Consider the following 72,089-nt stretch of genomic DNA (forward strand, 5'->3'; position numbering starts at 1 on the left):
TAGGTATACACAAGATGACACAGTCCATTTGAACCTGTGTATCACAGTTTATGCTTAATATTAAGGAAAGATTCTCATGTACTTATTACATGTTTGTTAACTGAATAGATGTAAGTTTTAGTATTTAAGATTTTGATTAACTGTCCACGAGCTACAGAAAACTTTGAAAACACTTCCATTGCCAAGCGTGAGTTTTATTTTAACAATCTGTATCCTCATTAAATGCACTGCAGTAATATTCCTGAGACACAATATGTGATGATGTAATGTGGCTAGCTTACAGCTGCTGTGCATGCACACAGCATAGTATAGTCTGACACTGCATAGCTGGCAGACTGAAGCAGATTAGCAAATGAACACCAATTTAGAAACTTTAAAATATAAGTTAACTACTAGAGAAATGATGAGTGTACACCACAAAGCTAAAACTAAAAGGACAGAAGAACTGATCTCAGGAATATTTACAGTGACCCCCAAAAAAAACCTAATTACAAAAAAATCTACACACTAGTTTGCTATCTACAGTATAGATACATTTTCAAGCAGCTATATACAAGCTACACTAAACACTATAGGAGGATATCTACATACAATGAAGGAATGAATAGATGCAAAATTTTGAATAAGCTACAAACAATAATGAAATGACAACTGCACCATAAACATTTGCACTATTGTAACATGAGATGATTGATGAATACAGCTGTGTACTGATGGCAAAAGGAATATGTGGGTATTGAAAAAGTGATGCATTAGTAGCCATTGAGCAACTACATGCCTAGTTTGAATTTAATATCGAATTTCCTTCCAGTGGACATTGCACGGACATGTCTTGGGATAAATAAGGAACATAAATGGTCCCCTTCCAGTGAACATTGCCTGGACATGTCCTTGGATAAATAAGGGACACAAATGGTTAGGTGTTAGATAGCAAAGTGAAAGGACTGCACCATAATATAAATAATTATAATTATGAAAATGTGATAGTGTGAATATGAGCGTATTGAAAGGCTACAGTACGTCAGATGTTATAAAAAGATAAATAGAGGTCTCATACTACCAATCCACAAGGAATAAGACCAGATACTATGCATATAAGCTGCTGATAAGAGCACCAATCGTGTGTTCATGGTGTATTTGCACATGATCATGAACTACCCAAAAAATGCTTTACAGCTGTTCACTGACACAATCTTCGTAGTGACATTTATACACATCATGGTACAAAAGAGTGATATCCTGTATTTAAAAAAAAAAAAAAGGAATAAGTCACAAACACTGAAGGACAATCATTGCAGATATTTTCTAACAGTTGATGTTGACTTATATAACACAGTGATGTGCTCTCAGAATTCACCAGTAGGTAGGAAACACTAAATAAGTGAGTTAACACACAAATGAGTAAATGTTCATGAAGAATGTACTCAGTGGTTCCTTTATAGATAAACGAAGGACTGTAGTAACAGAGGAAACTGAATGCTTCTTCCTTTGGTATATAAACAGGATATACAGCACTCATTTGAGCCCAGTAACAAACAGTACTGCAGTACACTACCGCAGTAAGCACATATGACATTCTGCAGCTTACTGATAACCTCAGGAACAAAAAAATCAACAGGATTAGATGAACTTTCTCCATTACTATTGAAGAAATGGAAACATGAACTAATGAAACCACTAGTTCATCTAATAAACTGTGTTTTAGAAGACAGTGTATTCCCTGACAAGTTGAAACTATCTGTAGTGAAACCAATACACAGAACTACAGGCCCATTGCCCTAATCTCAACTTTCAACAAACTGATAGAGAAAATAATATTAAAAAATATTATTGGAACATTACATCAATGCCAACATATTAAGTGATTTACAGTATGGTTTCAGAAGAGGTCAAAGTGCCATGTCAGCATCAGTACAATTTGTCCATCATGTACTTGAAAAAATAAATTAAAAATTCCAAGCAGCAGGAGATTCCTGGACCTCTCAAGGGCTTTTGGTAGAGTGCATCATGACGAGCTCTGATCGAAACTTGCGAGGCGTGGTGTCACTGGAAAACTAATGCAATTGCTAGAAGCATATTTAAAGGGTAGACAACAGTGCATGGAGATTATGTACTCTGATGGAGAATTACTGGAGATGAGAAGGTCAAATATAAGAAATATACATTTTGGTGTTCCTCAGGGCTCCATTTTAGGCCCAGTCCTCTTTGTATGCTATGTAAATGTTTTCCCGAGTTCTCTTGCAAATAAGCAATTCACCACTCTGTATGCTGACAATACATCTGGTGTGTGATATGCAGACAGTGAGGCTAGCCTAGTTGAAGAGATACATAACTTTATTAAAAGGCAAGAGCTCACTTTGAAAAACAGAACCTAAAAGTAAACATAGAAAAAAACTGATATTATACATTTTAAACCAAGTGGTCCAAACAGACAAAATACTGTGTGTGATAAAATTCTATCAAAAGCCTGTACAGATAGTAAATTATTGGTTTTGTGCATGTGACTGTCATGGAAGCAGTCAGCTGATTATGTCTGTAAAAAAATTAACACCCAGTCTATATGTTGTTGTTGTGGTCTTCAGTCCTGAGACTGGTTTGATGCTGCTCTCCATGCTATTCTATCCTGTGCAAGCTGCTTCGTCTCCCAGTACATACTGCAGCCTACCTCCTCCTGAATCTGCTTAGTGTATTCATCCCTTGGTATCCCTCTATGATTTTTACCCTCCACACTGACCTCCAATACTAAATTGGTGATCCTCAGAACATGTCCTACCAACCGATCCCTTCTTCTAGTCAAGTTGTGCCACAAACTCCTCTTCTCCCAATTCTATTCCATGCCTCCTCATTAGTTATGTGATCTACCCATATAATCTTCAGCATTCCTCTGTAGCACCACATTTCGAAAGCTTCTATTCTCTTCTTGTCTAAACTATTTATCGTCCATGTTTCACTTCCATACATGGCTACACTCCATACAAATACTCTCAGAAACGACTTTCTGACACATAAATCTATACTCAATGTTAACAGATTTCACTTCTTCAGAAACGCTTTCCTTGTCATTGCCAGTCTACATTTTATATCCTCTCTACTTTGACCATCATCAGTTATTTTGCTCCCCAAATAGCAAAATCCATTTATTACTTTAAGTCTCTCATTCCCTAATGCAATTCCCGTAGCATCACCCGAGTTAACTCGACTACATTCCATTACCCTCGTTTTGCTTTTGTTGATATTCATCTTATATCATCCTTTCAAGAGACTGTCCATTCCATTCAACTGTTCTTCCAAGTCCTTTGCTGTCTCTGACAGAATTAAAATGTCATCGGCGAACCTTAAAGTTTTTATTTCTTCTCCGTGGATTTTAATACCTACTCTGAATTTTTCTTTTGTTCTTTTATTGCTTGCTCAATATACAGATTGAATAACATTGGGGAGAGTACAACCCTGTCTCACTCTCTTCCCAACCACTGCTTCCCTATCATGCCCCTGGACTCATAACTGCCGTCTGGTTTCTGTACAAATTGTAAATAGCCTTTCGCTCCCTATATTTTACCCCTGCCACCTTCAGAATTTGAAATAGAGTATTCCAGTCAACATTGTCAAAAGCTTTCTCTAAGTCTACAAATGCTAGAAACATAGGTTTGCCTTTTCTTAATCTAGCTTCTAAGATAAGTCATAGGGTCGGTATTGCCTCACATGTTCCAATATTTCTACAGAATCCAAACTGATCTTCATCGAGGTCAGCTTCTACCAGTTTTTCCATTCATCTGTAAAGAATTCGCGTTAGTATTTTGCAGCCGTGACTTATTAAACTGATAGTTCAGTAATTTTCACATCTGTCAACACCTGCTTTCTTTGGGATTGGAATTATTATATTCTTCCTGAATTCTGAGGGCATTTTGCCTGTCTCATACATTTTGCTCTCCAGATGGTAGAGTTTTGTCAGGACTGGCTCTCCCAAGGCTGTCAGTAGTTCTAATGGAATGTTGTCTACTCCCAGGTCCTTGTTTCAACTTCGGTCTTCCAGTGCTCTGTCAAACTCTTCACGCAGTATCATATCTCCCATTTCATCTTCATCCTCTTCCATTTCCATAACATTGTCCTCAAGTACATTGCCCATGTATATACCCTCTATATACTCCTTCCACCTTTCTGCTTTCCCTTCTTTGTTTAGAACTGGGTTTCCATCTGAGCTCTTGATATACATACAAGTGGTTCTCTTTTCTTCAAAGGTCTCTTTAATTTTCCTGTGGGCAGTACCTATCATACCCCTAGTGAGATAAGCCTCTACAGCCTTACATTTGTCCTCTAGCCATGCCTGCTTAGCCATTTTGCACTTCCTGTCGATCTCATTTTTGAGACGTTTCTATTCCTTTTTGCCTGCTTCATTTACTGCATTTTTGTATTTTCTCCTTTCATCAATTAAATTCAATATTTCTTCTGTCACCCAAGGACATGGATATTCACAGTTATGAAAGAAGACATAGAAAAGATTTTGATATGGTTAACAGAAGATTAACTTTAACAGCAAAAAGCCCCTTTGTCAAAGGAGCTGTTTACAATAACTTGTAACCAAATGAAGTTAAGATATTGACAGGGAATACTTTTAAAAAGCAAGACAAGCAGTGGCTTATCCAAAAATGCCTTTACAACTTGAATTTATCATTAATTACAATGTAATAAGAAATAATGTAAACTAAAAAACATTGTAATTGTAAAAACTTTATACTTAGTTGAAAACACACATGCATGTAAAATTATGTGTTACAAGCAGTAAATTGAGTTGATTTGAACTGAACCATTTGTGTAGACTAGTTGACACCTTCTAGTAGATTTGCAAGAGCCGTAGCTAAGTGTAGCTATGTTGGCATATCGTGATTTACATGCCACGAGGTTTTCTTTTCTTCAGCATCTGGAATTACAGATGCCTGTAACAGATAGGATGTATGGATGGAGGTTTATGAACATCATGTGAAATTTACATACACATGTCGTCCTGTTAACATTGAAAGATGAAATTTAAATAGGATTCACAAATGTCTTGTGTAAAGTGAAGGTTGTAAAATATCATAAAATCATAACGTAATGCTGAAAATGTTCATGGGATGAAGTAGATATAAAAGAATGTATGTAGTATTAATAGTTTTGAGTGTTGACGTGGCAAGAAATGTAACTAACACTAGTTTAAGACAATAACAATGTATTGTAAAATTCATTTGTGTGTATTCCATTGACAGACCCTGATTGTATTGAAAGATTGTGTCTTAAAACAGGATTGTGAAGTTATGCGAGCACTTAAAAAAAAAACACCACATTTTACAACAGAGAGGATTTGGAATAAAGTAGAGAACATTGTAAACTTACCTTGGCCTTGATCAAGTGTCAATGTGTTTCTGGACGTACAAGTTGGCTATAATCACTGAAATATGTGAATTACAATAGGGAACCATTCCCCTGGGCTATAAATGAAGCGCCTACTTGTCGCAGCATCAATAATCCAAGTATGTACACACCTCAGCACACCACTCTGAAGCAACATGATGAACACTTTCCCAGCAAGCTTCGTGATAAAAAGTAAAATGGTATTAAAAACTTGGAGAGCTTATCTGTAGTAGTGGCACCAATGAACTCACAAAGTACACATGCAACATACACCATTTGACATGCATGTGTGTAACACACCAATAGGAGACACTGTTTATACCCCAGTAAAGGGAGCCAAAACTTTGACTTTTAAATGCACTTATTGTAAATTACCTGTAAACATAAATGTACATATTATTATGCTGACATGTATTGGGCAAAGAAAAATTAAAAATTTGGCCACCAATAAAGATCTTTCATATGCATACAGGCCAAAAATCATAATTTAAATGTTTAAAAATAAAAAAAAATCGAAGATGCTGGATTGCACTGCAATATATACAGTCATCCAGCAATAGTGGAACATGCCAGTATACAGTAGGGGAGAGTTGTGTAGATACCTATAAAGTTTATCTGTATAGAAAAACAAAATGTATTAATTCATACAGACGCCAGTTGAATGCGGCAAAAATATAGTAATTCATATTACACCACATTAATGTAATGTGAGAGGCCTTCAACTTTTTTAAAACAACCTATCTTATTTAAACGATTGTTTAGCTCTTCTGTTCTTGTCAGCTGTGGTGTACAGACTTATTTTGTACTATATGTGCCTAACAAATAAAAAGGGGATAGCTTGTGGAAGAAAAGTATTTTATTTCTACAAGTTTCAAGTATACCTGTTCTCCTGTAAGTGAATCACAAACCATTTGGTCAAATCTTCAGATGCACAGGAATAATCTTCAAAAAGATGAGTGCTGCATTGTCATCGACAAGTCGCACTGCAAGAAAGATGAGATAATTATTGTTAATAGGAAGAGAACCCTCTAAGTTAATAATTTGTAGTTTATGTTATGGAAGACTGAAAGCATTGCTTATCATCATGTCCTACATTGTGTTTGTGTAAAAGAAAAAACTTTCGACAGGTGCTGTTGCTCATGGTGTTATCATCATACTTCTCTCTCTCGCCAAATTAATTGTATTTTTATACAGAAGACCTCTGTATAATACCTTACATGTAGTCATACAACTGTGCAATGAACACTTCACCTTGGCATTCGGCTAACAGCAATTTTCAGTCCCTGAATATAGGTAATCAGAAAATTTGTTGGGTTGGCTAATGAGCTATATTTTTTATTTTATTCTAAGTTAGCAAGGATCTATAATTTATTGTTTTATGTTCAATGGGAGCTTGTTGAATACCATTGCATCAGAGTATACAACTTAATTGTAGATCCTAGACAAGGAGGCAAAGTATACATTATAATCATTTTTGTGTCTTGTATTGAAGTTCAGATGAAACTGGCTTATATTATCAGCAACAAAAACTATTAAGTTGGAAGTGTACTGGGAAGAGAGTGTAAGAATTGTAGGTTTCTCAAGAAGACAAAATATTTTTTATATCAGTTCTGCTGAATAAATATCTTATTTACTTAGTTCATTGTTCCAGAAGATAATTCCATGAGACAATATGGAGTAAAAACATGCACAATAAGCCAATACTCTTTTCTTCAGGACAACATAACTAAGAGAAGCTTCTCAGAGCAAAGTATCTTGAACTAGGCTTCTTAATTAGTGTATGTGTATCCAGGTGTGTCTGGTGAGGTTGAGTTTGGACTCTTGTTTAGTATGTGTTTTTATCATCAGCAGAACATCACTGTTTTTTAATTCCCTTTCACAGTCATTGGAAGATCATTTATGCTGGTTAAGAACAAAAGCAGAAACAATAGCAGTCCTAGTGGTAGTCCACATATTAGGCTTTCCCATTGAGATGTTAGTTTAATTCTCATTACAAGCTGTTAATAAGACTGTACTTTCTGATGTGAAAGCTTGATCCCATCTATGCAAGTGGTATTCTAGTAATGTTACAAAACTTTAATTTATGAATTATAATTTTGCAGTTTTCCTGAAGTTTTCATGGCAGTTCAAATATTCCATCCTTTATTCCATCTTTTTTCAGGAGTGCTTCCTAGATATTATTAACTCTTGTACTGATATTTTAGTTGACAACTTTTCAGCCATCCACAAGGTGAATCACTTGGAAGATTTTTAAAGTGCTTTACTCTGCATGCACATTTACTCCACAGTGTAAAGTGCTTTAAAAATCATGCAAGCAACACTGTATGCACATTTACTCCACAGTGTAAAGTGCTTTATAAATTATGCAAGCGACTTACCATGATGATGGCTAAAAGATTGCCAACTGAAATAATGGTAGAAGAATTAATAATATCCTAGATGCACTCCAAAAAGTGATGAACTATTATATGCATAAAAAAAGTTTTGCGTCACCTCGGTTCCGAGAGCTCCAGAACCTGTACAGAAAATTGGGTTAGAGATCAACATAAACATCATTTCCGCCCTTTTTATTGCTCATGAACACCACACATTGCATGTTGTACCACCATACACCGAGACCTTCAGAAGTGGTAGTGGTGGTGGTGGTTGAGATTGCTGTACACACCGGTACCTCTAATACCCAGTAGCATGTCCTCTTGCATTGATGCATGCCTGTATTTGCCATGGAATACTATCCACAAGTTCATCAAGGCACTGTTGGTCCAAATTGTCCCACTCCTCAATGGTGATTCATCGTAGATCCCTCAGAGTGGTTGGTGGGTCACGTCATCCATTAACAGCCATTTTCAATCTATCCCAGGCATGTTCGATAGGGTTCATGTCTGGAGAACATGCTGGCCACTCTAGTCGAACGATGTCATTATCCTGAAGAAAGTCATTCACAAGATGTACACGATTGGGGCACAAATTCTCATCCATGAAGACAAATGCCTCGCCAATATGCTGCCGATATGGTTGCACTATTGGTTGGAGGATGGCATTCACTTACCATACAGCCGTTACAGCACCTTCCATTCAGCATGTTGTTCGGCCCATCTGCACCATACTGCATGGTGTCATGGTTGCAAAGGTGGACCTCGCAATGTAGGTCGGGAGTGAAGTTATGCATCACACATCACAGCAGTCTCTTCCGTACCTTTGCCAGCATGTTAATGAGGCATATTGGTGTGTGTGTCTTAGGGTCTGTCGGATTTTTGTCCTCTGATTTCTTAATTATAACAGCCTTTTCTGTCTTCCATATATTCAGTATCCATCCTTCTAGCAGAGCATCATTCAGTAAGTCTATCAGGTATGGTATGATAACTGGAGCAGATTGTTTGATGTTTTTATGGTGTATGCCGTCATGACCCGGAGCCTTTTTGCCAATGCAACTTCCTCATCGGCAAGGAAGATGGTGATACCTTCATTTTGGTATTTGTAATGAAGTATTGGTCATAAAGTAGTCTGTGAAGGGCGGTGTGAAGTTGGTTGTCTCGAGTATGATCATCGTCAGTAAGTAGTTCATCAATGAGATAATAAGCTGTGCATCTTCAGCCTCTTGTGGTAGTACCATCTGATTTCTTCAGATCTTACTATGTTACTCCTGAAATTTAAACAGGTCCCCACAGATGTTGTTCTGTAAGTTTGTCCCAACATATGTGTCACAGTGGTCTGTCCTGGTCTTATGTAGTTCACCTTTTATCATGCTTTAGCGTCACCATCATGTTGAGGTCTAATTTCTTTCCTGTGCTTGTTTTTGATTTTTGGTAATATTGTCGTTAATCACGAGTTTTTTTTTTTTTTTAGTCCTGATAATAGTACTGATCATGGTGCCATTTGTTTTGGTGCTTTGCATGTTGCAGCTATTGCTGTAGCTTGTGCTTTCTGTATGATGTCTGTAATAATGTGAGCTCTGTAATCTATGCTTCCTTGGATAACACACAGAGGAAACTCTTCAATGACGTGCCTTAGTTTTTGCCAGTTTGCTACCTGTATTAATGATGCACTCTTTGCCAGAGAAATGTCTATATTGCTGCCTACTCCTCTATTACCATGGTAAGTTGGCGGTTGGCCTGATCCGTTTCCAACGAAAAGATTACATTCCTTAATAACGTCGATATTATTTCTCCTTTGGTTTCCGTTCTGTCAGTGCCACAGCATTAATGTAGCCTTTATGTCTGTTAAGATAAGTAGTTGTCCACCATTTGCAAATAGCGCAATTTCTTTTATTACTTCGGCAAAAGGCTCCATATCAAATGAGTATTGGGCGTAGATTGCCAAGGTGCTCCATGTTTCCCTACCTGAAGTTATTTCGACTGTAACCGTATGTTGTGCACATTATTGTTTTATTTGTGTTACTGTAATGCTAGTGTTTACTACAACAATTCCAGTCTTGGCTTTCTTTGTGTCTGCGATTTGCAATACTGCCTCGGAAGGCCTGGAATTCTTCCACTTCATGTGTACAGTTCTTGTAGAAACAATATGCCTGCAGCTACCTTGTTCATCAGCCTGCCAAGCTCTGCGTCCACCTTCATGCCATCCATACAGTTTAGAAGCAAGACTCAATGTGGAAATTTAGTAAAAACAAAGAACTTCATCTGGTTCTGGGAGTAATCAAGGTACATGCGCCTATTGTGCATAGTTTGAGTCATAACATGACACCCTGTAACTGCACAAAAAGCATTATTCAACATCATGGCATTGCTGTCAGGATTCCTCTGAGACATAATCTGTAGGTAGCAGTCATCCACTGCAGTAGTAGCCCTTGGGTGGCCTGAGCGAGGCATGGCATTGACAGTTCCTGTCTCTCTGTATCTCCTCCACATCCAAACAACATGGCTTTGGTTCACTCCGAGTCGCCTGGACACTTCCATCATTGAGAGCCCTTCCCAGCACAAAGTAACAAAGCGGACGCAATCAAACCATTGTATTGACTGTTTAGGTATGGTTGAACTACAGACAACACGAGCTGTGTACCTCCTTCCTGGTGGAATAGGTATGGTTGAACTACAGACAACACGAGCTGTGTACCTCCTTCCTGGTGGAATGATTGGAACTGATTGTCTGTTGGACCCCCTCTGTCTAATAGATGCTGCTCATGCATGGTTGTTTACATCTTTGGGTGGGTTTAGTGACATCTCTGAACAATCAAAGGGGCTGTGTCTGTGATACAATATTCACAGTCAACATCTATCTTCTGGAGTTCTGGGAACTGGGGTGATGCAAAACTTTTTTTGATGTGTGTAGTATTTTGTGGTCCACAGAATCAAATTGTCACAGATATACATATTTTTTTTCTTGTTTAGCTCTGCAAGAACTTCATTTGTTATGTCTTCTCTGTGGAGAATCCTTTACAGAAGGCAAAATGAGATGTGTTTTGCTCAAAAAAATGAGTCAATGTTGTATCATAGTTCATGTTCTTAAATTTTTTTGAAATAAGCTGGAAGGAGTGAAATGGATCAGTAATTAGAGGTGATAATCTTATCTTCAGGTTTAGAGGCAGATGTTTCTATTGCATATTTAAATTTCTTAGAAAATATGCTATGACTTATTGATTACAAAGATAATTTAATGTTAGTCCTATCAGGTCAGCACAAGATTTTAATACTCTACTAAAAATACCATCATAGCCAGCAGAATTGCTACTTCGTGGTGACCTGATAATTTTTGTAAATTCCATAGAGAATTTATTTTTGTAAACAAATGTCATATGGTGGTTCATGCTTTGTTGACGAAATGCATCAAATGCATTTTTGTTTGATTGTTTATTGCTGAGTGCAATGTTTGCTGCCGTTTATAAGAGAGAGTAATATTTAAATTTTGCAATACAGATGTTATGGTAGCAAAACAATTGATGCAGTTGATGAAACACAGGAGAGATGGATATTGAAACAGTTCTCACAATGATGATTTTCATTTGCTTTCAAAAATTGCTCTGCTCAGTACTAGGATGAATCTTCAATTGTGGCCTTGGCAATCTCATATTTGTATGAACCTGAATGTTAATACATTGAATACTTACAGGCCATTAAATCCTACAAGAAAAATAAAACAAAGGTGCAAAAAGGTTTTTGTAGAAAAGCCATAACAAGTGAGTTGATTGAGCAACAAGAAAATAACAACAAAAACTGTGGAACTTCCTATGGCAGTGACTTATATGAGTAAATCTTATTTATGTTTTAATTATATTAACAAACAATTTTAAAACTAATTTGTTGTGCTCTGTCACTAATTCTTTACAGTTCAGATATGCAGCATGTACTGAGAAATTGTGGATGTTTGTGGGACTTATCTCAGCATCACTTGCTGGTTTGTGTATACCAGCTATTGTTATCCTATTTGGTAAACTTGCTGAGGAATTCATTAACTTTGAAGTGATTAAGGTCCATGAAGAAGGAGTGCAAAGGAAAAAACATCGTGAATTAGCTCCTGCAGGACTAAGATGGTAATATTCCGACACGTATGGTCACTTTTTTGTAATATCATATTTATTACATTTCTGACCAGATAGATATAAGAGTTCCTTCCTGCCAACATATTATGTCTTACTGGATCTATGAATGGACGTTTGGACGAATGGACAGTTTGTTGCTGGTCATTCCCACATCGCATGAATGGACACAGGCAGACAGTGTTTGTTGGTAATGAGGATCACCCTGTGGCTAAACATGCCTTGGTGCACAACCAGCACATCTTGGCGCAATGTTACACCGTCCGGGTTATCTGGATACTTCCTACTAACACCAACCTATCCGAACTCCGGAGATGGGAACTTGCTCTTCAATATATCCTCTCTTCCCGTTATCCACCAGGCCTCAATCTCCGCTAATTTCAAGTTGCCGCCACTCATACCTCACCTGTCATTCAACAACATCTTTGCCTCTGCACTTCTGCCTCGACTGACATCTCTGCCCAAACTCTTTGTCTTTAAATGTGTCTGCTTGTGTCTGTATATGTGTGGATGGATATATCTATACTGACAGTTTGACAGCTTGTGCTTGATAAATAACATTTATTGTGTCTGCTAGCAAACAGTGTATGTTATGTAGCATATTGAAATATTAATTATATAGAGTCAACATTTAATTTAAATTGCAAAATTAATATAACAGCTTCCACATTGTATTTGTATTGTAAGTTCAGTTTATTTGTTATTCCTTGGAATATTTTATGCTATGGGAGCTTGTCCAATAAAATACATATAATATTTAGATGTGAGAGTGCAAGTGTTGATATAAGTGATACATACAAAATGAAAATAAGTGAATAACATAGGTTCTAAAACAGATTACAGTGTCAACTAATTTCACATTTACAGTTGAGTAAAAACTATTCCAAGAGACCAGTCAAGGTGGCACAGTTGTTAAGCCACTGGCCTTGCATTCAGTAGTCTTACTTGGCTTACCGGTATATCATTCTGTTCCAAGTGTTGGAACACAAGCCCTTGACAAAACATCACAGAGAAAACTTGGTTTTGTGTCATTGCTTTCACCTCTCCCCATGTTCCTCTGCTTGTATTGCTTCTCTCTCCACTATCCTCCTCCATGCTGTCCTCAGTATTCCTTCACTACAGTGGCTCTGGAGATACCAACTTGGGCTTGCCTCTTTATTGCCATCTGAGTTTTGCACAGCATTATTTAACCCACTTCCACTTTGTTGCCTTTATCTCTGTATGCACAGGATTCTTGTTCATATGGTTCCACAGCTCTTCATTGGATATCACATTTAGCCAAAATACACTATCTGAACAAAAGTACCCTATGAAATGCAGAAATGATCACTAGTGAAGTGTAACATACTTCTATGGAATGATATATTGCACAATGTTTATAGCACCATCAGCAAGCATACAGTTAAATTTTGTTAGTAAGTTTAGTGAGTTTGGATACACATATTGTGTGAAGAATTTGTATCATTTGTGCATGTTGGAAGCAGAGTTTCTGCAAGAAGGGATGGCACTGGCAGTTTGGTCATGCTTTGTGGTGCCTGTTGCTTTGGCAGTTACTTCATGCAGCTGCAACCCCACCTCAGAGGCATGGTGTGCTCCATAGAATAGTGTGCACCATGACAATGGAATACGTGAGACCTATGTTTCTCCTGGCATGTACAATTTTCAAACAACTTATGGGAATTCAGCCAGGTAATATTTACAGTGACCACCTATATTTCGGTGGGAGTACACCCTGCCATTTTTGACACACACTGGACATTAGTGCCACCAAAGATGACTTAAGTCAGAGGTATCAATAGTGAAAGACTACAAACTAGCAGGTGATGTAACATTGATGCTGTCCCTCTGTTTTTTGACAAAGGGGAGAGCAGGATTCCAAGCAGAGTTCTAACAAAAACCTCCATCCCTGTTTATAAGGTTGCTTGCTAATTTAATCTCAACAGCTTCCTTAATAACACTGTCCCAATAGCTGGACATACATGCCAATATCTCGGTATTGTTATATAACAAACTTAGGTCTCACACTTTTTACCTCTACGGGGAACAAATGTTTTGGTGTTTAGGAAAGTTGGATAAACTTCGTAGCTGTCAAGTTAGACTGCAATGTTCTTTGTCATTTTTAGTGAGGTGTCGTGATAAAAATCATACCCCAACATTTGCCAAGGCTGTGCACCATATTATTTCTCCTGCTGCCAATCACATCAAGCAACATGATTGGTTGGCTCTTGTGTGTGAAAGAATTCATTTTACTCATTGATGTTTGGATTCTGTTTCCAAATAATTAGCAATCAAGCCCCCATTTCACAAGAAGGGGGACGTGTGGCCAGGAAGATGCAAGCTAGCATCTGGCCCGGGGCAATGTAATGCATGTGCCCAGCTTTGCTAATGCCTGGGCTCATTGTGTGGCATGTGACCTCATTGAGTGAGTGTACTACAAACATTGGTCATCAATGGTGCATACAAGGTGAATCTTACTGTGGTGGCCAATGCTGCAGTAAACGACTGTGTGAGAATGACTGTTGATGTACAGTGTAGAGGTGTGCTCAACTGCTGTAGTGGAAGTCAGCTGCCATGTATGGGATGTGATCCATTGCTCCATCATGAACAGGAGTCCAGTGGCTGCTGGATTGGGCCTGAAAGGGCCGCTGCACTGTGGCCTGAAGTCTGGAGGACATATGTGGTGCAGGAAACTTGTACTCTGTTGGAGGCTCAAACCTGAACTGCTGTTGGCTACTCCATGTTTTCCCTTTGCTTGACATAGCCCTTACATCCTGTAGAACTGCTGGGTTGCAAATGAAACTACTACAAAAATTACCGCTATTTATACTAGGTAGCAGTACATGTGGTATGCCAATGTGCTGTTTCTAATCACATACTTGGCAGTGCCACCAGAATGCACTTCTGTGTAAATCCCCTTGCCAACAGAGCAAGAACTGTTTATTACCACTGAGCTGGCAGGTTTCACTGAGCGAGCTTGGCCCATCTCACAATAATTCAACAGTTCGGTTGCTGTAGCCAAAATGACAAAATCCTGTGCCTGCCAGCTATCAATAGCTAGTGCAGTACTCCTCTGCATATTCTCACTGATTTGCCCCTGAAATGGTAGTGGCAGTAAATGTCTTTACAGGAACAATCAAGGCTAGGGAAGAGTTATTGCCAACTTTACATTCCCTAAGATGCTGGACTTGGATGGATACTGTTGAGGATAAGATGCATAGAGTAGGAAAACAGGAGCCTTATTAAAAAACTGTCAAATGACCCAATCATAAAAGCTGCACACATAAATGTAATCACTAACCTGAAAGCCAGCCAGCCTCTACTAACATGTCAAACCTAACTTATATAAAGGTGCAGTTAGCCCTGTTGGTAAGTTACAGGAAAATAATATATTGGATACAGTATTCTCCATGGAACAAATGAAAGAGGCTATAACCAGTTTGAAAACAGGAAAGCTGCTGGACTTGATTACATCAGAAATGTAATTGGAAAGTCTTAGAACTCTGCTATTCAATAGAAGATTCTTTGTTGAATCCCAACATAAGAGAACCATATGGTGAACCAGAAGGATGATTTGCCACAAGGTAGTGTGCTGTTGCCTTTGCTCTTTAATATATGCATGAATTATGAACTTATTAAGTAAAAGACAATTTTTTTGTTTATGTAGATGATAGGGCAATTGCATATGGGGGCAAAATCTCATAATGAAATTGAGTATCGCCTAAGTGAGGACCTCATGATCCTTACAAACTACTGTAGGATAAATCAACTAAGACTGAATCCTAGCAAAATCCAGGTGTTCTCTTTCCACCATTACAATATGGAGACAAGAAAGGAACTAATTATTGTCACTTCAGACAAGAAGTCTTTGAAGGGATCTGAGACTTCGTTGACACTAATAATTATACACATGTCTTGGTCACCAAATTTTTATTATTTAACATCTTATGGCACACCATGAGATCATTAGATCTTCAACATTGATACACAGTATCTTTTCACTTTTACTCATTCTGCTGCAACATCAGTGCTGATGGGTGTCTTCTAGAATGTTACATGTCTGGAAAACTGACACCACCGAACATATTACACTCAACAGGAGAGATCTAAGCATGCTAAGAAAATTAGTATGGTCCCTAATGATACCTGAAGAAATGTAACTGGCTGCCTGAAAGTTACTAGAGTGGATAATTTGTACTCATTATTGGGTGCTTCCAGACAACATATCAGAAGATCATTCCTGATCTCAAAAAATCAGAACTAACAGATAAATGAAAAGCATCACTCACTATGCAGCCATCAACTCATGTCCAAAAGACTTCAATCTGGACACAGTTTTATAAATTCAGTGTAATTGTGAATTGTGGTTTATTAGTCTCATAATGTACATAATCTAAATCATTTGATTTAGGTACAAGAGACACGTCAAAATTTTGGTAAAGTTTTACTATATACATACAACACCTGATTTTAACAAATGGTACCATAACAATAATACAATATAAAAATACACATACAATAAAAAACTAACAATTAATTACAACAACTGATTTTAACAAATGGTATCATAATAACAATACAATGTTGTTTCATATACAATAAAAGACTAACAATTAATTACCCCTTGCTCAAATTATCATGTCATCCTCTATGAATTCTTCTACTGAATAGTAGCATTTATCCCACAGAATCTGCTGTAGCTTTATTTTTAGACTCTCTGGCTTCATATTAAATATATTTTTGCCCATTAGCTTGTTATATATTGTCATCCCCATATACTGTGGAGTTCGTGCATATAATTTCAAATGGTGTGTGGGTAACATAAAATTATTTTTATTTCTTGTGTTGTACGTGTAGTTAAAACGATTTTCCTCAAATAATTTTTGTCCGCTGTGTACAAAGATTATAATTTCATAAATGTATATGGAGGGAACTGTTAGGATTTGCAGGTTCCAAAATAATGGGCAACAAGATTCTGTTTGTTGTGCACTACACATGTATCTTATAATAATTTTCTTTTGCAGTTTCAGTATTCAAGATACACTACTTGAATTTCCCCAAAAAATGATACCATACCTAATGACAGATTCAAAATAACTATGATATGCTATTTTTCGTTTTCTCATGTCAGTAGAGTTTGCTAGTATCTGCATTGCAAATGCAAAGCTGCTTAGTTTATTTGACAGGAACTCAATATGTGTACTCCAGTTTAAGTTGTTGTACACATTTAGTCCTAGGAATTTGACTGTGTTAACTTCTTCCATAGGATGATTGTGATGATGTATTTTAAGATCCAACATTTCAAATGTTTGGCTTTGAAATGTACCATATTGGTTTTTGCAATGTTCAGTTTCAAGCCATTTAACTGGAACCAGTTTTCTAGAGTACCCATTGTGCTCACAATGGAGCTCTGAATTTTTTCTGCATCATCTTCAATTAAAACAGAAGTGTCATCCCCAAACAGAACTGACGGGGAATTTATATTTATGGGTAAGTCATTTACATAGAATAGGAACAGGATTGGCCCCAAAATGGAGCCTTGAGGCACACCTTGTGATACTGTACTCCATTTAGAATAAATGTAACCATCTGAGGTTTCTATAAAGTCACTCTTGCAACAAGAATGTCCAAATACCCTTAATGAAGTGAAAGTATAAGGGGCATGCAGATGAAAATGAGACAGATGGGAAAAAAGTAAGTGAACTGCTTATTAGTTAAAAAATTATTGCCATGTTTGTTAACACATGTGTTCTTCTGTGAGCCAAGTCACTGGATGCCTTCATGGAAAATGTTTGCAGCCGCCTATGGAAACATGATTGTAACCAAGTGTGCACCACTTTATCCAAAGCAAACTTGTGGCCACAAATGTCTTTCTTCAGGGCTCTAAAAATATGGCAATTACATTGAGAGGTATTGGAACTTAATGGAGAATGTCTCAATCTCTCCCCATGTTATTTCCATATTTTGGAGCCCTGAAGAAAGACATTTGTGGCCTTAAGTTTGCTTCAGATGAAGTGGTGCACACTTGGTTACAATCATGTTTCCATGGGCAGCTGAAAACATTTTCTGTGGTGGCATCCAATGACTTGTCTTGTATGGCCATTACATTTGAAACAATAGACAATTTACTTACTTTCTTCCATCTGTCTCATTTTCATTGGACAGCCCCTTATACTACCCTCAGGTTCTCATCTGGACTGGTAGTATTGGGAGACTCTGTATTCACTTCATATAGGCACAGGGCTATCGAAACAACTTTTGAGCACATAATAAGTGTGAGTCTGAGTGTTAGGTGATGAAATTCAGGCCATGGAGTACCTTCTGAGATGCCTGTTAGTGATCACACACAGGGAGAGCACTTAGTAGGCCATATGATGTACAATGAGAGTGCTGCAGTATACACCGAGTTCTGGGTGAGTAAAGTATGATACTATTTATGAGGACATGCAATTTAACTGAATTAAATTTGATACTTTTCTCATAAACTCTAGGAGTGCAAAACTTTCTATGCCCTTGTGTAGTATAGATGAGCAAGCATGTCTATATCTGATTTTTTAATAATTTTCATGGTAAATAAATAGTCCTGAAAAATATTGTTTGTTTGTAGGTGATGTCCTGTGTATTTAATTAATTTATTTATTCAGTCTGTGTGATCTGACTGTACACAGTCTATTACATATGTTGGATACAATTTGTTAACAATGTTAAGCTGTCTTACAGTGCCACAGTAAATAGGATTTTATGGCTCTAGGAAATTGTATGTTGTCTTAAGTAGACTTGATAAACTTGGGAGGCTTGTTGAACAATGTTCAAATATTTGCTTTTTATTTTATTATTTATTTGGGTTGCTTCCTGGGTGGTGTGCAGCAGATGCTGTTCAGCAGCAGAATCCTTACATCAAAGCATGTGCTATGTGGACTCACCAATGCCAAATGGAGTGCTAAGGAGAGCCTCAGAGTATTTCATGTCATAGAGTCGAAAATAAAAATGTCAACCATCATGTAAAATCCAAAATTATATAAAAGGTCTTACTTTCAGCTTGAAACTAGCATCATTTCAATACAGGTGTTTGTACTTACATCTGTCATAAAAGTAAATAATCATTTAAAACCAGTGGAAATTATTCAAGAGAAAAAAATTAGAACATGATTAATTTGTTACAGTTTAAAGTATAAAGTCAGTAACAACAATTGGTGCCACCTTTCACTTTTTAGTGGTTGTAAATAGTTGATATAATTTAAATTTGATATTTTCCCTGTAATGACAGGTATCTTCTATATATACAAACATTTCCAGCAATTACAATATCAGCAGAATATTGATTTCGACCTTTTGTGGCCATTCATAGCCATCTGACTGATACCTGATAACACTATTTATAGAACCAAGAAGGCACTTAGCATAGAAGTAGAACCAGAAGTAACTCTACTTGTATGATAGGGGAAGACTTATGGCATGGGCATGGCTGAAAGATGTTCACATGTTTTGTTTTCCGGTCATAATAGTGCAGAGTGTACGTTATAAACTGGCAGTTGGTCGCAAGTGTAAACAAACTAGAATTATGAGCACTGGTGGGGATGCTTGTAGGAACTGCTGATCTCTTCTGGTGTTTTGAGGGTCACAATCCAACTCTGTGATGGATTCATCAAAATAAGAAAGGAAAACAATGAGCAACGCACAACACAAAGTATTCAGAAAAGCCTACTGCAAAGTTCCTTGTGTGCATTGGCACTGTCATAAATTTGGTAGTTCATTCACAGTTCAAAACATCTGCCACCTAAGGCACAATTCACATGGAAGTGATGTGGCATGGATACCTGGCAGATTTGGTGTGGGCTGGATGTGAGCTGTGCACACTGAAGTGGCAAGTATGGTCATAGTACCATTGTCGAACCACAAAATTTTTTGTAGGGGTGAACAACAAGCTTAGCTCAAAGGCACTGAATGAAGTACGGAAACATAAAGTTAACATTTGTGATTAGAAGGACAATAAATGCAAGACACCAAAGACAGGGTATGCTCTTATAGATCAAGGAGAAATTGTCCTGATCCTGAAAAAGTGCCATCTGATGTGCAATTGAATGTTTTGATCATAATTCCTATTTTCATTGAACAGTAGTTCTAAATATCACAGATTTTGTGACAGTTGTTCAAAATATTAGGATACTTTTCCAGAATCATACTGTCCATAAATATTTCATTGTTGCAGACCAGAAATTCCTTTTGCAGGTCATAGTTCCCCGACTTGTGATAGACATGTTGCACTTATAGAGAGGAACAAAAGTCCTTTATATTACACAGATGACTGGATTCCAGTCCTTTCCTTCATTCAGGAAGGTGATGATTCAAACCCGCATCCGGCCATCCAGCTTATGTTTTCTGTGATTTTCCTAAAGCGCTCCAGGCAAATGCCAGGATGTTTTCTTTGAAAGGGCATGACCAATTTCCTTCCCCATCCTTGACATCAGTCAAGCTTGTGCTCTGTCTCTAATGACCTTGATATTGATTGGCCGTTAAACCCAATTTTCCTTCCTTCCTTCCTTCTTCAAGTCATTGTCAGTGGCAAGGACAATGGATTCTTTGTCTGCAAGGCAGAACCAGAGGATTTCAGGGATCTTAGTACAGTGCATTAGACTAAGGGTTGCACAAAGACTCATTCAAAATAACTGTGTATCCCTACATACAAATTTCATCTGATGATCCTACTATGTTAAGGAGAAAGTCACAACTTCATGCAACTGTGAGTTTGTCAAAGCACTGAAAAGAAGCCAAGTAATGGGAAAAGAAATCTGACATATTACTGTTTTCACTGTCTTGTATGTTAAACTTCTGCCTAGAAGTGCCAAGAAGAAAGCCTTATTTGACATATATCCCCTTGAAAAATGGGATTTATGTAAACAACTGCCAAATGAAATAATGGATTTGCACATCTGTCTGGCAAAATCTGTTGATTCAGGACAGAAAAGTTTCCATGGAATAACTGTATGTTAAATATTTCTGTTTCTTCTGCTACTGGTACTGCTTGTGAAGTTTTGTATTCCAATAAACATTATATGTTTTGACCCGTTGTTGCACTTTCTCAAAATAAGCTTTTTGTTTATGCAATAAGTAACACCAAAAAACCAGTGTGTTTCAGCAGTAAAACATCATAAGTGCACAGATACAACATCATTTGACCAAAAAATAAAAAAGTAGCGTTTTTCCAAATATAACATAAGCAATTGTGTAATAATTTTTACAAATAAATACAGAAAGGTACATTACTTCTTATAGACTGCCTGCATAAAGTAAGTCCAAGTTGATAAGCATAAAACAGTTTTTTTGTACTCCTTCAAAATTTGTTTTTTGTTAGTTACAGCATTGTTTGGGTAAACTATTCAATAATGTAGCATCATATGCACTACTATTAATAATGAGATTTTAAGTCTCAGACAGGCTTTGACCAAAAATCCTTCTTCTAGATTAAAAAACACACACACAATCACACAAGTGCAGCTTACACACACAGGACCACTGTCTCTGGCTGCTGGGGATGGACTGTGTAAAGCAAGTACACTTGATGGGAGAAGCAATCTGTGGGTAGTGGAGTATGTAAGGAGGAGACTAGGTTGGGGTGGGAGTTGGATAGCAGGGTAGGGGTGGGGGAAAGTGTAATGCTGCTTGTGAGAGCACAGGGTCATGGTGGGGACAGAGTATGGCTGCTATTTGCGATCTTGACCTTTTTTTTGGGGGGGGGGGGGGGGGGGGTTAGTGGAAAAGGAGAGAAGTAGATAAGGGAAAAATGAGTAGCTGGTGCATTGATGGAACAGAAGGTTGTATAGTACTGGAGTGGGAGCAGATAAGGGGATAGGTAGATGACAGGGACTAGTGAGTTTATATGAATGTAGGATATTTTGGATATTTTGCAGGAAGAGATTCCACCCATGAAATTCAAGGAAGGATCCAGATGGCACAGGCTGTGAAGCAGTCATTGCTGGAGTGAAGGACATAGTGTTGCATGGTGTGTTCAGCAGCTCAGTGGCCCAGCTGCCTCTTGGCAACAGTTTGTCAGTGACCATTCATGCAGACAGACAGACTGGTAGTTGTCATACCCATGCAGAAAGCAGCACAGTGGTAGCAGTTTAGTTTGTAGATCACATGATTTCTTTCATGGGTAGCCCAGCCTTTGATGGGATGGGAGATGTCTGTGACTGGTTGGCAGTAGGTGGGAGTGGGTGGATATATGGGACAGATCTTGCATCTGAGTCTGCTGCAGGCATATGAACCATAAGGTTCCACCAGTCTCTCATTGTGTCCTGAATAGAGGAATATCCCACCCCATTAGTCTTTTTCCCCTCCTCTGTTTCTCTCCTTTTCCACTCCCCCTTCATCCCCCTCCTGACTGCACCTATCTGCACTGCCTTGCCCCATCATGTCTCTGCATGATCCTGCAAGCAGCTCGAGTGTGTGTGTGTGTGTGTGTGTGTGTGTGTGTGTGTGTGTGTGTGTGAGAGAGAGAGAGAGAGAGAGAGAGAGAGAGAGAGAGAGAGAGAGAGAGAGGAGATGATGATGTTGGTTTGTTGGGCACTCAACATCATTGTCATCAGCGCCTGTACAACTTCCACATCTTTCCATTTCCAGTCTCGCCACTTCCCAATATGATGATAAGATGATGAGGATAATACAAACACCCAGTTCCATGGTGGAGAAAGTACCCAACCCAACCGGGAATCAAACCCAGGACCCCATGATCCAGAGCCAGCAATGTGTGTGTGCGCGAGAGAGAGAGGGAGAGAGAGAGAGAGAGAGAGAGAGAGAGAGAGAGAGTTTTGCTTGTGTGAATATGTGTCTGTTTTCTATTTCAAAAGAAGGTCTTTGGCCAAAAACTCAAATGTATAGTCCTTTTGTTGTGCCTGTCTGCAACTCAGAGTCTCCTCTATAGGATAAGTAGCAATCTGTCCTTTTTGCAATATTGTCATTATTCCATCTTGGGTTTACCATTGTTTGATTGTGAATAATGCAAATTCAAACTGAAGGAAAGACAGCAATCAGTTGCAAAAATGTGTAATTTATTGCAAATCTAGATTTTGACTATGAAATAGTCGTCATCAGCACATTACCAAAGAGTCATATAGGTACCAATATGTCATAGCATAACATACAACTAACTAGGCACAACATATGATAAAATGACACTAGCCTCTACAAGCCATGTAAAGGCTATTGTCATTTTGTCATATTATCATTTCAGACATACAGAGTACATAATCAACAAAAGGAAATCCTTTACATCAGTTAATACATAGGTTGACCAGAAACTAGCCACGTTAAATGCATTCAGTGTCACCCTTATAAGGTCTCTCATGGGTAGTAAATGGTTGTTAGTCTGCACAGAACCACGCTTGAAAAACACTGATTCCATAAGAAAGTCTCTCTTCTGGAGTTTGGCCTTGCATCACATGCTACTAGAGTGTAGTTTGTTGAAAGGCTTCCATGTTATCCAGTTCTCTGAATGACAGGAGGTAGCCCTTCCTTCAGAACCATCCATTTCTTCAAATGCTGACATTTCTCCCACTACTTTGAGATCCTCACTTCCTGTGGTGTTCCTGTAAGAGTTTCAGTAGTTACCAAAAACTCTTACTTGATTTCAGCTGACGATGTGCTGACTGGTGGTCATATAAAGGGTGGGCTTCCATAGCCATAGGCCTGCTTTTCTCACATCTAGCAGCTGTCTCGCATCTTTATTTTGGGAGAGGCAAAACAGTGGAGTTTATGAACAATTGTTGGTCTTAAAAAACTCTTGATAATGTGATAGGTCTCATTAATTGCCATGGCTGGACTTGTATGCTCTGACACATTGGGACCCATATGACTCCTTGGTAATGCACCGATGATGATTATACTAATGTTAAAATCAAATTGCAATAAATTATGGATTTTTGCAACTGACTGCTGCTTCTTACAGACTGTTTGTGATATTTGGAAAAAAACACAGATCCTTCCCGTTTTCAAGATATTTCATTGAACAGACACACAAAACTATAGGTCAATATCTCTGAGATACGTCAACTTCAGTTTGAAGTTGAATATTCAACAGTCACTGCACATACAGGCATCCAAAGGATTCCAACATTATTATAATGAGATTAATTGGTTAACTTTGTTCATTTTGTTGCACAGTGATGTTTTACCATGCTTTGCCTTGCAGACTGTGACTGCAATAGTCTGCAAGGTTATGACCATATAATTGAGGACATATTATTTCATAAGACTTTCTGTTAAACTCTGAATAATCTCATATTTTAACACTTCAAATTAATGAAAACAGCAGCATGTCTCTGCCATGTGTTGTTTCGGTGCATAATAGAGTGCTGCAACGCTCCATGTTTGACCGATCACGGCTCGCCTGTTGACGGGGGGACCGAGCAGCTCATGTCCGGCCCCATACGACTTGGCTCGGTCACGTACTCGCCCCATGTCTGATGTCTGGCTTCTGGACACGCGGATAACCGAGCATGACCGGTCACCGCTGACGTCTCACCTCGCCTCGCCCCGGCTCGCTGCTCTGTACTGTACAAAGCCAACGCCTCTCTCTCTCTTTTAATACAAAAGTAACGTTTCCAAGAACGGGTACGTTACATAGCTAAATTCATAGAGCACTTTCTTTTATAATATTTACTCCCGTCTTCCTAACGTCCAGGAATTTTGCTGTAAATAAAACATTGATCACAAGAGACCAATCTGTGTTAATGTAATGAAATGTAAGCGTCAAATAGTGCACCTGATTATGCGAATCAGTCCACATATCAACTGTCGCAGCACATGTTTTATTAATAACTTCCGCAATAACAGAAGGCATTATACTGTTTCGTATTGCATCAGCTTGTTCTTTGACATGTCTGCTTATAGTAGAGGGATGTGGCATGGCATCTGCCACGTTAACTTTTCCATAATGCGCACCTAGATGTATTAATTCTTGCCCTAGTTCTCTGAAACCTTCACCGCAAACAGCATTAAAAGGTCTCATATCTTTAGCACACATTGCAACACACTTTGCTGTAATACTATTTTTCTTGCAACTGTGTTTCTTTAAAAGAGTGGTTCGCGATTGGAAACACAATAATGTGGAGCAGTTTACGCACGATACGTACCCAGTAGACGCACTGTTTTCGTCTACAACCACCAAAAATATGCTCCGTACTTGGCTTTTTAGACCTTCCCGTCTCTTCAACGTGTAAACATTGATTTCAATCTTACGTCTTACTGCACTGGCTTCCTCGCGCAGCATGATTACAGAGAGAGACACACCACAAATGAGAAGCTTGTACTGGCTGCAGTGTCACACGGATAATGACACGTGTAATGTGTTTGAAGTTGCGTGCTACGTATTCGGTCGCGGCTTCTATGCTCGGTCACGAGAACTAGTGCGGGCAGCCTATCCAGTTAGGGTGTGCTTGCCCCATCTCGTATTTTGTGCTCGCTTACTCGGTCATGCAGGACTCTAGCGCATGACTTGTGGCTACAAATGAACATGGAGCAGACCATGGTGGTATGCATCTTCACCATGCCACCTCTGTGTTCATTTGTTAATTTGGAGGTGGCTTGAAACAGCCCCATGTCCCCATCACACATCCACATCTAGCTACTTCTGAGTGAATTGGATCTTAATGTGTCTGCATTCACTACATTTACATGGGACTCCAAAAACAAAATTTCATAAACCAGTTTTCCAGTTCTGCTTCTGGTTGTTCATGTAAACACTCCAATATCAATTCAGGAAATGTAGTTATAGTTGCTAGATTTCAACTTCTACAGTTGATTTTCCCTCCCATATAAATGCACAAAGTTTTTGGAACAGTCTTGGCTTGTCAGTTTATGTCTTGTTGAAAATTTTTGGCTGGTGTGGCCAGGGTGACATTTTATCCAGGGAAGCAGAAAAAGGTATATTAGCCTGAGTATGAAGTTGTTTACCTCTAATATTTAATTGAAGAGAATCAGCCACTGTGCTAACTAAATCAGAAACCTGAGCAGCTGGTTTCCAGATGCAGTATCTGACTGGTTTAGCAAAACTGCAAACATGATAGCAAAAACAATTTCCCAAAATTCAGTTTTCATCTTACAGATGTTGTACTGCATGAGGAAGGGAAGACCACTGTACTGGACAGGGTACCAGTACAATTCTACACAGAGTATGCAAAAGAACCTCCCCCTCTTCTAGCAGTAGTGTGCCCACAGGTGTCTGGAGGAGTGAAATCTTCTTGATGTTTGGAAAAAACACAGATCCTTTCTATTTTCAAGAAAGTTCATTGAAATACAGGGTTATTACAAATGATTGAAGCGATTTCACAGCTCTACAATAACTTTATTATTTGAGATATTTTCACAATGCTTTGCACACACATACAAAAACTCAAAAAGTTTTTTTTAGGCATTCACAAATGTTCGATATGTGCCCCTTTAGTGATTCGGCAGACATCAAGCCGATAATCAAGTTCCTCCCACATTCGGCGCAGCATGTCCCCATCAATGAGTTCGAAAGCATCGTTGATGCGAGCTCGCAGTTCTGGCATGTTTCTTGGTAGAGGAGGTTTAAACACTGAATCTTTCACATAAACCCACAGAAAGAAATCGCATGGGGTTAAGTCGGGAGAGCATGGAGGCCATGACATGAATTGCTGATCATGCTCTCCACCACGACCAATCCATCGGTTTTCCAATCTCCTGTTTAAGAAATGCCAAACATCATGATGGAAGTGCAGTGGAGCACCATCCTGTTGAAAGATGAAGTCGGCGCTGTCGGTCTCCAGTTGTGGTATGAGCCAATTTTCCAGCATGTTCAGATACACGTGTCCTGTAACGTTTTTTTCGCAGAAGAAAAAGTGGCCGTAAACTTTAAACTGTGAGATTGCACAAAACACATTAACTTTTGGTGAATTGCGAATTTGCTGCACGAATGCGTGAGGATTCTCTACCGCCCAGATTCACACATTGTGTCTGTTCACTTCACCATTAAGAAAAAATGTTGCTTCATCACTGAAAACAAGTTTCGCATTGAACGCATCCTCTTCCATGAGCTGTTGCAACCGCGCCGAAAATTCAAAGCGTTTGACTTTGTCATTGGGTGTCAGGGCTTGTAGGAATTGTAAATGGTAAGGCTTCTGCTTTAGCCTTTTCCATAAGATCTTCCAAACTGTCGGCTGTGGTACGTTTAGCTCCCTGTTTGCTTTATTCGTCGACTTCCGCGGGCTACGCGTGAAACTTGCCCGCACGCGTTCAACCGTTTCTTCGCTCACTGCAGACCGACCCGTTGATTTCCCCTTACAAAGGCATCCAGAAGCTTTAAACTGCGCATACCATCGCTGAATGGAGTTAGCAGTTGGTGGATCCTTGTTGAACTTCGTCCTGAAGTGTCGTTGCACTGTTATGACTGTCTGATGTGAGTGCATTTCAAGCACGACATACGCTTTCTCGGCTCCTGTCACCATTTGGTCTCACTGCGCTCTCGAGCACTCTGGCGGCAGAAACCTGAAGTGCACCTTCAGCCGAACAAAACGTTATGAGTTTTTCTACATATCTGTATTGTGTCGTGACCATATGTCAATGAATGGAGCTACAGTGAATTTATGAAATCACTTCAATCATTTGTAATAGCCCTGTACATCAAACTATAGGCCAATATCTCTGACATCAGTCAGTTTTAGAATTTTGAAACATTTTTATGCTCGTGTGTTATGACATTTCTGGAGACCAAAAATCTCCTCTGTAGCAGTCATCATTATTTCCAAAAACAATGACTGTATGAAATCAAGCTTGTTCTGTCCATCGATGAAATCCATAAAGCAAAAGATATCAGTGTCCAGATAAATGCTGTCTTCCTTGACTTCCATAGAGCCTTCGATACAGTTCCACGCTGCAGCCTAACGAACAGAATGCTAATGTATGTAACATCAGACTAGCTGTGCAATTGGATTAAAGAGCTTCTAGCATCAGAACACACCATGTCATGGAGAGAAGTCTTTAGACATAAAAATCTGATTGGGCATACTTTTTGTGATATATCCATAGTAGACAACATTGAAAGTTCAGTGAGTCTATTCGTGGATGACGCTGTTGTATACAGAGATGTCACATTGCTAGAAAATTTTAGTGAAATGCGGGAAGACCTGCAAAGAATTGATGTTTGGTGCAGGGAGTGACAGTTGACTTCCAAAATAAACAAATATAACTTATAGCTTACGCATAGATAGAAAGACTTATTATTGTATGATTACATGACTGCAGAACAATCGCAGGAAGTGGTTACTTCCATAAAATATCTAGGATTATGTATATGGAATGATGTAAAGTGGAATGATCACATAAAACCAACTGCAGGACAGGCAGATGGTAGACTGAGATTCATTGAAATAATCCTCAGTGAATGTACTCATGAACAAAGAAGGTAGCTCATAAAATGCTTGTTTGACGAGTACAGGAATATTGCTCTTCAGTGTGGGATACATAACAGATAGGATTGACAAGGGAAACAGAGAAGAGCAGCATGTTTCATTACAGGTTCATTTAGTAATCATGAAAAGTCACAGAGACCATCAACCACTTCCAGTGGTAGCCACTGCAAGACTGTGTTCTGGATCATGGAGTGGTTTACTTTTAAAGATCCAAGAGCATACATTCTTAGATGAGTCAACAGATATATTGCTTCCTCCTATGTATATTTTGTGAAAAGGTCATGAAGATAAAAGTTAGCTAGATTCAAGACCACACAGCAGCTTACCAGCAATCATTCTTTCTGGGAACCATTCAGATGTAGTGATACATGCAGCATGTGAACGTAATGATTATACCAACTTTGGAACTTCAACTAGCAGACAAATGTACACGTTTCTTTGTTCTAAGAAGCTAGATCCCTTGGCTGAGTCATATGTTGCATTATGCAATGTGCATTTAGACCATTGAACCTCCCACAGTTGACATTGCTCCAGAGTACTGAGTGCATCAATACATCAGTGAATTCATGTGCTTTCTATTTTGTGGACATATTCTTAAGCATATTGCTGTATTTCATGTAGTGAGATGCTTAAGAGATGATATGCCATAAATGAACAAGGAAAAGGTTTATTACAATATGAGAGGACATTGAAAAAACAAAAACTTTTTCTTAAAAAACTTAATACCATACTCTCTCAGTCATCTATCAGGCATTCATCTGGAAAACAACAAAGTGAATTAGATGATGGGATGTATAGACTGATCCACCATAGTTCCCCTCTGGAAAGAAGAATAGGTCTGAAGTCCCACAGCGGTGGATCCAACTGGGCTCTGACTGAAGGACTAGGATCAGCCGGCATGAGATGGCCCAGAGCGTCGACAGAGAACGGCCAATAAGTGGAACTGTGTCACCGTAAATAGTCAGTGTGCAAGGGTATACTTGTGGATCTATTTCCATGCAAGCGACTCAGCAGAGAGAAGTAGATCCCCAGAGAGGTGGACCTCTGGTGGCGCTTGCCCCATCATCTATCAGTTGTGAAATGAGAGTCATCATCAGCTGAAATCCTGTGAGATGACACCTTGGAGATATGCTTCTCTGTCTGCAGGGTTGCTGGTCTGTCAGATGTACTGAAGGTATATGGCATCCCTCCCCAACAAGTAGAGAAGTGAGATGATAGCCAGCCTTGAACTCAGGGTTGACTTCCATGGTGTCGGCAAACTTCCATGGTGTCAGTATAGAGCACTCTGGTCAATGTCCATCAGGGTTAACCAGGGGATGGGTGCTGCATGGCCACTGTCTGCTGTTGAAGGCATAGGGGTGCTCGGGTGATGGATTGTGGCTGTGCAGCAGATAAATATGGAATAAGGAAAACTGCTAAGCCTGCATTGGGATCCATTGGTGAGTGCTTGGGCAGAGATGGTTCAGATTTTTGCTGCAGTAGGAACTACCTGAGAGTTGGACCTCTACCATTGTCTGCCCTAGTCACATTACTACCACGAGAGACTGCATCGGGAGAATGTCAGGACCAAGATGTCATTGCAGATGGAAAAACAGTGCGCATGACCTGTTGTAGGAGGTTCCATTGGCTGTCATGGGGATAGATGGGAGAGATGTAATCACTGTGACTGCACATGGAGTTGTTTAGCTTGACTGGTCCCCTCTGGCTGGGTTGCCTCATAGGAGGCCAAAAAGATGGAGACTACATCATTCAGTGAGTAGTGATGGTGGAGCTTTGACAGTTGTTGTTCCCTAATGATTCAGACTCACTACTCTGCTGGACCATTGACATGGGGCAGAATGGCACTGTGTGCATGAGAGTGAGTCCATTGGTAGCACAAAAGGATGTAAACTTTGTGAACATAAATTAAGGCTCATTGTCCATGATGATTGTTTTGGGAAGACCTTCAGTCATGAAGATCCATGTAAAGTCTTGGATTGCATATGTAGAGGACATAAAAGACATCCAGGACATGTAGGGGAAACCAGATCCAATGTTGACCATGATCAACCATGAATGGCCCAGAAAAATGGCCCATGAAATCCAGGTGGAGCTTTAACCACCGTGTTGATGCCTCTGGCTGTGGGGAATAGCAGCAGGCTAGTGCCACTGACATGATGCCCTAATGATCATGGTGAATCAGATGTAGGATCCAGTATTGGAGGGAGGTCGGAATGATGACCCTGGTCTGGCCATTTTTGCCCTGGAACAGCAGGACACCACTGAGAGCAGAGAATTCATGCCTGTGATACCAATAACTTTGAACTTCTGGGTTAAGCACTATCTGATGATCTGATGGCCATCCCTGCTGAACCAAAAGAAGAAACTGATGAAGAATTGGGTCTTCCACCAGTTTGGCATCAATATGGAGCGAGGTGATGGCTTCTTCATCACTGGCTTCCAAGTGGCAGCATGTATCCGGATAAGAGTAGAAGAGTAGCCCTGACCCAGCATCAATCTTGAAAGTAAGTCAGCATTGCCATGGTGACACATAGAATGGTACTGGATGTTGCAGCAATAACTGGTGGAAACAAAAGCCCTCATTTAAGACAGGTGGCGAGCCAATTTTGTGAGAATGTTCGGATCACATAGAAATAAGGGCACCAGTAGTTTGTTGTCTGTCAACATGGTAAAATGGCACCCATACACATAGTCTTGGAATTTTTTAATGCAAAGGTTATGGCCAGAGCCTCCTTTTCAGTCTGTTCTTAGTTGCACTGGGCTGATCTCAGTGTTTTTAAGATGAAAGTGACTGGCCATTCCATGCTATTGACAATGTGAGAGAGGAGAGCTGCTAATCCATAACTGGATACTTCTGCATCAACAACCAAAGGGACCATAAACCATGAGACAAGTGAGCTGAAGCAGTGCCTATTTAAGGTCCTGGAAGGCGTAGTTGCATACTGTGTTCCAGTTCCATGCCCCCCCCCTTTTTTTTTTAAGGCAGGAGCTTGTGGTAGCAATTGAGTTGGTCTAATACAGACTGAAGTTGCTTCACATTTTCCAGATGTGGCAAATTCTGCATCAGCTGGACATATTGTGGTGTTGGTCAGATACCTGTGGCTCTGAGAATATGCCCCAAGTATTTGACTTAAGGAACAAAAAACTGTCACTTCTCCAAAAGACAAAAAAGATTTGATGCCTGTAGAATGGATAAAAGGGTGTCTAGGTTATCAGCCAGGTGCTGAGCAGATTGCCCTTGATCATTAAATTGTAAGGCAAGGGGAGCAATTTCCTCACATTTCTGTAAAATCAAGAATATAACACTTAATTGCAGTGGAACACCATAGTTATTATTAAACAGAACCTTACTGATTGTGTTAATGCATTATTCAGCAGCCAAAATACTGATACAAAACAACTCCCACACCAGTATTAGCCAATCAGCCCCTTATCCTTATGACACAGTCAGTATAACTCATATGTTAGGCTGCTACTCAGTGATTAATAATATCCAAACCAGTCGGGAGTGTTTTGCCCTGCAACAATGATGTTGTCCAGGTAAATGGCTTGCCCAGCACTTCCCATGTGAGGTGTTCCAGATACCTTTGAAATATTGCTGGGGTGCTCATGATACCAAAGAGTAGTTGATCATAGTGGGAGAGCCTTGAAGGGTGTGTTGATCATCAGCAAGTCTTACAATGCTGCATCTGACTGAAGCTGTAAATATGTATCCTTGAGATCAATTTTCGCTAAGATTTTGCTCCCAGCCGGCCGAGTAAGCTTCTCATCCAGCTTGGATATAAGGTAAGAATCAACAATGGTCTATGCATTAATAGTGTTCTTGAAGTTACCATGTATGCTGAGGAAGCCATCCGGATTGTCAAACAGCACAACGGGTGTTGCTCACAGGCTGTCGGAAACAGCAGTCAAGATGCCAGCATTCTTCAAACATTTCAGCTCCACCCATAACTTATCCCAACGAGCAAATGGGACATTCTGTTCCTTGCAAAAATGGGGCTTGGTCATTGGCAGGAGTGTGATGTGGGCTTCAAATCCCACAATGCTTGTAGTAGAAGGTTCGAAAACTAAACGGTATTTCAGATGCTGTGGTAATGTCTGCCATCATGTTTATCAGTCCCTGCATGGTCTGCTGCATATCTCGCAGGAAAAGCAACCTCTGTTGCATCAGCCTCTGTTGATCCATTGAGGACATGGGACGGTGGTTGGTCAGATGTTCAACAAATAAATTTGACAAACAGCCAGGCAATTGAGAAGTTATTTTATTTTATTATTGCTACCAGTTTCGGTAATTCAGGCCCCTGCATAATAACAATGTATGCATGTAGTGTGTATCAAGATGTACCACAGCAAACTTTACAGAAAGTGATGGGTAATACTAAAAGTAATTAAAACTACAAAATGCAAGTAGCAGTGTCAAGACAAAGCCCTGTGTACATACAGCATAACAGAGTAACATATGTGTAACATCACAGTGATCACAATGGAGCACTGCATTTGACTTAAAATATCAATTCCTTGGTATTTGCAAATCAGGGTGCATTTTAATGGTTCTGATATTGACTTTCCTTTTCACTATTTTGTTTTGCATTCATTCATTTCATTTGTGCTACTGGTGTGGTTGTCGATATGCTTTTGTTAATAGTCTACAAAACAGTCATTTAATGACAAAACTAATATAGACGGTAAATGCTTGTGGAATCTCCTAGTCACTAGGTTTGCTTTAAGTTGTCTTATTTCTGCTATCATTACTACTGCATACTGCAGCATTATTGTGATTGATTCTGTGCTTCTGCCACACCATCTGTCTTGAAATTGTAGATTACACTCCTCTTCCTCATAACAGGCCTAATTATTTTTTCAAGTAGTCTATCCTTGAAGATAGATGATAGTGTTAATAAAGGACTAATTTTAAAATTCAACATAAAAATACACCAACAGTATTCTCTATATCTTGAATTTATAAAAGTTTTAAAATAATTTATAAAATTATCTATTTTCACAAAAACATTTTTTTAAGTCATAATGGTAATCACTTAAGGAAATATGAGATGATTGTCATTTTCAAATACTGTTCTAAGTATAAAGTAGTGATTTTTTTCCTGTAAAATTTCTAACTGGAACATATTAAATTTAAGTGACACTACAATAATCAAACTGTAACTAATACATCTTCTGCACTTGTGATTTCAGGTATCATGAGGGAAACAGCACCTACTTAACAAGAACTATCATTGGCACTACTGTAGATCTTGCACTATACACAATCGCCTTGGGGTTTCTTCAACTGCTACTTGGTGCAATATTCACTGCGTCCTTGAACTATTCGGCACAGAGACAGGTATACTAACCAACATAGCAACAGACATTAAGACAGCAGTCATAAAAACCTAAAAGATGTAATTCTCTTACTCTCATTATTTCCAAAGATTGAATTTATACATAATATTTTGTGCTTACATTTTTCGTTTGATGATCTTAATGATTGGTGATTGTAGTTATACCATCACATACCTGGATTATTATTATTTTGCATACAACATGTGAAACTGGTGATTTTTAAATAAAATTCAACAGACAAATTAAGTAATTCTTCCATTTGTGTCACATTTTCTTGCACACATAACATATGAAGCACTCTGTTTGTCCAGCCACAACTTTAAACGTACCCAGTCGTCTATATCTGTTTGCCAAAAATCACATTACAGTGTATGGTAGAGGGTACTTTGTGTGTCACTGTTATTTTCAACCCTTTTCTATTCCAGTTGCAAATGGTTCACAGGAAGAATGATTATTTTTAAGCCTCTATGTGAATTGGAATCTCTTTAATTTTACCTTCATGGTCTCTATAATATATGTTACATAACTACATCACAAACACCTGGGTAGTTGGGTCATATAGAGGTTTGTAGAACTGAAATATACCACTTAATCGATTGAATACTTTTATTGTTGCTAGAAATAGATGCATGAAGTGACACATTGAAAATCCACAGTCACTTCATTCGACAACATGGCGAACACTCAAATAAACAATTTTTCAAGGAAGTTACTTCAAAGATGAGTCGGTTGATTGCTTGCAGTTGATAACTGCCACAGAGCCCCCAGCCGGTAGTGCAGAGCATGACGTAATTGGTGAGGTATCCAGATCCGCAAGGGGGGGGGGGGGGGGCGACAGATAGGCAAGGAAAAAGTATAGTCCCTATGCCAGAGAGGAGACCAAAGCTGACAACTTGCTCTGGACATGGAGAGGGGAGAGGGAGACATTGATGTTGAGATGTTGAAGAAGAGGGACACATGGGGATGGTGACAGTGAGGGTACTGGCTGTGTCGATGAACAATGTAATGCTATCAACATCAGCTTCAAGAGGAAGGGAGAGATGCCTGAGCAGTGTAACAGAGGGATGTGAATCGTCAAGAAAGCGGGGAGGGGCGTGGAGGATGTAAAGGGAACCCTCATGGACCTGGACCACTAGATTGTCAGCTGTATATATGGAGATGTCGATCGTGATGTAGATGCTTGATGGAGGAGCTGGCAAAAGGTGAGTTGCTGGCGACGGTGCAGGTGAGACACAATCACTCGACCTAAAGGGGAGAGTAGCTGTATCGCACTGAGGGGGAGAAACGTCACACGGGACACTATGACCTGAGTCGGAACACTTGCTTGGAGTGTGGGCGTCACACAGCACATCACTTACAACACTGTTGTCCCTCGGGTGAGTACACTCTACTGGAGTGGTGAGGTCACATGAAATAATGGATGCTGCTTCCGAGATGGTCCTTGCTGGTTTTAAACGGTTCATGGACACGGTGTGTGGTTGTCCATTGATGGGGATTTGGATCATGTTTTGGGAGCGTGACAGTACCTTGTAAGGTCCTGTGTAGGGGGAGGGGTGGGGGGGGGGTGTAAAGTGACTCGCACAGTGTCATCGCAGAGCATTATATGCTCGCATTGAGCCAAGCCAAGTTGGGGAGCTCGTCCGATGAAAGGGGATGTGAATCCTCAACGAACTTGCAAGGAAGATCAAGGGGCTTGCCATAGAGCACTTCTGCTAATGACGCTTGCAGGTCCTCTTTGAAGGCTGGTCGCATGCCTGAAAGCACCCAGGGAATGGCCTCCGACCACTGTTCCACTTTTAGTGTTCTGTGCCAGAGTTCGACTAAACCGTTAGCTTGCGGATGATAATTGGTTGTATGGAATTTATTGACACCGCATAGTTGCCAAAGACTGGCGAAAAGGATGGACTCAAACTGCCGGCCCTGGTACATAGTAATCGTGGATGGACAGCCGAAGCTGGCGAGCCACATTTGGACAAAGGCATGAGCCACCGAGGCAGCCGAAATTGCAATAAGCGGTTCAGCTTCCACCCATCTGCTGGTATGGTTGATCATGGACAAAATGTATCTGTAGCCCTCAGAAGGCGGGAGGGGATCGACAATGTTGAGGTGGACGTGGCAGAAGTGACCCTTAGGAATAGCGAACTGTCCGAGTGGCGGCTGGGCGTGACATCCGACTTTACTGCGCTGACAGGGTATGCACGCATGGACCCAGTCACAGCAGTCATACTTGACATTAGGCCATACAAAATGTTTGGTTACAAGGTGTGTTGTAGCCTGATTGCCAGGGTGGGCTAGGTTATGGAGGGTATCAAAAACTGCTCAACGGAGCGAGGCAGGTACAATCGGGCATGGTGTACTGGTGGAAGTGTCACTTATGACTGGGGTGTCAGACCCTGGTAGGTGGCAGTTCTCCAAGGTAAGGAATGTGTTGGTGACTTGTAATAAGTCCTGTATGCTGGGATCTTGTTGTTGAAGGCGCGCCAGATTAGCCATGTCAAACGGTGAAGTAATGGCGTTTATGCACTTCATATAGTCTGCGACGATGTTGTCGGCACCTTTTACGTAGCGGACGTCCGGCGTGTACTGGCATATGAGATCCATATGTCGAAACCTACATGGTGGGAGGTTGGTAGCAGGATTATAAATGACATCTGCGAGCAGAAGGTGATCGGTGAAAATAGTGACCTCGCGACCTTTGATATCTTCGTGAAAGTGTCTGACAGCTTCATAAATGGCCAGTAAATCTCTATCAAACATGGACCACTAGCGTTGAGAAGTAGACAGTTTTTTAGAGAAGAATCAGAGTGGTCGAGAGGTATCACCGACGTGTTGCTGAAGCATGGCGCCGATACAGATGTCGATTGCATCCGTAGTAATAGAGAGGCGCGCGTCGGCAAGTGGGTGCGTGAGTGTAACCACGTTGGTCAGGTGATTCTCGAACGTGTGTGTCATATCCTCGGACCAAACTACTTTGCATGCGCCAGAAGTGTTCTTGCTTGCCAACGTGTCTGTGAGCAGTGCCTGGAGTGAAGCTGCAAGCGGGATGTGTTGGTGGAAAAAGTTCACCATTCCTAAGAAACAATGGAGGTCATAGTACGTTTCCGGAAGTGGAAGTTCGTTAATAATGGTGACACGCTCGGATGTAGGCTGTATGCCGTCGCGGGTGACCTAATGACCTAGAAACATCACACAAGAGCGGCGAGCTGGTTATTATCCCCATTAATTGCAATGCCATTGTCTGAGAGAATTTGTAGCTACACGTGACAAATGTTCTTCATGTTCTGTTTTGGACGCTGAGGAAAAAGGACGTCATCGAGATGTGCATAGCAAAAAGTCAGTGGGAGAAGGAGTGAGTCAATGAAGCGTTGCCAGGTCTGCATCTACACTGCGTTTCTGAGGCCATATGCCTGGTACAGTATTCATAGAGGCCGAAGGGGGTGATAATAGCCATTTTTGGAATGTCATCAGTGTGCGTAGGGACCTGATGGTACGCTTTTTTACAGTAAATAATGCTGAAAATGCGTGCACCATGTAGTTGTTGTGCAAAGTCCTGAATATGCGGAATCAGATAATTGTCAATGATGGTGCATGCATTTAATTTATGGTAATCTCCGGTAATCTCCACATAAGCGGTACGAACCGTCTTTCTTGAAAGCCAAGTGAATTGGAGAAGACCAGTTGCTGGAGGACAGACGGACAATAATGGCATCTAAAAGGTCCTGTATGATAGCTTTTGCCTGGCAAAGCTTGTGGGCCAACAGGTGCCAGCCTTTGTGATGAACTGGCGGGCCTTTGGTAGTATTCAGTCTGTGGCACGTGCCTTTCAAAATCACTGCGATGTGGGGGTGATGGGAAGATGTTGAATCCCCTGCGGCCCTGACCGTTGAAGAGTCACTGACCTGTGGTGGCCGTTGTGGGAGCCGCGTAGTTGGCGTCACAACAGGAGCCGCATGGGCGTGGTTGGTGGAGGCCTTCATGTGAAGTGCTGTCACAGGAAGAGATCTGCAGTCCATGGCTGTGACCTGTGATGAGGTGGGGTTGTGTGTTGGCTGGATGTGAGCAGGTCGCTTGATATGAGAGTGAGGGAATAACTTGAGCTGGAGTTCATCAGTAGAGTCCATGACAGGTGTGGAAACATGCGTGAGGTTGGCAGTTTGAGTGATCGCAGATGACAGGAGAGCGTTCGTAGATGAGAGGTTGTCGATCGCGCTGCGCGCACGTGCCAGCTCGCGTGATGCGTCCGCAATCAATTGTTTTAGTCTGTTGTTGTCATTATGAATAGCATCTATTTCACGACGTTGGCTGTTGACTTTGGCGATGGAGGCGATGACTTGAGCCGACAGGTTGGAGCAATTGGCAGAAGCGTTGATGAGTTAATCATAACTAAGAGGCAGAGTTGGAGCACGTGGCACAAAGGAGCCAGGGATGTGTGTGCCGGAAGTGTGGTGCACCAGTGCTGCAGACTGTAGGTCTGGAGAAAGTCCATAATGTTGGAGGAAATCAGTACCAAGCAGTGGCTTGTCAATTTCCACGACATGAAATGTCCACAGGAACAGCATGTTGGGTGCGAGCTGAAGCTGAATCCTGACTGTTCCATGAACATTGATATTGGAATTATTTGCTGTGCGGAACGTGGGAACGGTAGGTAGTAAACTCGATGGAGCAAGTGTTCGTGGCAGAATGCTGGAGTCAGTGCCTGTATCCACGAGAAAGTGGAGTTTTGAGCATTTGTCGAAAATGTACAGACAGCCGGGTGTGCAGCTGGCATTGTGTGTACAATGTTTTGTGCATTGGAGGTGTCCTGAAGAGGCGGCATGAGACGAGGCGCCTAAAGTGGCTCACGCTTTTAGTTTTCTGCCACGGTCAGTGGTCAGCATTTGCGGGCAGCATTGCCATGTGTTGCATGGAACCAGCACAGCTGATGAGTGGGAGGCGAAGCCGGGCAAAGAGTTCCCGCCTACATCACAGGGCTGTACAGGGCGCCAGCGGTGGGAGTGCTAACTGTGTTGGAGGCAGGCAGTACTAGTAGTTTTCCCGTGTGGCTCCCAGAAGGGGACGCCATCGGCTCACACGATGCGTTGGAGTTCACGCGGCCGCTCCTAGGCGGCGCTGGTGAGGTGCTGACATTCGCTGGTGAGCCACCCGTCGGTGCCGTGCGAACATGGCTTGCAGGGATGGGGTGTCTGTGCAAATATAGCCGATGCATGCTGTCAGCAATGCATGGGCACTGGTCCAAAGGTGCCATCGAGAGGGCGAGCAGTTGCATTTGGATGTCATGTGGTAACTTAACTGACCAAATGGCCCACAGGGCGATGTCTGACAGAGTTTTCTGGTCGACCATTGAGTGTAGTTGGCGCCACAGCTGAGATGGCGATCTGTCTTGAATTTGCTTGACATGGATGATTTGCTGCAGTGCCTCATCCATAGTGCGTGCTAAACGTTCCACAATAATTTTCTTCGCCGAAATATAGCGTGTCAGATATGGTGGTGAATTAATTATATCACTCACCAGCTCGAGCTCGTCGTGTAGATGAGTAATCAAACTGGAGTAATGTGCATCATCCGAGATAACACCATTAAGTTCAAACACATGCTTGACTAGAGCAAACCAAATGACAGAATTGTCATGATTGAATGGTGGCAGTTTTGGGGGCTTCAATGACTGTGTGACTGGAGACAAGGCGGGGGCCCGGAAACTAGTATCCAGCTCGGAGCGAATGTGACGTCTAGTATGGCAGCTGAAGGTGCGAAGCAACATGACATGGTTGGCATGGAAGATGCGTGTTGTGTTGCCAGCACGGATGAAACAGCGGGTGCTGTTGAAAACATGGAACAGTCTGAAATAAGATCAGCATACGTCACGGTAGGCGCAGCAGGGGTGGCTGATGCCACCGAAACAAACGAGCAGGCAATCTGGTCATATTGCGTGACCTGTGTGCCATATGACTTAGGTAACACAGAATACACAGCACGTGATTCGTAGTCGATGTCTTGTTTCACGTGATCACTGTCGGGTGGCATTGTCACAATACTAGTGTCTGTCGTAAGCTGCAACTGTGGAGCGTAATAATTTGTAAGAGATGCAAATGTAGGATGCGGCGTAAATGGTAGTTGTCCTGGAGCATTTCCTGAGAATTCACTCGCACTTACACAGGAGAGTGGAATCATAGGCACACTCGTGTTGTTCATCAGCCACATTGCTTATACACTGCGTTGTATCACAAGCACACAAAAAAAAAACAAAAGTTCGGGGTCACCAGTGTGGTAGTTGGGTCTTATAGGGGTTTGTAGAACTGAAACTTACCACTTAATTGATTGAATACTTTTATTGTTGCTAGAAATAGATACACGAAAAGACACAGTGAAAATCCGCAGTCACTTCATTTGACAACATGGCGAATACTCCAATAAACAATTTTTCAAGAAAGTTAGTTCAAAGATGAGTTGGTTGATTGCTTGCAGTTGATAACTGCCACCCACCAATTTACTACAAAATAGGTTGTGCACAGCACTTGTAACTTCCAAAAATGATCAAAAATGTAAATTTATTCACATTGATAGACACTGAAATTTATGATGAATGATGATAGTACGAGTAAAATTGTATAAAGCACAAATGTTGATTATAACTGATGACACAGCATAAAACAATGGGAACTCCAAGTAGGAACAACAGTACAGGAAAAGATAGATTGGTACTTACCATAAAGATGACACTTAAATTGCAGACAGGCACAATTAAAAGACATGCATAAGCTTTCAGCCACAGCCTTCATGCGGGTCAATGGTATATGTTTCTCTTTTTCTGATGAAGGCTGTGGCCAAAAGCTTATGTGTAAGTGTCTTTTAATTTTGCCTGTCTGCAACTTAAGATATAGCATAAAATATGTTTTCATGATATGTGTGTGGTTTCAGTTGTCTGAGATTGCAGTTGTGTGTGCAAGTTGCATATATATATATATGTCTGCGTGTGTCTGTATATGTGTGGATGGATATGTGCGTGTGTGCGAGTGTATACCCGTCCTTTTTTCCCCCTAAGGTAAGTCTTTCCGCTCCCGGGACTGGAATGACTCCTTACCCTCTCCCTTAAAACCCACATCCTTTTGTCTTTCCCTCTCCTTCCCTCTTTCCTGATGAGGCAACAGTTTGTTGCGAAAGCTTGAATTTTGTGTGTATGTTTGTGTTCGTTTGTGTGTCTGTCGACCTGCCAGCACTTTCATTTATATATATATATATATCTAAAAACAAAGATGATGTGACTTACCAAATGAAAGTGCTGGCAGGTCGACAGACACAGGTGAGCGCCACAATCAGGACTGCATACGACCGAGGCACACAGGGCCAACACCCGGCATCATGGTGTGGGGAGCGATCTCCTACACTGGCCGTACACCACTGGTGATTGTCGAGGGGACACTGAATAGTGCACGGTACATCCAAACCGTCATCGAACCCATCGTTCTACCATTCCTAGACCGGCAAGGGAACTTGCTGTTCCAACAGGACAATGCACGACCGCATGTATCCCGTGCCACCCAACGTGCTCTAGAAGGTGTAAGTCAACTACCCTGGCCAGCAAGATCTCCGGATCTGTCCCCCATTGAGCATGTTTGGGACTGGATGAAGCGTCGTCTCACGCGGTCTGCACGTCCAGCTCGAACGCTGGTCCAACTGAGGCGCCAGGTGGAAATGGCATGGCAAGCCGTTCCACAGGACTACATCCAGCATCTCTACGATCGTCTCCATGGGAGAATAGCAGCCTGCATTGCTGCGAAAGGTGGATATACACTGTACTAGTGCCGACATTGTGCATGCTCTGTTGCCTGTGTCTATGTGCCTGTGGTTCTGGTGTCTGTATATGTGTGGATGGATATGTGTGTGTGTGTGCGAGTGTATACCCGTCCTTTTTTCCCCCTAAGGTAAGTCTTTCCGCTCCCGGGACTGGAATGACTCCTTACCCTCTCCCTTAAAACCCACATCCTTTCGTCTTTCCCTCTCCTTCCCTCTTTCCTGATGAGGCAACAGTTTGTTGCAAAAGCTTGAATTTTGTGTGTATGTTTGTGTTCGTTTGTGTGTCTGTCGACCTGCCAGCACTTTCATTTATATATATATATATATCTAAAAACAAAGATGATGTGACTTACCAAATGAAAGTGCTGGCAGGTCGACAGACACAGGTGAGCGCCACAATCAGGACTGCATACGACCGAGGCACACAGGGCCAACACCCGGCATCATGGTGTGGGGAGCGATCTCCTACACTGGCCGTACACCACTGGTGATTGTCGAGGGGACACTGAATAGTGCACGGTACATCCAAACCGTCATCGAACCCATCGTTCTACCATTCCTAGACCGGCAAGGGAACTTGCTGTTCCAACAGGACAATGCACGACCGCATGTATCCCGTGCCACCCAACGTGCTCTAGAAGGTGTAAGTCAACTACCCTGGCCAGCAAGATCTCCGGATCTGTCCCCCATTGAGCATGTTTGGGACTGGATGAAGCGTCGTCTCACGCGGTCTGCACGTCCAGCTCGAACGCTGGTCCAACTGAGGCGCCAGGTGGAAATGGCATGGCAAGCCGTTCCACAGGACTACATCCAGCATCTCTACGATCGTCTCCATGGGAGAATAGCAGCCTGCATTGCTGCGAAAGGTGGATATACACTGTACTAGTGCCGACATTGTGCATGCTCTGTTGCCTGTGTCTATGTGCCTGTGGTTCTGGTGTCTGTATATGTGTGGATGGATATGTGTGTGTGTGTGCGAGTGTATACCCGTCCTTTTTTCCCCCTAAGGTAAGTCTTTCCGCTCCCGGGACTGGAATGACTCCTTACCCTCTCCCTTAAAACCCACATCCTTTCGTCTTTCCCTCTCCTTCCCTCTTTCCTGATGAGGCAACAGTTTGTTGCAAAAGCTTGAATTTTGTGTGTATGTTTGTGTTCGTTTGTGTGTCTGTCGACCTGCCAGCACTTTCATTTGGTAAGTCACATCATCTTTGTTTTTAGATATATTTTTCCTTCGTGGAATGTTTCCTTCTATTATAACCATATATATATATATATATATATATATATATATTTAAAAAGAAAGATGATGAGACTTACCCAACAAAAGCGCTGGCAGGTCGATAGAAGCACAAATAAACACAAACATACACACAAAACTCTAGCTTTCGCAACCAACGGTTGCCTCGTCAGGAAAGAGGGAAGGAGAAGGAAAGACAAAAGGATATGGGTTTTAGGGGTCATTCCAATCCCGGGAGCGGAAAGACTTACCTTAGGGGGAAAAAAGGACAGGTATACACTCGCACACACACACATATCCATCCATACACACAAGACACAAGCAGACATTTGTAAAGGCAAAGAGTTTGAGCAGAGATGTCAGTCGGGACGGAAGTATAGAGGCAAAGATGATGTTGAAAGACAGGTGAGGTATGAGCGGCGGCAGATTGAAATTAGGAATTAGCGGAGATTGAGGCCTGGCGGATATCCTTTTGTCTTTCCTTCTCCTTCCCTCTTTCCTGACGAGGCAACCGTTGGTTGCGAAAGCTAGAGTTTTGTGTGTATGTTTGTGTTTATTTGTGCTTCTATCGACCTGCCAGCGCTTTTGTTGGGTAAGTCTCATCATCTTTCTTTTTAAATAATTTTCCCACGTGGAATGTTTCCCTCTATTATATATATATATATATATATATATATATATATATATGTGTGTGTGTGTGTGTGTGTGTGTGTGTGTGTGTGTGTGTGTGTGTGTGTGTGTGTGTGTGTGTATCTGTCATTTATTGTTGACGAAGGCCTTAGTGCCAGAAAGCTTTAATTGTGAGATTCGTTTTGTTGTGCCTATCTGCGACTCAGCATTTCCACTATACGGTAAGTAGCAACTTTCCTTTTCATATTCATAATATTGTTTTCATGATATGAAACACACAAAAATATGTAACATATAACAATATATACATGTGTCTTGATACAGTCAACATAAAAACACTAAATTTTACATGAAGGTTTTAGACTTAAGTTTTCAAGTTTTCGAGGCACACTTGTCTGATAGATGTTGTGTTACTTGGACAATAAAGGAAGTACCAAAAAATCAGCTTATTTTTATAAATGTAAGTAAATAAATATGCAGACTGTATGGGTTTTGCTCTTAGTAGGGTAATGTTGTCTTTTAAATGGAATACACTGCAGTGTCAGTATATCTCACAAAAGTGATGTTAAATGTGGAACAGCACAAAGCACATCTTCAGTGCGGGGTGGCTAGGCAACTATCCTCTTCAATACTGGAAGCCAGATACCACTGAGCTTAATACCTGAATGAGATTTTCACTCTGCAGCAGAGTGTGCACTGATATGAAACTTCCTGGCAGATAAAACTGTGTGCCAGACTGAGACTCGAATTCGGGCCCTTTGACTTTTGTGGGCAAGTGCTCTCCCATCTGAGCCACCCAAGTGCAACTTACCACCTGTCTTCACAGCTTCAATTCTGTCACCTCATCTCCTACCTTCCAAACTGCACAGAAGCTCTTCTTCGAAACTTGCAGTACTAGCACTCCTAGAAGGGAGGATATTGCAGGGACATGGCTTGGCCGCAGCCTAAGGGATGTTTCCAGAATGAGAGTTTTACTATGCAGTGGAGTGTGTGCTTATATGAAACTTCCTGGCAGATTAAAACTGTGTGCTGGACCGAGACTCGAACTTGGGGCCTTTGCCTTTCGTGCGCAAGTGCTCTACCATTTGAGCTACCCAAGCACGACTCATGCCCCGTCCTCACAACTTTACTTCTGCCAGTACCTTGTCTCCTACCTTCCAAACTTTACAGAAGCTCTTCTGCAAACCTTGCAGAGCTAGCACTTCTGGAAGAAAGGATACTGTGGAGACATGGCTTAGCCAGAGCCTAGGGGATATTTCCAGAATGAGATTTTCGTTCTGCAGTGGAGTGTGTGCTGATATGAAACTTCCTGGCAGATTAAAACTGTGTATCAGAGTGAGACTTGAACTCGGGACCTTTGCCTTTTGCGGGCAAGTGCTCTACCATCTGAGCTACCCAAGCACAACTCACAACTCATCTTCACAGCTTCAATTCTGCCAGTACCTCGTCTCCTACCTTCCAGATTTAACAGAAGCTCTTCTGTGAACCTTGCAGAGCTAGCAATCCTGAAAGAAAGGAGTGCTTGAGTAGCTCAGATGGTTAGAGTGCTTGCCCACGAAAGGCAAAGGTCCCAAGTTCGAGTCTAAGTCCGGCACCCAGTTTCAATCTGCCAGGAAGTTTCATATCAGCGCACACTCCACTGAGAGTGAAAGTCTCATTCTGGAAACATCCCCCAGGCTGTGGCTAAGCCATGTCTCCGCAATATCCTTTCTTTCAGGAGTGCTAGTTGTGCAAGTTTTGCAGGAGAGCTTCTGTAAAGTTTGGAAGGTAGGAGATGAGGTACTGGCAGAACTGAAGCTGTGAATATGGGTCATGAGTCATGCTTGGGTAGCTCAAATGGTAGAGCACTTGCCTGCGAAAGGCAATGGTCCCGAGTTCAAGTCTCGGTCTGGCACACAGTTTTAATCTGCCAGGAAGTTTCAGCTTAATACTTTCTTCTTTCTGTGGAATGGGATGGATGCAATTGCATATGACTATTACTGACTGTGACTAGTTGTGCTTGAATTCCAAAAGATAAGTGATGCCACAACTCAATGTGGATGTGCCTTATTATGAAATTGCACTTCAGTTAACAACCACATACTGTGTGCAATGAAACAAAGCTGTGAACTCTAGTTCTACCTGAAACTACCCTCTACAGAAGGGAATGAAATGCTGGATCTACCTAGAAAATTCAGCTGATCAAAATTAAACAACCAAAAAAAGTTTAATTGTCATATGTGGTAGAACACCTTCCTCATAATTATTATTTAGCACTGGATGGTATTTGTCTTCCTCTGGAGAAGAAGAATTGGTTTGGGGTGGGGAGTAATTATGTGATTTTGTACCTCAGATAAGAAACTGGAGAAGGCCACCATGTCATCACAACTTGACAGACACGTGTGTGTGTGTGTGTGTGTGTGTGTGTGTGTGTGTGTGTGTGTGTGTGGATGGGTGGGTGGGTGGGTGGGTGGGTGTGTGGGTGTGGGTGTGGGTGTGGGTGTGGGTGTGTTGGGGTTGGGGGTGGGGGTACTGAAAAGTTAATACACTATTATCATAAATACGTTTATCGCTATGTTGATAAGTAGTCAAGACATGTATGTAATATCCATACATAACTCTTCCATACATACCCAGTTGGTTTCATCTCTAGCCCTTTCGGTTGTTAAGAAAATTGCATTTATACATTAGAATAATTTCAATGAAGCAAAAGATCATCTTTAACATAAAAATTAGTGCAATTAAATTAACAAATCACAATTAGAGACACAAGATTTGTTCTGCAATTATATTGAAGTTTTTGAAATTATATTCCAGGTTCTGAAGACACGCATACAGTACATAAAAGCAATCCTAAAACAGGATATGGGCTGGTTCGACATGCACAGTCCACACAAACTTAGTGCAAAAGTATTTATGTAAGTGATTTATTGCATCTCTTGATGTAAATTAGAATAATTTTATGTCAGAATAATTGTGTAACCTTGGCTGCTCATCATGTGTGAGTGTGAGGCTTGGCAGAGTGCTTGTAGTTCACCTCGTAAGTAGATATGGTTCTGCTGAGCATTCCCTGAATTGAAACTGAATGTAATTGACATTTTTATTAGTTTATATTATTCTAGAAGCATTTGAGAATTTTATTGCATGAGATCCTATCAATCCTCTCTTATGACTCCAGGAACATCCAGGGTGTCTCACTTTGAAATAGGGGAGAAGAACAAAGGTAAAAAAAAGAATTGCAATTACCAGGTGTATTGTAGTGTTTATATACTACTTACTGTACAGATATTAAAGAATAACATAATTTTAGTAAGCTTTGCTAATTGGGTCATGACAATCATTTTATTCACCAAAAGGTTCTCAGTGTGTGTAACTGTGACCACCATGAAGTTGTCAGCCAATTTTCAGCTCATCCATATGTGAAAACAGAATAGGCTGGATTGTAAGGCTGCTGGGTATATTATAGGGCATTTTATAAGTTCCATCCACAGCTTTGTTGAATAGGTTCGGTCTAACAGCCTTATGAATATTTCAAACTTACCAGTGGTATCAACAACATCAGGCCATCATTTCCATGTGTGACTCTGAGTCTCACCTCTGTTCACACAACATGAACTCCAGTGCCATTCCATGGACTGGACCATGAAGTATAACTATCATGATTCACCACTGGTGTATATATTTGTACACAGTACAAGTATTTGAAATTAAATAGTTTGCGTAGTAACTGAAAGATGGTGTCTGACAACTGCTAGAAACACAGCAGTAACATCTGGAGCAACAGGAAAATAGCCATCAATAACTGCTCTAGAAGCAAGAAGAGCAACATATGCTTCAGCAACAGCAGACCCAGGAACAACACTCATGATGATTTACTTGTGTTTCACCAAGTTCCAGCAGAACCTGCACTCACCCCATTTCCAGTATTTGGCTATGAATGTCACATGTGCATCAGTACCACCAACTCGCACATCATAGATCATCTTAGCACCACGTAGGTCCAAAGGTATCTGACACAGAAGTTAGTAATCTACAATGAGCCCATTATCTTCATCCTAGATGAGCTCATTGATGTGAACACTCATGCCTATGACCAGCAAATGCGTATAGTGTCAACAGGATTCTTTTTTTCCCCAGTGCATCAAATGCCCAGACCAGTGAACCACTGCACTACAAGGCCTGAAAATGACTTGGGTTTCTGGTATTTTCTGCTGGGTAAGTGAAATCCATGCAGACAGAAATCATGTCAGTGATTTGCACTGGTGTGCTCTGCCCCTCAAAGGACTCATTTGCCTCCACCCTACTCCTCACCCCAAGATGGCACTTGGTACCTGTGTGATGACTTTCAAGCCCTCCGTACCACAACAGTTCCGAACCACTGTCCAATGCCCCTGTTTTGCAATGATCTGTGCAGCACAAAAGTCTTCAGCAGGGTAGACTGTGGAAAAGCATTTATGCAGATTATGATCACCCTAGAGTACTTGGAGAAGATAGCAAGATCACCCCCATCAGTCTATTCAAAAGTGTATTCATACCCTTTAGGCTCCACAGTTGGCACATGACTCCGCCGCAGCGCATGACCTGTTCTACCAGCAAGAGGCTGCAGGAGCAGGTGCCTATTGTGCTGGCACAGGATGGTGTGCATTATACAACATGTGCTGGGTGCATTGTGTACCATACACTGTACGTGATGTGGCCGAGTACCAACATCATCGCGATGTCTGCAAGGCCCTGCCACTGCACCACAGCACACCTGATTAATCCCACCAACCATGGTGCAGGTGCATTGCTGTCCCCCACCCCAGGTGGCAGTGCAGTAGGGTGTTACCCCATCTATATCTACATCATACTCTGCAAGCCATCCAAAGGGTTGTGGCAGAGGGTATTTCTGGTAACGCTAACTGATATGATTGTCTGTAAGCTTCTGTATTGGCTCTAATTGCTTGAATTTTCTCATTGTGGTCATTACAAAATATTTATTCGGGAGAAAGTAATATATTGTCCGACTCTTCCTACAGAGTGATCTCTCAAAGTTTCAATAATAAACCTCTCCATGATGCAGGAATCCTCTCTTGTAATGACTGCCAATGTAGTTTGTTGATCATCTTGTTAATGCTCTTGTGCTAACTTAACAATCCTGTAATGAAACAAGCCACTATTCATTGGACCTTCTCTATCTCTTCTATCACTCCTATATGGTAAGGATCCGATATTGATGAACAATTCTCAGTAAATCAAACAAGTGCCTTATAAGCCATTTTCTTTGTGGATGAGTTACATAACCATAAGATTTATTCTACGAATTTCAGTGTGTCATCTACTTTTTCTACTATTTGTTGTATGGGGTCATTCCACTTAAGGTTACTCTGGATAGTTACTTCTAGGTATTTTATGGTAGATACTCTTTCCAGCAGTTTCTAATCAATAATGTAGTTGTATAACAATGGATTTCTTTTTCTATATAAGCACAATATGTTATATTTATTTATGTTCAGTGTCAACTGCCAGAGCCTGTACCATTTATCAGTTCTCTGCAGGTCATTCTGCAAATTGTCTTCTGGCATTGTTACTTTGTTATAGACAACCACATCATCTGTGAACACTGTTAAAGAGTGCATGACACTTTCTACTTGATCATGTATACAGGGTGAAGTGAAATTCACGCATTCAGGCTTTGCAGCATGATTCCTCACATACCAGCAATAAAAAAAATGCCTCTCACAAAATTTCATCCAGCGAGTACATCCACAGAAAAAGGACATTAAAGAGTGGCAATCTGGCAACACTGTAACCACATGTATGGTAACTACCTCAGTCAGCACTACTAGCTTTCTGTACAGTTGGTGCAGTGGATAGAGTTTTGGGTTAGCATGCAGGAGCTTGAGGGTTCAATCCTGGATTGAGGTATATGTTTTTTATTTGGTAAATGTAGTCCGGGTGGTATGGTATCTGGCATCTTAATCATTAACAGTGCTTGCAGCAGTCCTCTAGAAAACATTTGCACTTACATACTACAATTGTAGAAAGGGAAGATTGGTCAGCTTTGAAAGAAGCCCATTCCACATTGTGGGCATGAATTTATTCACACCACTTCATCTACTAGATGTAAAACCTGTTTTCTTTGTCCTCTCCTCCAATGGTCCTATAGATCAGTACCAGCTTTCATTCTTGCCTCGTTCAGGTCCATAATTTTTTGTTAGTCCCTTACTTTACCAGTATGACTGGGAACATGCTTTGTGAATCATGTCCAAACTTGGTTACTATTTGTATGTGTTATCACCATTGTCCCACTCCACTAATAATGCCTTTCAGCATTGAGTCTGGTAACTGTGTGCTGTTTAGTATGTATCTCAATGTATTATTATTATTATTATTATATCGATGGGATTGTGGAAACATCATGTCTGTCACCGTTAAGGAAAAAGTGCCAGGATGAATCATGTAGAGCAATATTTGTCAAAGGTGTAATGCATGTTAGGTCGAACAGCACACATGACTGACGGAGTGTTTATATTGTATGTGCTGTCTATCAGACAGGGACTAGTTCCAAGCAAAGTAATGTGCCCGTGACAGACTCCAATGTACATATATATACGTATAGAACACCATAATATGGTTGAATGAAGCGGCATTCACTCGTGAGGGTGTCATCAATCTGCATAATGCACACCATTGGTGTGAGGTTAACCCGTAAGTCACCTGCGATCATGGATATCTTATGAATCCCTGTCTCTGGGAATTTCCCAGTCTATACACGGAAAGTTGGAGTCATTCCCCATTATGACAGCATGGCCAGGAATATTATTAATGATATTCTGTAAATTCTCTCTGAGGCACTCCACCACTACAGCTCCCGACACAGGTGGTCTATAAAAGGATCTGATTACCATTTTTGACTGACCTTTGATACTTAACTCTCACACCAATCTTGCAATGTGACATCCCAGAGGTCACTACATATCATGCTGCTGCCTCCTCATCACCACCAACAGACCCGGCCCCATTGACAATGCATTGCCACCGACAGTAGTGATATGTGATAAGTGATTTATTCATCTCATCATGTACAATTTTCAAATCATTTGATTTGATGTACAGGAGACATGTCAAGGTTAACAAAAAGAAACTTTTTTTCTCTTTTTTAATAGAAATACAAAATTTTACATTTCTAAGTTACAGCTACACAAGTACATAAAATAATACATGTAATACAATCCTTGTGTTCATACTGTGAAGCTGTCCTCAATGAATTCTTCAACAGAATAATAACACTTTTCCACCAGAAGAGTAAAGAGCAATCTTTTCAGTGAACCAAGTTCCATCTTAAATGTATTACTGCCTATTATTATATTGAAATTTTTTAACCTCATATACTCTGGTGTTTGGGCATAAAGCTTTAAACGATGTGTTGGAAGTTTGAAATTATCCCTGTGGTGAGTGATGTAGTTGTGGTCAAAATGGAAAGTGTCTAGTGTATGTTGATTTTTATATAAGAACACCACCACCTCATATATGTAAAGTGAGGGAATAGATAGTATTTTAAAATTTTTTGGCAGTGGTCGGCAGGATTCTCGTTCTTTTGCAACACACATGTTTCTAGTTACTTTCTTTTGTAATACTAGGAGCCTAGTGACATTTGCTGAATTTCCCCAGAAGATTATGCCATAATGAATAACTGACTCAAAGTAGCAGTGATAAACTATCTTTCTGGTATCAATGTTTGTGGCACCTGACAAAATACCCATTGCAAATGCCAAGCTGTGCAGTTTATTTACCAAGTATCCTAGGTGTACCTTTCCAATTTAAATTTTTATCAAGATTTAGGCCTAAGAACTTCATGTGGTTTGCTTCTGTGATATCCTGGTCATTGCAAGTTATCTTTATTTCAGTCCTTTCTACTGATTTAGCTTGAAATTGCATCATTTTGGTTTTAGTTACATTTAGTTTTAGTCCATTTTGATGGAACTAAGATTCAAGTTTTTCTAAAGTATTTTTGGCTTTTTCTGGAATACTTTTAGATACCTCATTTTCAATTAGAACTGATGTACCATCAGCAAATAAGACTGAATGAACGTCAATAGCAAGTGGTAGGTCATTTACGTAAAAGAAACATTTAGGGACGCAATATCAAACCTTGTGGGACTCCTTGGGGAACTGATTTCCAGTCTGAGGAATAATTGGCTCCATTTGAAGTTAAAATTACTCTTTGTTTTCTATCTGACATGTATGAGCTAAACCATTTTCAAGCAGTGTCCTGGTTCCACAAATATGCTGACTGATGCCAGGAGTGACCACTGCATCCTGGAACATGCTCTCTCCTTCTTGCAAAGTGTGTGTGTGGGGGGGGGGACTGTATGATGATGGAGTACTATGTGTTCATGCCCACCACCACTCTGCTCTAGCAGGTGATATTGCACTGTAGCAGACAACATGTCACCTGGAAAAAAACTGGAACATGAACTGTCAATGGAGTAGAAGGAGTTGGCAACTAGTAAGTCTTTCAGGCTCCTTTTAAATTGATCTTTATTTGTAACTAAATTTTTTATGTTTGTTGGCAAATTATTGAAGATGAGTGTTCCTGAGTAGTGGACCCCTTTTTGAACTAAAGTAAGTGCTTTTAAGTCTTTGTGCAGATCATTTTTGTTCCTGGTATTGTATGTATGAACTGAGCTGTTTGTTGGAAAAAGAGATATATTATTTAGGACAAATTTCATTAAGGAGTAAATATACTAAGAGGCAGTGGTTAGTATACCCAGTTCTTTGAAGAGGTTTCTACATGACGTCCGTGAATTTACTCCACAAATAATACGTATTACACGCTTTTGGACTCTGAAAACTTTTGATTGACTTGAAGAGTTACCCCAAAATATTATACCATATGACATTATGGAATGAACGTAGGCAAAGTATGCAAGCTTCTTCATTTTTATGTTGCCTATGTCTGCTAACACTCGAATTGCAAATACAGATTTGTTAAGGTGTTTCTGCAGTTCTGTGGTGTGCTCCTCCCAACTGAATTTATTATCAAGTTGTAATCCCAGGAATTTAAGACTGTCAACCTTCTGCTCTTCTTCATACTTTATGCACATGCTGGGTGGAAACCTCTTACAGGTACTGAATTGCATGTAGTGTCTCTTTTCAAAGTTTAATGTCAATGAGTTGGCTTTAAACCATTTATTAATATCCATGAAAATATCGTTAGCAGATCTTTCTAGAACTACACTCGACATACTATTTATTGCAATACTTGTGTCATCTGGAAACAAAACGAACTCTGCTTCTGGCAGTGTAACTGATGAGAGATCATTAATGTACACAAGAAAAAGCAATGGCCCTAAGATGGATCCTTGTGGGACACCACATGTAATTTCTTCCCATTCTGATGATGACTGAGTGGTGGGAGAAGGAATTTCATGACTTGGACAGAGAAGGAGTCATTTGGACAGAAGAAAGGAGGGAAAAGGCAAGGTGGGAACAGATTGGTGGAGGTTTTAAGTCAGGGGGTTAGTGAGAGGACAGGAAGTGCTGGAGAGACAATTCCCATCTGTATAGTTCAGGGAAACTTGTGCTGGAAAGAGGTATCAAAATGGACTGTGTTGCACAGTGAAGCAGCTGTTGAAGTCTTTTGTGTTGTGGTGTGCAGCATGTTCAGAAACTGGATGTTTAAGTTGCAGTTTGCCACAGTTTGGTGGGGACATTCATGTGAGTAGACAGTTGGTCATTTGTCATTCCTACATAGAACGCTGTACAGTAATTTCAGCATAGCTGATGTATAACATGGCTGCTCTCACACATGATCCTGTCTTTCACTGGATGGGAAATGCCTGTGACTGGGCTGTGGTAGGATGAGGTAGGTGGACGTGCAGACAGGTCTTGCCCTGGGCCAACCACAAGGGAACAACCCATGGAGTGCAAGATCCTACTCCAGGGTGGACAAGTCTAAGAAAATGTCTTAATACAGCCTCTTTATCAAGAACATCAAGTGTCACTTTTGTGAGCTCTGTAATGGCTTATATTGTACTTCTTCCACTTCAGAAGCCAAACTCTGCTTTGTTGTAAAGATTGTATTTACTCATGTAACTTAATAGTCTCTCTTTTGTGATTGATTCAGCTGTTTTTGAGAATGATGACATTAGTGAAACTGGTCTGTAGTTTTCAGTTATTTCTGTATCATCTTTCTGTAGTAAGGACACCACTTGTGCGTGCCTTAGGCACTCTGGGAAAATAACTGAACTAGACACTTTCACACAAGTACAACTCGCACACACATGGCCACTGTCTCAGGCTGTAGCACCCTGAGACATCTTAGAGCTCTCATCGTTTACCTCGAGCTCTGTTGTAGGAAACAACATCTGTGTGCTTGCTGTGTAAGTCATTGTGGGTGTGGAAGATTTTGCTGAAGCTTCTCCACAATACCAGAGAAATAATCATTTACAAAATTGCTAATTCCTGAGGACTTGTTATTTTCTATCCCCATTTTTGATTTGTATATTATAATAGCTGTGGCTGTCTTTCCCAGTTTCTTGTTTTATAATGTCCCCAATTACTTTGCTTTCATTTTCTGTGTTATATATTATTTTTGTGAGCGATTTTTTATTTTTTCTTCTCCATGTACCGTGCTGCCTATTCTTATTCTTGTGATAGTACACTGGGAGTCAGGGATTACTGAGTGCTTTTGCAAAGAACTGAGAAATTTAACTGTCTGTTAAGATAATAAGTGAAAAACAACCAGTTTGCTTTTGTTCTACAATATTACTATTATTGTATAATTGTGCTGTTGTGGCACATTTTATCATGTTAACAGAATCTTCCATTGGTTCTTGGTAGAAAAACATTATAACAAATGAAAAGCACCAGTTTGCTTATTGTAGAACAAAAGCAAACTGGTGCTTTTCATTTATTATAATGTTGATCTACCAAGAACAAATGCAAGATTCTGTTAACAAGTCTGTTAAGACTTACCCACATTTATCCACCTATCTTCCTCGAAATGGGTACTTTTGGAAATGTTACCTCAAAATTAATTTCAACAATGTGCAGAATTTAGGATCTGCATTGTTTTTCATGTACACTTCATCCTGTATTTGATTTACCAGTACCCTAGCAAAAGTGCAGTATGTATCTTATGTTCCGAGTAAATTCTTTTGTAAGCATGACGTTTTACAGGTTTTACTAAGCATGTCTTCAGCTTTGTTATCTGAAAGGCCCAGATCTCTTATAAATATTTTACAATTTCCCATGTCAATATCTGTAAGTACATGATCTAAAACTGAAGTTGAAATTTTTGAAACCCTCACAACAATGTTTATCATTTGTGCCACACCAAAAATGTTTAAAATGTTTAGGAAGTTGTGACTAATTTTACCCTCAACACCTGTGTTAATAACCATGTCTCCACATATTATTATGTTACTTTAGGGGTCTGAGACTCTTCCCAGACTTCAGTTAATATGTTGAATGAAGTTCTGCATTACCACTAAGTGAGCAGTAAAGAATGATTAACTTCTTATAAATATCTGCAAATTCAAATTGTTTATGTGCATTAATTGTGATCAGATAGTAAAATGGTTTCCACCCCTAATATAAATACATGATCCCCACCCTTTAAGGTAATTATACAGTAGGAACTTCCACTTTCATATAATGATAGCACTATATGCTGCAATTCATCTTCTCCACATCAACACCCTGTAATGAATATTAAGGTACTGTTCAAAGACTATAATTCAACTTCAAGCTAGCGCACTTTATTTTTCATGGTTTGCACATTTTGATGAATAATAGACAAGTCTGAGAAAATTTCCATGGTGCTTGTGCACTCCAGTGTGGTACATACTACTTTCTGCATTTATGTTGCCAACTCAAAGCTGGTTGAGCAACTTTTAAGAGGGGAGCCTGTTGTCAGGGTTTATTCTAAAAAAGGCCTAGTTCTTCTACCCACAACAACAGTTATTTGACCATATGTGGTCCAGTACACACCTGCTATACTCTCGCTAATGAACTCCACCAGACCTCCCTTTCTCAAACCTGTTGAGGTGCAGATCACACCTAGCCCCATCTTCCAGTAGTCCCCACTGACACCAGCACAGTGTGTGCCTGATCAACAGTCATCAGCACCATGTCTAGCTCCACATTGACTCACCATACAGCATTCCCAACATGAGGCTGATAATGTCACCAGCACCACTCTACCATGCTCACATTCATGTCACCATTTAGGGAAGCTATTTTATTCAGGTCGCCACCTATGTTGTATACTCTGTCCCTATCCAAGCTGTGCCCTACCTCTACCTGATCATCTTTTGTGAAACCCTTTTCACAATGGCCCTAAACCCTCAATCACTTTATGCAGCCCACCAATTGGTTTGAAAACGTGGGTGACCTGATACTTCTCCCCTTGCTTCTCCTGTAATAAAAGGTCTACACCTCTGCCATGACCACTACTAACATATGTACATTTTCTGTCCTTCCTGCTTACCAGGCAGAGTCTGCAGCACATTTTCTACTCTTACACCCTCTTGAGGCACTTCTTCTATCAACTATGGCAGCTGGAACCTGTTTTTAGTAGACTCAACGAATGTGTCTGGCTGTGTCCTCCCCCTTCTAGCTCTTCTACCAACAGCCACTATCACCTCCCCTCACCATCACCTTCCCTTGCCCTCATTGGCTCTCTTCTAACTTGATACATCTGTGCCTGAAGGGCACAGATCTTCCCTTCATGCTCCTCTGTTATCCTACTGCTATAGTTTCAGGAGAGGACCTCAGTGAGCTCCCAAGAGTCCTTCTCACTATGTATGTACTTCTCATAGCTCCCAAAATGCATCCCACTACTTTAGTTTTCATGTTACTGAAATTATTTGTATAATAATTGTTTAACAATGTATCATTTACTCATGAAGCACCATTGGCCATACCAATGATCTCAGTCACTATATTTTAAAAAAATTCTACTTTTTTGCCAGGTGTTACTACCTTCATCTAATTTTGCTTACATATCTGGATTTCTTTCTTCCATGTTGTTTTTTTTTTTTTTTTTTTTTTTTTTTTTTTTTTTTTTTTTTTAAATATGTCTTGTGAAGAGCTGTTGTTGTAGTGGTCTTCAGTCTAAAGACTGGTTTGGTGCAGCTCTCCATGTTGATCTATATTGTGTGAGCCTGTTCATCTCTGGATAACTGCAACCTATATCCTTTTGAATCTACATCTACATCTACATCCATACTCCGCAAGCCACCTGACGGTGTGTGGCGGAGGTTACCCTGAGTACCTCTATCAGTTCTCCCTTCTATTTCAGTCTCGTATTGTTTGTGGAAAGAAGGATTGTCGGTATGCTTCTGTGTGGGCTCTAATCTCTCTGATTTTATCCTTATGGCCTCTTCGCGAGATATACGTAGGAGGGAGCAATATACTGCTTGAATCTTAGGTGAAGGTATGTTCTCGAAACTTTAACAAAAGCCCGTACCGAGCTACTGAGCATCTCTCCTGCAGAGTCTTCCACTGGAGTTTACCTATCATCTCCGTAACGCTTTCGTGATTACTAAATGATCCTGTAACGAAGCGCGCTGCTCTCCGTTGGATCTTCTCTACCTCTTCTATCAAACCTATCTGGTATGGATCCCACACTGCTGAGCAGTATTCAAGCAGTGGGTGAACAAGCGTACTATAACCTACTTCCTTTGTTTTCGGATTGCATTTCCTTAGGATTCTTCCAATGAATCTCAGTCTGGCATCTGCTTTACCGACGATCAACTTTATATGATCATTCCATTTTAAATCACTTCTAATGCGTACTCCCAGATAATTTATTGAATTAACTGCTTCCAGTTGCTGACCTGCTATTTTGTAGCTAAATGATAAAGGATCTATCTTTCTGTGTATTCGCAGCACATTACACTTGTCTACATTGAGATTCAATTGCCATTCCCTGCACCATGTGTCAATTCGCTGCAGATCCTCCTGCATTTCAGTACAATTTTCCATTGTTACAACCTCTCGATACACCACAGCATCATCTGCAAACAGCCTCAGTCAACTTCCGATGTCATCCACTAGGTCATTTATGTATATTGTGAATAGCAACAGTCCTATGACACTCCCCTGCGGCACACCTGAAATCACTCTTACTTCGGAAGACTTCTCTCCATTGAGAATGACATGCTGCATTCTGTTATCTAGGAACTCTTCAATCCAATCACACAATTGGTCTGATAGTCCATATGCTCTTACTTTGTTCATTAAACGACTGTGGGGAACTGTATCGAACGCCTTGCGGAAGTCAAGAAACACGGCATCTACCTGTGAACCCGTGTCTATGACCCTCTGAGTCTCGTGGACGAATAGCGCGAGCTGGGTTTCACACGACCGTCTTTTTCGAAACCCATGCTGATTCCTACAGAGTAGATTTCTAGTCTCCAGAAAAGTCATTATACTCAAACATAATACATGTTCCAAAATTCTACAACTGATTGACGTTAGAGATCTAGGTCTATAGTTCTGCACATCTGTTCGACGTCCCTTCTTGAAAACGGGGATGACCTGTGCCCTTTTCCAATCCTTTGGAACGCTATGCTCTTCTAGAGACCTACGGTACACCGCTGCAAGAAGGGGGCAAGTTCCTTCACGTACTCTGTGTAAAATCGAACTGGTATCCCATCAGGTCCAGCGGCCTTTCCTCTTTTGAGCGATTTTAATTGTTTCTCTATCCCTCTGTCGTCTATTTTGATATCTACCATTTTGTCACCTGTACGACAATCTAGAGAAGGAACTACAGTGCAGTCTTCCTCTGTGAAACAGCTTTGGAAAAAGACATTTAGTATTTCGGCCTTTAGTCTGTCATCCTCTGTTTCAGTACCATTTTGGTCACAGAGTGTCTGGACATTTTGTTTTGATCCACCTACCGCTTTGACATAAGACCAAAATTTCTTAGGATTTTCTGCCAAGTCAGTACATAGAACTTTACTTTCGAATTCATTGAACGCCTCTTGCATAGCCCTCCTCACACTACATTTTGCTTCGCGTAATTTTTGTTTATCTGCAAGGCTTTGGCTATGTTTATGTTTGCTGTGAAGTTGCCTTTGCTTCCACAGCAGTTTTCTAACTTTGTTGTTGTACCTCAGTGGCTCTTTTCCATTTCTTATGATCTTGATTGACACATACTCATCTAACGCGTATTGTACGATGGTTTTGAACTTTGTCCACTGATCCTCAACACTATCTGTATTTGAGACAAAACTTTTATGTTGAGCCATCAGGTACTCTGTAATCTGCTTTTTGTCACTTTTGCTAAACAGAAAAATCTTCCTACCTTTTTTAATATTTCTATTTACGGCTGAAATCATCGATGCAGTAACCGCTTTATGATCGCTGATTCCCTGTTCTGCATTAACTGTTTCATATAGTTTGGGTCTGTTTGTCACCAGAAGGTCTAATATGTTATCGCTACGAGTTGGTTCTCTGTTTAACTGCTCAAGGTAGTTTTCAGATAAAGCACTTAAAAAAATTTCACTGGATTCTTTGTCCCTGCCACCCGTTATGAACGTTTGAGTCTCCCAGTCTATATCTGGCAAATTAAAATCTCCACCCAGAACTATAACATGGTGGGGAAATCTACTCGAAATATTTTCCAAATTATCCTTCAGGTGCTCAGCCACAACAGCTGCTGAGCCAGGGGGCCTATAGAGACATCTAGTTACCATGTCTGGGCCTGCTTTAACCGTGACCTTCACCCAATCTGCTTACTGTATTCATCTCTTGGTCTCCCTCTATGAGTTTTACCCCCACACTTCCCTCCAATACTAAATTGGTGATCCCTTGATATCTCAGAATGTGTCCTGTCAATTGATCCCATCTTTTGCCCAAGTTGTGCCACATGTTTCTTGTCTCTCCAATTCTTTTCAGTAATCCTCATTAGTTACCTGATCTACCCACCTGATCTTCAACATTCTTCTGTAGCACCACATTATGAAAGCTTCTATTTTCTTTTTGTCTAAACTTTTTATCATCCATGTTTCATTTCCATACATGACTACACTCCAGACAAATACTTTCAGAAAAGGCCTCCTAACACTTAACTCTATATTCGATGTTAACAAATTTCTCTTCTTCCAAAACACTTTCCTTGCCATTGCCTGTCTACATTTTATATCCTCCATACTTCAGCCACCATCATTATTTTGCTGCCAAAATAGCAAAAATCATCTACTACTTTAAGTGCCTCATTTCCTAATGTAATTCCCTGAGCATCACCCGATTTAATTTGACTACATTCCATTATCCTTGTTTTGCTTTTGTTGGCGTTCATCTTATATCCTCCTTTCAAGACAATGTCCATTCTGTTATGGTAACTGCTCTTCTATATCTTTTTCTGTCCTTGACAGAATTCCAATGTCACTGGCAGACCTCAAAGTTTTCATTTACTTCCCTTGAACTTTAATTCCTACCACAAATTTTTATTTCTTATTCATTGTACAGACTGAATAGCATCATGGATAGGCTACAACCCTGTCTCACTCCCTTCTCAGCCACTGCTTCCCTTTCGTGCTCTTCAACTCTCATTACTGCTGTCTAGTTTCTGTACAAGTTGTAAATAGCCTTTTGCTCCCTATTTTTACTCCTGCTACCTTTAGAATTTCAAAGAGAGAATTCCAGTCAGCAAAAGCTTTCTCTAAGTCTACAGGTGCTATAAACATAGGATTGTCTTTCCTTAACCTATCTTCTAAGATAAGATGGAGAGTCAGTACTGCTTCACATGTTCCCACATTTCTCTAGAATCCAAATTGATCTTTCCTGAGGTTGGCTTCTACCAGTTTTTCCATTCTTCTGTAAAGAATTCATGTTAGCATTTTGCAACTATGACTTATTAAACTGATAGTTGGGTAATTTTCACAACTGTCAGCAACTGCTTTCTTTAGAATTATAATTATTCCATTCTTCTTGAAGACTGAGAGTATTTTGCCTGTCTCATATGTCTTGCATACCAGGTGGAAGAGTTTTGTCATGGCTGGCATTCCCAAGCCTATCAGTAGTTCTGACAGAATATCATCTACTCCCAGGGCCTTGTTTTGACTTGGGTCTTTCAGAGCTCTGTTAAATTCTTTTTTACATTTCTTCTTCATTTACATCCACTTTCCTAGCTATAATATTGCCTTTGAGTTTATCTCTCTGGTACAGACCCTCTAATACTCCTTCCACCTTTGCACTTTCTCTTCTTTGCTTAGGACAGGTTTCCCATCTGCGGCCTTGATATTCATACAGCTGCTTCTCTTTTCTCTAAAGGTCTCTTTAATTTTTGTGTAGGTGGCATCTATCTTTCTGCCTTTCCCCTAATAAAATGTGCTTCTAAGTCCTTGCATTTGATCTGCATCCATTATTGCTTAGCCATTTTGCACTTTCTGTCAGCCTAATTTTTTAGATGTTTGTATTGCCTTTTGCCTGCTTCATTTACTACATTTTTATATTCTCTCCTTTCATTAGTTAAAATCAATATATCTTGTGTTATCCAAGGATTTCTACTAGCCATAATCTTTTTACTTACTTGATCATCTGCTGCCTCCACTATTTCATCTCTCAAAAAAAGCTACCCATTCTTCTTCCACTATATTCCTTTCCCCTGTTCTTGTCAATCATTCTCTGTTAGTGGCTCTCAAACGCAATACAACCTCTGGTTATTTCAGTTTATCCAGGTCCCATTTTCTTTAAATTCCTACATTTTTGCAGTTTCTTCAGTTTTAATCTACAGTTCATAAGCAATAAATGGTGGTCAGAGTCCGCATCTGCCCCTGGAAATGTCTTACAGTTCAAAATCTGGTTCCTTTTTCATTCCTTTCCCCCTAGTTCATATTCATCTAATTTTTTTTCTTCTCTTTCTTTTCTCTATCAAATTCCAGTACCCCATGACTACTAAATTTTAGTCTCCCTTAACTATCTGAATAATATCTTTTATCTCTGATACATGTATTCAATCTCTTCATCACCTGCAGAGCTAGTTGGCCTATGAACTTGTACTACTGTTGTGGGTGTCAGCTTCATATCTATCTTGGCTACAACAATGTGTTACCCAAGCTGTTCATAGTAGCTTACCCACATTCCTATTTTCTTATTCATTATGAAACCTGCTCCTGCATTACCCGTATTTGATTTTGTATGACCAGAAGTCATGTTCCTCCTGCCACAGATCTTCACTAATTCCCACTAAATCTAACTTCAACCTATCCATTTATCTTTTAAAATTTTCTGTTCTATTAAGGGATCTAACATTCCACACTCTGCTCTGTAGAATGCCAGTTTTATTTCTCCTGATGATGATGTCCTCCTGAGTAGTCCCCACCCAGAAATCGTATTGGGGGACTATTTTACCTCTGGAATATTTTACCCAAAAGGATGCAATCATGTCAACCATACAGTACAGCTGCATTCCCTCAGGAATAATTGTGGCTGTAGTTTCCCCTTTCTTTCAGTCATTCACAATACCGGCACAGCAAGGCTGTTTTGGAAATGTTACAAGCCAGATCAGTCTATCATCCAGACTGTTGCCTCTGCAACAGGAACCACACATTTGTGTGAACTCTCAAGAGAGATGCCTCCATTGTGGGTGCACTTACAGTACAGCTGTCTGTATTGCTGAAGAGTGCAGGTCATCCCACTGATGGCAAAGTCCATGGTTCATTGTTTATGAGCTAGAGTATCAATATGGCTGTGCAGATAAATTTTCTTTTTGTTTTACAAGATGCCTAGATGTCCTTTTTTTAGGGAGGGGCGGAGGGGGGGGGGGGGGTTGTTTAGTTTTCAGAGAATTGCAAACTTCAGTAATGAATGTACTGTGTTTTACATTAATGTCAAAACTATTTTTAACATCTTCCCTGTTCACACATGTGACAGTAAAATACCCATTTATTGGTACATTATAACTGTACTGCATGCTGATTTTATGGTTTTATATCCTGATCAGTGTTAAGACTTAACATAATAAACTGCATGTCAGGATCTGGAAAACCATTACTGCAGTTTGCGATCTGACTGCATTACCAAGCACAATGGTTCACTGTTAAGACCAGGGGATGGCATTTCAAACCACAGCCCAGCCACACAGATCTAGGTTTGCTGTGGTTCCCTGGTCACTTTAGGTAAATGCTGGGATGGTTCTTCTGAAAAGGACATGCCCAAATTCCTTCCCCATTCTGAGCATGTACTCTGCTTTACCTTATCAACAAAGAGACTTAACACCTAATCTCTCTTACTGATGATATCAAAAGGAAAACTCACTTGAGAAAACTAAAAAATTACAAGGAGACAGAGTGGCTGGCCATGAATTACTTCCAGGAAACAGAAGTCCTGTACTGTTGGAGTCACACACACACACACACACACACACACACACACACAAACACACACACACACAAAACTAAACAGCTTTCAGAAACATTTCTTCTTCGGGGAACAAAGAGCAATAGGCCAGGAAAGGGAGAAAGAAGGGGAAGGCCACTCAGCTCCTAAGATGAGAATGAACCAGCTGTTGCAAGGAGAAGGGAAAACAAAGATGAGAGGAAGCAAGTTTTGCCCATACAGTGTTCGAATGTCACCAAATCACAATACAAGGTCTAAGAACTTCCTATATGTATGACAGGCCAAACTGCTGCTTTCAGCATGGCAACAGGAGCTATTCTCCTCCTTCCCCCCCCCCCCTCCCCTCCCTTTTCTCTCACTCTCTGTCCAATACAGCAGCTACCTCTATTTGCTTATGAATGAACTTCTATGTTTTAGCTCCAAGTTAATGCACTAATCCTTCAGAATACAGGTCTTACAAATTTTGTTTATTGGAAATATCTAACTAAAACTGTTGGAGTGTATACTTAGATTTGGAGCTTGCAATCATGTTTTATTTTTCACTTCAGCTTCAGCTGTTCTTTTAAATAAAGAAATGGATGTTTTAAAAGTTATTATTGTAAGTTAGTTTCTCTATCCCTTTTAAAGAACTAAGAAGAAAATACTGCATTTAGCTATTGTTAAATAATATTTATTAATGTGTTTGTATGAATTTATAAAGTTTCTAGCCGTTTTCACATGCTAATGCTAATCTCTTGTTTTTAGATTCACAAATGACATCTATGAGGGCTTGGCAGAAAAACTTGGAATGATGGTTTACACTTCTGTATCAGCTTTGGCAGGATTTGTTGTTGCTTTTATGCATGGCTGGTTCTTATCTCTCATTCTGGTTGTGGTCGTGCCTGTCATATTATTCATTGCTGTAGCAGGTGCAAAGGTAACAAATAAAATAAAAAATAAACAATTAATAGTTTCTAAGAGGAAAGGAATACACTGAGCATAAAAATGCAAGTGACAACCCACTGGACAGATTAAAATACCTTCTTTCATTTACAGTGGACAATGTCAGAGTATCTCTTTATGTTATTTAAATTATGACTTGGGGATGACCAGACAGAAAGGGTAAATTTAAGCTACAGATCAAGCTAATCTGAATCCAAAGACTGACTGGCATCAATATTATAGTGCTTTACTTACTTGGTGCTATTGGAGACATTATGCTTTTGCTTTCCTCCAGCTTTTGAACTGATTTATCAAATAAATTTTATTGTTGTTGTTTATTTTCTGCTAATTTATTTCTATATTGTTGAAGGTAATTCACATATTTGAGCAGCCTAGTTCAGTTACAGCTTCATGTAATGAAATCGTAGATAAAATCTTGAAGCATTATGGGGTTTCTAGCATTATTAAAAGTAATGTTCCTTCATTGTCCACTGTTCCACTTAACCTCAAGGTCATACATTGGTAACTTCTTTGTACATATATAGTTGTCATAGGCCAGTAACAAGCAGGACGAGCAGAATAAAGTTGTAAAATCCTATGGCTGTTTTCTTATGACTAGGATGTAAGAAGATGAATCAATGAGCAGTTTACAAGAGAAGCATATTTACACAAATATGAAGCTCTGAAATCAACCTAGATGGTTCAGTGGTGAGACAATGGAGGACAACACTTCAGATCACCATCTGCCCACCCTGTTTTATGTTTTTTGTGATTTCCCTACATCACTTAAGACAAATTCTGGGATGATTCCTATGAAAGTGCATGGCTGATTTCCTTTTCCAACCTGAGCTTGTGCTCTTTCTCGAATTACTTCATCATCGATGGGTTGCCAAACTGTAATCTTCCTTCTTCCTTACTTGTAGCACTGAAGGTTCCAAAGGCTTTGGACAACAATTTAAGTGTGAAGTGAATATACTAACTTCCACTTCTTTTACGAAGTGACTTACTTGACATGCTCAGCCAACTTTCCTCACTGGTTAGCCTGTTGCTGCAAAGTCTCTTTCACTTTCTTCTCCGAAGTATGCTGCTAGGTACAGGAATTTCTTAAGACTCTCTCTACTTATAAAAAAAGTAGACATACGAATTTCATCTGCTTCAACTAATGACGTATATTTGAGCTTCAGACATATTACAAAACTCACTCTTCATATAAATATATACTATTTTATAAGCCTTTTGTGTCTCCAAACATTAGAAACAAACTAATTTACATATAATAGAAAGTTGACTTAAACACCATGTCCAGTCTCAACATGAACCATAACACACATCTTCCCTTCACAAGGCTAAGACAATTTTTTTTCATGAGTATCTTCTAAACTTGTTCTTTTTTCACTAACAATAGTCACTGACACTATTATCACAGAGTTACATAAATACTCCATGGTCCTCTCGTACGCACTTTCACTAAAACTTCCACGGATCGCCCGACAGGTACTTGTTGGTGCCGTTCGGCTGCGGCATCTACATTCTTCCTGCAACTGAATTTAAAACTGCACACACAGACATGTGACATGCAGTAGGTAGGATTCTATCATCCAACACTTACATCTAAAATATCGTGTGTTCGAGACAGTAGAAGGCGGAGTGGTTCTAGAATTTACACCGAAATTCTCAAATCCCTACATATCCCCCCCCTCCTCCCCCCCCCCCCCCCTCAGATCAGACACACGATATTTTATACATAATCATTATGTAAATAAAATCACTAATAACAATATACTTTTCTTATACATTTTTATACATGCATCTTTCATTCAACAACAATCTTTTTTTTTCTTTCTAGAAAAATTTTTTGCTGAGCGTTTCTTTATTCTGTTCTTACTTTACTTTGATATTAAGATATGAGCAGTCACTTGAGTTTCTAATCAGCTCTTCTAATATTTAAGAATTGTGTGGGCTCTTTTTTTTCTATACTTCAATTCGTAAACTACAGGTGTTCATGACACATGAGTAATCTACTTTCTGTTCCCATTTTTTGTACTACTTTTCCTTAGTATATACTATTTTTACTATTTTAACAGTTTGGAGGAACTTTGGGCAAAATGAAATTGTTCTTTTTGACACTTGTAAACTTACACGAAACGTAATAATGCTAGTTGCGCATGGAATTCAAACTTTCCAGAATAATCCCTATAAAATTTGTGACTTTTGTCACAATACTGTCCCCTTCTCCTAGTATCAGTACCTATATCTTGCTTGAGAGTTGACCTTATGAGAGCACTTCCTCTTTCCATTGTGGTAGGTATGCCTCTTTATAAAACATTCCTATTATTTAGGGCACAGGTTGCTCTATCTCCATGTAGGTACGCCTGCCCTATATTCTTAGCAAATGCTGGGTATGCCCCCCTTATCCTTTCTGAGTAGGCCTCATGGTTCATCACCCTAGTATACATTCCTATGTATACTATAATTAAGTATTCTCTGGTAAAAATAAAAATCTATTCTACACTTTGCATTCAATTTTTACTGCATCATTTACTTCCTACTTCTCAACTTCCATACTCTTAGTAGATACTATGTCTATATACTATCCTACAATTTGTCAGAGTATTTATTAAATAGACATTTCCTAATGATCAGCATGGCTAATGCCACTCCTGCTTTCTTTTTCTTTCTTTGCTCACATCTCTTCCTTGTCTATCTCCTGCTCATCACTGCTTTATAGTTATCTCACAACTCACATGCTTTTGTCTCCCTCTTTGGACATGAGTACCTTTCCACCATTCTTTCTTTATATACATCATCTGAAAACAAAGATGATGTAACTTACCAAATGACGCTTGCAGGTTGATAGACACACAAAATTCAAGCTTTCGCAATCAACGGTTGCTTCATCAGGAAGGAGGGAAGGAGAGGGAAAGACGAAAGGATGTGGGTTTTAAGGGAGAGGGTAAGGAGTCATTCCAATCCCGGGAGTGGAAAGACTTACCTTAGAGGGAAAAAAAGACAGGTATACACTTGCACACACACACATATCCATCCGCACATACACAGACACAAGCAGACATTTGTGAAGGCAAAGAGTTTGGGCAGAGATGTCAGTCGAGGTGGAAGTACAGAGGCAAAGATGTTGTTGAATGACAGGTGAGGTACGAGTGGCGGCAACTTGAAATTAGCGAAGGTTGAGGCCTGGCAGGTAACGAGAAGAGAGGATATACTGAAGGGCAAGTTCCCATCTCCGCAGTTCTGACAGGTTGGTGTTAGTGGGAAGTATCCAGATAACCCGGACGGTGTACTTCCCACTAACACCAACCTGTCAGAACTCCAGGGATGGGAACTTGCCCTTCAGTATATCCTCTCTTCTCGTTACCCACCAGGCCTCAACCTCTGCTAATTTCAAGTTGCCACCGCTCATACCTCACCTGTCATTCAACAACATCTTTGCCTCTGTACTTTCACCTCGACTGAAATCTCTGCCCAAACTTTTTGCCTTTACAAATGTCTGCTTGTGTCTGTGTATGTGTGGATGGATATGTGTGTGTGTGCAAGTGTATACCTGTCCTTTTTCCCCCCTAAGGTAAGTCTTTCCACTCTCGGGATTGGAATGACTCCTTACCCTCTCCCTTAAAACCCACATCCTTTCGTCTTTCCCTCTCCTTCCCTCCTTCCTGATGAAGCAACCGTTGGTTGCGAAAGCTTGAATTTTGTGTGTATGTTTGTGTTTGTTTGTGTGTCTATCAATCTGCCAGCGCTTTCGTTTGGTAAGTCACATCATCTTTGTTTTTAGATATATTTTTCTCACGTGGAATATTTCCCTCTATTTTATATATGTATATGTGTGTACATATTTCCCTGCTTACGCATATTCTTTCCCCTACAATACTTGGCGATTCTCATATCATGACAGGCTTTTTAGACTAATTTCAATGTTTGTGTCTCGCTGTATTTTTGTGTGTATGTGGATGTTTGTGTAGTCTGATTCTTCAGCCTTCTTATCTAAAGATAAGATGTAGGTTATTAGAAACCATGGAAACAAGGCAGGACTTCGGTGATAGAAGTTTGTGAATATGGAAAGAGGGAAAAAATAGATAGGTCCTCAAATGAGAAGTAAGAAAGGGAAAAAATAGATATGGTTGCTAAGATCTAAGAAGAGAAAGAAGATAGCCCCAAAGACAGGAAACCCTTCCCACCCCCCTTCCCCAGGATCCCTACCCCTCAGATACTTGAGTAAGATGCCAGAGGAGGTTTGGTGTTAAATCATCTCCTACAGAATGGATTTTCCCACCTTCACCCTTGTGGTCCCTCAAGGAAATCTTAGTAACCCTACGGAAATGGTAAATGGTGAAGAATCAGGTGCACTTGTTTGCAAGGTTGTCCAAAAGGTGTGATGTGTGTTTAGTGTTAGCCTGATTTATTTGCTCTTGTAAATCATGCTTTTATTTACAATACCAACTCCTTTCAAAACCTATAGAAACCTTCCCATTTACATCACATCTCATAACAGGTATAAAATACTCTATACAAAATAGAAAATTTATACATGATGGTATCACAGATGTTTAATTATTCACCTCATATTATATTATACATACGAGGGTCAGTCAAAAAGTAATGCCTCCTATTTTTTTTTTCTACATTTAATTGTCAGGAAATTTAAATGCAATTACATAGGTTGAAAACCACAACATTGAGGATCATTTTGTCATTTTTCAATGTAATCTCCGCCCATCTCTACAGTTTTGGTCCATCTTTGAACAAGGGCATGTATCCCAGCACGGTAAAAATCACAGCTCTGCTTCCTAAGCCATTGACGCACGGATGTTTTGACGGCCTCCTCATCTTCAAAATGAATCCCACGATGAGCTTCTTTTAGTGGCCCGAACAGATGGAAGTCTGATGGTGCCAGGTCAGGGCTGTATGGGGGATGAGGCAAAACTTCCCATCCAATTTTGACAATCTCGTCAGAGGTGTGACGACTGGTGTGTGGTCTTGCATTGTCATGCAAAAGAAGAACATCTGCCATTGATTTTGTTGGGCGAACTCGCTGAAGACGTGATTTAAGTTTGTTGAGGGTTGTGACGTATTGAACAGAATTTATTGTGCATCCCTGCTCCAAAAAATCAACCAGAATCACACCCTCTGTATCCCAGAAAACTGTTGCCATAACTTTCCCTGCCGATCGCACAGTTTTGAATTTTTTCTTCCTCGGCGAGCTTGTGTGACGCCACTCCATTGACTGCCTCTTTGATTCGGGTTCAAAAAAATGCACCCATGTTTCGTCCCCGGTCACAATTTTTTTCAGAAACTCATCTCCCTCCAAACGGAAGCGCTGCAAGTGTTGGGAGGCTATTGTTTTCCTTGCCTCTTTATTCTGATCGGTTAACATTCTTCGAACCCACCGTGCACAAACTTTTGAGTACCCCAATTGTTTAATAATCGTGATCACACTGCCTTTACTAAGAGAAATAATGCGACACACTTCATCTGCAGTCACCCGACGGTCACCACGAATGATGTCATCAACTTGCTGAATGTTGTGTGGAGTCACTGCACTCACCGGCCTGCCGCTCCGCTTTTCGTCAGTCAACGGTGTTTGCCCTTCAGCTTCCTTACAACGACGAACCCATCGTCTAACAGTGCTGACATCCACTGTCACAACACCATACACCTTCTTCAGTCTTTCATGAATGCGTATGGGCGTTTCACCTTCTGCATTCAAGAATTCAATCACACAACGCTGTCTCAAACGAACATCGATGTCGGCCATCTTACAAACTTCTGCTGTGCTGCCACCTGTTGACACAGAAAGTTACTACTGCAGTGGATTGCAGAAGAAGGTTTGAGGAATGGTGCCAAATTCAAATTTTTCACTTAACTTAATTTCTTTAAGTAGAAAAAAAATGGGAGGCATTACTTTTTGACCGACCCTCGTAAATATAATATTCTATTTAATTTATTTTGTCTAGATATCACTTTATTTCTGTGATTCTCTTAAGTTTTCTTTATCTTGTAGTTGTATCCAGTTTTCAATGCACTATGATCCTAGGATAGTTTAAGATGTTAGGAATAGATGACAGGATAGTTTAAGATTTTAAAGGAATTCGGTGCAGGAAAACTATTTTGGAAGAAACACCGAAAACAACTCAGGATCCGACGGTTGTCACTCCGCCCATTAACTCAGAATGTTAATGTCCCTGGGGGATAGATGACTCCACCCAGGTCCCATGGATTTGGTATTAACTTTTCTTGCACACTGTCAGATCAGTATTTCTCTTTAAACTTCTTTTGAAAGTTTCCGCTCTGCAAATCAGTCACCACTTCACTGGTTAACACAACACTAGGTGAAGATACTGTTTTTTTCTACTTTGACTTGAATGAGCTTAAATTCTTTCCACAGGTCACCTATACCTTTCCTGGTATCATTAAGTTCAGAAGGTAAAATAGGAGATATGTTTCCAGATGTTACTCTCTTGGTAACTTTTCAATCTTTAATTTCTTCAACCTGTTCCTCCAAACTAATTATATTTATGATATCAGAGTTCACTAATTTCTCTTTGAAGTTTCTTTCCACATTATCTACTCATGTATTAACATCTGTAATTTGCGATTGAATTATGGGCATTACATTATCCAACTTGTCGACACACTCTTTCAAAGTACACAACCCTTGCTTTACAGCATTAAATTTAACATTACACACATTTTCAAAGGATCCTAACTTTTCATGAAGCTCCAATTCTACACTTAAAGGGGATTATATTTGCTTTTTGTAAGTTGACTTTTAGATTAACATTTTCAGATTTTTCCTCTGCAAATCTATAATTTTTTTTGTCAAATCCTGAAAATTATCATTCTATTTCTGACTGAAGTCAGTAAACATTTGATTTACATGAATGGTCAAGGAACTAGTCAATTCATTCTTTAAATCTAATTTTAAATTATCTACCTTACTATTTATGGTGTCAAATTCAGTCTTTAAAGCATCAATGCCTTCGCACAGATTATAAAATTCTTTGCTTTGTGAGTCAACTTTGGTATTTAACAAGCCTATATTTGCTGCTTGACTACTTAAGGTTTCACTCTGGTTATTTAATTGAGAATGTACTGAGTCTAGTTTTTCACTTAGAGTAACATTTTGAGTATTTAAAGCTGAAATTTGGACTTTGATTAAGTTTACTACCTCAGCTCAGTCTGGCACTTCTTCACTAACTCTCATGGCCATAGCTATTCGTAATTTGTATTTGCATGAAGCATGTAATTACGTGCATTGCAATTGGTAGCACAATACAACAGTCTATAATCTAAATTTACTTTATAATAGGAACTTACGAATGTAGTCCAAATTATTTGACATAATAATACTTTAGATTTTAGTTTCTTCAGTAGGGTATAGAAGCACTGCTCAATGAGCCACGATTTTAGATGTTTTTTGAATGTCTCTCCAGTTATTACCTTCAGTTCATTTGGCAGTGCATTGAAGTATTTTGCTCCATTAATATATGGACTCTTTGCTATTTTTTCAGTCTTCTGTTTATCATATGGAAATTTTGTACTTGTCTAGTATCGTGAATTTCTGCATTACGACATGTATATTTCTTATCTTCTACAGTTAATATTATTGTTTCAAATACATACATAGAATAGACAGTCAGAATTTTAAAATCTATAAACAATCCCTTACATGATGTTCTAGCGTCTTTTTTGCCTAATATTCTCAAGGCTCTTTTCTGGAGTTTAAATACTTGGTCTACATGAGTTTTGGAAGCCCTGCCCCACAATGCAAGACCATATGCTAGAAATGGATGTATGAAACCAAAATACATCATCCTCATTGTTTGGGTACTGACGTATGGAGCTATTCTTCTTAAAACATATAGGCTAGATGATAGCCTTGCAACATACATTGTCAATTTGTTGTGTCCATAGTAGTTTGCTATCTATGCATATACCTAGAAATTTACACTCACTGCAGATTTTCCCTAAAATATTACTATCTTGAGAATCAATACAAGTTTGCAAATCACCAACATTGAAAGGGATTATATTTGCTTTTTGTAAGTTGACTTTTAGATTAACATTTTTCAGATTTTTCCTTTGCAAATCTGTAATTTTTTTTACCTCTATGCAGGGATTAAGAATATAATTTCCCCAACAAAGGCCTGAAGTGTCATCTGCATACATTGTAATGAAGGTATCATTTTTTACTATCTTTGGGAAGTCATCAATGTAACATATAAAAAGGAAGGGACCAATTATCGATCCCTGAGGCACAAAAAATTTAGTATTACTGACCCTTGATGAATAACTTTTTAATGTTTTTCCATTATTGTGTGAGGTTGAGGTACACCGTCTTCTGTTTTTTAAATATGATGTGATGAGGTGCAATAGTTTTCCACTTATGCCATCTCTGGCCAGTTTTGACAGAAGTACATTATGATCAACCCCATCAAAAGCCTTTGATAAGTCTAGGAAAACTCCAGCTACTTCCATGCCTTCATCAATTTTGTCAAGAGCTTTCAGCATAAATTGAAGTGTTGCAGTCATGGTGCTA

This window comes from Schistocerca cancellata, chromosome 3 (genome assembly GCF_023864275.1).
Source record: "Schistocerca cancellata isolate TAMUIC-IGC-003103 chromosome 3, iqSchCanc2.1, whole genome shotgun sequence".
NCBI lineage: Eukaryota > Metazoa > Arthropoda > Insecta > Orthoptera > Acrididae > Schistocerca > Schistocerca cancellata.